Raw genomic sequence first — 69,000 nt, 5'->3', positions numbered from 1 at the left:
TGGGTTCCCAAATAGGCCACCCCACTTGCCAAGCCGGAGTCGTCGAGGCCGGGACTTGCCCAAGGCCACCTAGTAGCTCAGTGGCAGAGGAGGAAGGACCCGCCAGCCAGCCCTGGAAGACCCGAGGCCGGCCCGGGCTTCCCTCCTCCTCCTCGCCTGGTTCCCGGCGTGCCTAAAAGGCAGGGGTGTGGGAAACCAGCCCGGAAAGGCCCGCAGGGGCCGAAGAGCCTCCCCTCGCGGTCACCTCGGCCGTTATGCAACCTCCCCTCTCTTGGAGCAAGGTCTTTAATTGCTGTAACGAAGGAGAAGCTCGTTTGGGACCCCGCCAAGAAATGGAAATTGCTTGAGGAGGGGAAATCTCTTGGAGTCGTGCAGCAGCAGCGTCTGGTGGCCGTCCTCTCTCTCTCTCGGGCCCAGCTGGGTCGCTTGAAACCACCCCTTTGGAGAGGCCCAGATTGGCCAGTGACGGTTCCGTCAAAGAGGGGTGTGTGTCTGTGTGTGTGTTTGGATGGAGAGGGGTTTTCAGTCTTCTCCGGGAAGGGAGCGTGTTGCCAAAACCAGGGCGAAGTTGATGCTCGCTTGCGTAATGGAGAGAGAGGGGGGGGGGTGTGTGTGTTTGTGTGTGGATGGATACGGTTATATTATTTTCTTACTCACGCCCACGTGCTTCTTCCCTGTTGGCTGGGATGGGAGGGGCCACTTGCCCGTCCCACCCCCAGGCGGGAGGAGCTGTTTTCGAGACTGAAAAGAGGGCACACACACCCACCCACCCACCCACCCACCCGCTCTTCTCGTTTCTGGGGGCCCCACCTAGATTTCTCCCAGGAACACAATTTTAACGCTCATGGCTAGAAGCGTGGTGGGGGCTTCTAATAATAATTAAGAATTAAGAGATTCCTCCCAACCTCTTCCCAATCCCAGCATGCCTTGCAGAAATCATTTGTGGTTGCAGGGGGTGGGTGGGTGGGTTTGGGCTGTGACAGAGCCCTCTCTTTGTGTTCGGAAGGTCCCTTAATCTGCAACCTTGGAGAGAGCTGCTGCCAGTCAGAGTAGGCCATGCTGAGCTAGCCGGACCGGGGTTGGACTCGGCAGGCAGCAATGTCGTATTTATTTATTTATTTAGTGCATTTTTATATGCTCCCGGAGGACAGTTGCTGGCTTGACCCTTCAGTCGGCAGATTTCATTCCAGGTAGAGGGGGGCAGTCGGCGGTGTGGTGAGCTTGGGTTCTTGCAGAGGGGGGTGGGCGTGGAGGGCTGCCCGACAGACCCACTTCGGAGCTCGCCCCTCACGTCTGTGTGGGAGGGGCGTGCCTGGGCTAAACTGGCTTGATTCCCCTCGAACTGGGCGCACAATTTTCCCCAAGAATCCTGAGATTCTGGGTGGGGCTTCCCAGGGGTTGTGGACTACAACTCCCAGCATCCCCCGCTGCGAAGGCCTTTGGCTGGGGATGAGGGGGGTGGTCGTCAGTGCCGTCTGCCCCCCCTGCCCCGGTCGTGGGGAGCCGCATTTCGGGTGGGGATCCCTCGCGGCTGAGGCATCCGACTCGAACCGCTTCGGAATCGGGTCGGTTTTTTGCTTCAGGTGACGTCCCGTTCACGATTTAGGGGCCGGCTGATGGCGGGGGCTGTGTGCCCGTTGGGTGGGCTAGTCACCAGGAGTGGCTTGCCCTAACCGGGTGTGTGTGTGTGTGTGTGTGTGTGTGTGGCAAAGGTGGCACGGCCGCCTTTCCTTCCCGGAGCCCCACGCAGGGGGCGTGGATTCCAGTGGGGAGGGGTGCACTTGGGCTCTCCGGCCCCCCACGCTCGTGGGTGCAGCCCCCGCTGTGCATTGCAGACAGCTCCCTGGCAGCATCTCCTGCTCGGCTCGGGAGAGACGCCTGCCTAAAACCTTAGAGAGCTGCTGCCGGTCAGAGTCCTGCCGTGCTGAGCTAGTTGGGCCGAGGGTCTGACTCCGCGGACAGCAGCAGCTGCCGGGTGTCCCTCTGAGGGTCAGGCCGAGGGTTTCAAAGTCAGGGCGGAGTCATTGGAGGGAGCTGGAGGAGAAGGACTTGCCGGAAAGAGCGTGTGGCAACCGAGGGGCGAGCCACCGGAGGCTCTCGGTGGTCGCGGCAGGGGATGATGGGAGTTGTAGTCCCACAGGTTGGCTCTGTGCCACTCTGTGGGGCTGCAGGACACCGCCGTGCTCGCCTTGCGCTAGGCGCCCGCATGCATCGGAGAGAAGGGGTCAGCGTGCCCCTCTTTCCATGGGGTGGGAGCTCTTCTTCTTCTTGCCACCTTGTGGGAGCTCCGCAGGGCTGGCGTGGGGCCGCCTCGGAGCCGGGGATGGGAGGGTCCCGGTGGGAGTGCCTGGCCCTGTGGCAGCTTGGTTTGGACAGCCGGAGACCAGCATGGTGTCGTGCTGGACTAGGACCGGGGAGACCCGAGTTCGAATCCCCATTCAGCCATGAAACTAGCTGGATCAACTCTGGGCCAGTCACTTCTCTCTCAGCCTAACCTACTTCACAGGGTTGTTGTGAAAGAGAAACTCAAGTATGTAGTGGGCTCCTTGGAGGAAGAGTGGGATATAAATGTAAAATAATAATAATAATAATAGTTTTGAGTTTTTTGTATATCTTTTTAAACTGGTTTTATGCTTTTGTAAATGGCCCAGAGACGAAAGTTTGGGGCGGGGTACCAGTCTGATAAATCAATCAATGAAAAACAAATAAACTTCTTTGTTTGTTGTTATCAAAAACAAAGTAACTTGCCTAGCAAGCCAGAGGTTGCCGGTTCAAATCCCCGCAGCTCTGTTCCCCAGATTATGGGAAGCACCGATATCGGGCAGCAGCGATCGAGGAAGAGGCTGGAAGGCCTCGTTTCATGGTGTGCGGGAGGAGGCAACGGCCAGCCCCTCCTGTATTCTACCCAAAGAAAACCGCAGGGCGCTCTGGTCGGCAGGAGTCGATGCCGACTCGACAGCACCACTTGACAATATATTTCGGCCACGAGGCTTTCTTGGGGGCCGTTGGAAAACATGCAGACCTAAAACCATTTTGCAAAAAACTCTTTTACCCAAACGCATGTCAGATTGGAAAGCCCTTAAAACGCAGGCATATGCGGGAGCCGTCGGCCCTAGTGAGGGCCCAGGGGCAGTGCTGCACCCTTTGCACGTGCTCAGGGGATAGCAGGCTTGGGAGCACCACTGTTCTTGTTGTGGACTAGTCACGCGCCTTTTGTGGTTTGCAAGGCAGCCGTGGTTGCCCAGGGCAACTTTTCCAAGGCTTTTCATCTGGTGATTCACCCAGGCTTTTTTAATTGGATAGGTTGTTTTGACCGTTCTGACATTGTTTTAACATGTTTTAAAATTTGAATGGTTGTAATGTGTTAACTTTTTCTGTATCATTTATTTATTTTTTTAAACTCTTGTTTTAACTTCTTTCTTTTTTTCCTTTTTTGGTTAGCTTTGTTGTAAACTGTTCAGAGACGTGTGAGTTCGGGGCGGTCTAGAAATAGGTTCAGTGAATAAAATAAAAGTGGGTTTTTGAGTCAGGGGTTTTGGGCAAGGGTCCTCCTCCGGTCCAGCATAGAGCCCCTCCGAGGGGGTGTGCCTGGGGGTCTCCTTGGTGTGGCCTTTTAGGCTGTGAGGCTTTCTGTTATTATTACTATTATTATTATTATTATTATTATTATTATATTTATGTCCCGCTCTTCCTCCAAGCAGCCCAGAGTACTACAGACTTGAGTTTCTCTTTCACAACAACCCTGTGAAGTAGGCGAGGCTGAGAGAGAAAAGTGACTGGCCTGGAGTCACCCAGCTAGTTTTCATGGCTGAATGGGGATTCGAACTCGGGTCTCCCCGGTCCTAGTCCAGCACTCTAACCACGACACCACGCTGGCTCTCTGTGGCAAGGAGCCATCCCTTGAGCTAAGTAAGCCTCTTTTTGAGGAGTTGTCGAAAGGCGGCGGGGACTTGGACGAAAGCCCCACTGAGCTCCGTGGGGCTCCAGCCCTGCCCCACAGGCACGTGCAAAGGGCCGTAGCCCAAACTTGCATGGGCTGGCCCACTCGGGAACACGGGAAGCTGCCTCGTGCCGAGTCTGACTCTGGGTCCATCCAGCTTGGGATTGTCTACACCAGGGATTCTCCAACTCGGGTCCTCAGGTGTTATTGGACTTCAACTCCCAGAATCCCCAGCCTCAGTGGCCTTTGGTTGGGGATCATGGGAGTTGAAGTCCAAGAACACCCGAGGACCCAAGTTGGAGAATCCCTGGACACTGACCGGCAGCCGCTCTGCCAAGGTTTCAGGCCGGAATCTCTCCCAGCCCCACCTGGTGAGGGAAGTGACGCTGGGACCCGTGTTCCCTCTAACAGGGGTTCCCAGATGTGGTTGACGACAACTCAACTGGTAGTGAGAGCCGGTGTGGTGTTAGAGTGCTGGACGAGGACCAGGGAGACCCGAGTTCGAATCCCCGTTCAGCCATGAAAGTAGCTGGGTGACTCTAGGCCAGTCACTTCTCTCTCGGCCTAGCCTACTTCACAGGGTTGTTGTGAAAGAGAAACCCAAGCATGTAGTGCACCACTCTGGGCTCCTTGGAGGAAGAGCGGGATATGAAATGTAAATAATAATAATTCCCAGAATCCTGACGCAAGAGGCATTGCAGCTGGGGATTCTGGGAGTTGTAGTCCACACCCTCGGGGAATCCCTGTTGGATGGAGGAGTATTGTATTGAGGAGAGGAGAGCTGGTCTGGTGGGAGCAAGCATGCCTTGTCCCCTTTGCTAAGCAGGGTCTGCCTTGGTTTGCATTTGAAGGGGAGACTAGAAGTGTGAGCACTGGAAGAGATTCCCTTCAGGGGATGGAGCCACTCTGGGAAGAGCAGAAGGTTTAAAGTTCCCTCCCTGACTTCTCCAAGATAAGGCTAAGAGAGACTCCTGCCTGCAGCCTCGGAGAAGCCGCTGCTGCCAGTCTGTGAAGACAAGACTGAGCTAGGTAGACCGAGGGTCTGACTCAGTATATGGCAGCTTCCTATGTTCCCTAAGATCTTTCCTGGCTCTGTACTTGAGATCTTTTTAGGAGAGGAGAGCTGGTCTTGTGGTCGCAAGCATGACTCGTCCCCTTAGCTAAGCAGGGTCTGCCCTGGTTTGCATATGAATGGGAGACTAGAAGTGTGAGCACTGGAAGAGATTCCCCTTCTTAGGGATAATGGAGCCGCTCTGGAAAGAGCATCTGAGGATCCAAGTTCCTTCCCTGGCAGCATCTCTGACGAGATAGGGCTGGGAGAGAGACTCCTGCCTGCACCCTTGGAGAAGCCACTGCCAGTCTGTGAAGACAATACTGAGCTAGGTGGACCAAGGGTCTGACTCAGTATATGGCCACTTCCTAGGTTCCTATGCGGGGACACTGCCTGGGACGGTCTGCATGCCCTGTGGATTGCCAGCCGCGGAGTTGCGGTCGACGGTGTTTGGCCTTCCGAATCCAAACCAGGGCAGACCCTGCTTAGCAAGGGGGCTCCTTGTGCTTGCCGCTGCAGAGACGCACGGGGGTTGCACGGCCAGAGCGTGTTGAGCAGCTGCCGAGACGTGGCCTCCATCTCTGCCCTCTTCCCCCCCGCCAGGTTCACCATGTCTGACCGAAAGGCAGTGATCAAGAATGCGGATATGTCTGAGGACATGCAGCAGGACGCTGTGGACTGTGCCACGCAAGCGATGGAGAAGTACAACATCGAGAAGGACATTGCGGCGTACATAAAAAAGGTAGGGTGAAATTCCCTTGAAATCGGGTGTTCAGAAAGGTATACTGCCTTTGCAGCTGGAGGCTCGGCTTGACTACTAGAATGTCTTTACGCTGGAAACGGGACCCAGAGTGGCTTGCGAGGTCTCCAAAGAATAAAATGAAGCTTCTCTTCAGGGGTGGAGGCACGGATGGGTTTTGTGGTGGCCGCTTAATCTTCTGAGCGGCCGGCCTGTAACCGAGGGGTTGGTCAGCGCGTTGTGCAGGCAGCCAGGACGGGGCTGGGGGGGGGGACAAGCCGAGGAGCGTCCCACGTGGCCCCGGGGAGGGATGGCAACATACCTCCCCGACTTGTTTTCCACGCGGCGCATCGTCCACTTGTGGAACTCTCTGCCACAAGATGTAGTGACATGTGAAGCATTTCCGGGCTGAACTTCACGTTGCAATAGATCTGCCCTTTTGCAAGGGGCTTAAAAGTGCCGTGTCTCTCTGGTTAGAGCAACTGCAGGGCTCTGATCCGTGGGGGGAGTTGTTACTACTCTCCTCCCCCCCCCCACAAGCCACTTTGGGGTTAGGCAAAGAGCCCTGTGGGGGGGCTTTCTTCAGGGTAACCTACAAACAGCCCAGCGGGATCAGGCCCAAGGCGACCCATCTAGTCCAGCACCCTGTTTCACACAGTAGCCCCCCAGATGCCTCCGGCGGGAGCCCACAGGCAAGAGGGATGTGCATGCCCCTCTCATCTCCTCCTGCAACTGGGATTCGGAGATGCCTTGCCTCTGAGGCTGGAGGTGGCCTGTAGCCACCAGACCCGTAGCCATGGCTAGACCTGGTCTCCATGTCTTTTTTTCTAAGCCCCTTCCAAAGCCGTCCAAGCTGGTGGGCCCTCACCGCATCCCGTGGCAGAGAATCCCACAGATCCCTTGAAGTACTTCCTTGTGTGGGTCCTAAATTTCATGGGATGACCTCCTGTTGCGAGGGAGGGAGGAAGTTCCCCCCCCCCTGCTCTCTGTGCCCCATGCATAATTCTATACACCTCGGCCATGTCTCCCCTTGGTCACCTCTATCCCAAACTGAAGATGCTGTAGCCTTGTCCTCCTGGCCCCTGATCATCCTGGTTATTAATAATAATAATAATAATAATAATAATAATAATAATAAAATTCAATTTCTATACCGCCCTTCCAAAAATGGCTCAGGGCGGTTTACAGAGAGAAATAACAAACAAACAAATAAGATGGCCCCAACAAATAAATAAATAAGATGGTTAATAACAAACAAAATAACAGACAAATAAATAAGATGGTGGCCGCAACGGTGTGGAGTCCTGCAAGAGGGGAGGGTGACCCTTCCCCCAAGGTGGGCAAGCACCTTTACCCCCCAAATAACAAACAAATAAATAAGATGGAGTCCCGCAAGAGGGGAGGGTGACCCTTGCCCCAAGGTGGGCAAGCACCTTTACCCCCCAAATAACAAACAAATAAATAAGATGGAGTCCCGCAAGAGGGGAGGGTGACCCTTGCCCCACGGTGGGCAAGCACCTTTACCCCCCAAATAACAAACAAATAAATAAGATGGAGTCCCGCAAGAGGGGAGGGTGACCCTTGCCCCACGGTGGGCAAGCACCTTTACCCCCCAAATAACAAACAAATAAATAAGATGGAGTCCCGCAAGAGGGGAGGGTGACCCTTCCCCCAAGGTGGGCAAGCACCTTTACCCCCCAAATAACAAACAAATAAATAAGATGGAGTCCCGCAAGAGGGGAGGGTGACCCTTGCCCCAAGGTGGGCAAGCACCTTTACCCCCCAAATAACAAACAAATAAATAAGATGGAGTCCCGCAAGAGGGGAGGGTGACCCTTGCCCCAAGGTGGGCAAGCACCTTTACCCCCCAAATAACAAACAAATAAATAAGATGGAGTCCCGCAAGAGGGGAGGGTGACCCTTGCCCCACGGTGGGCAAGCACCTTTACCCCCCAAATAACAAACAAATAAATAAGATGGAGTCCCGCAAGAGGGGAGGGTGACCCTTGCCCCACGGTGGGCAAGCACCTTTACCCCCCAAATAACAAACAAATAAATAAGATGGAGTCCCGCAAGAGGGGAGGGTGACCCTTGCCCCAAGGTGGGCAAGCACCTTTACCCCCCAAATAACAAACAAATAAATAAGATGGAGTCCCGCAAGAGGGGAGGGTGACCCTTGCCCCAAGGTGGGCAAGCACCTTTACCCCCCAAATAACAAACAAATAAATAAGATGGAGTCCCGCAAGAGGGGAGGGTGACCCTTGCCCCACGGTGGGCAAGCACCTTTACCCCCCAAATAACAAACAAATAAATAAGATGGAGTCCCGCAAGAGGGGAGGGTGACCCTTGCCCCACGGTGGGCAAGCACCTTTACCCCCCAAATAACAAACAAATAAATAAGATGGAGTCCCGCAAGAGGGGAGGGTGACCCTTGCCCCAAGGTGGGCAAGCACCTTTACCCCCCAAATAACAAACAAATAAATAAGATGGAGTCCCGCAAGAGGGGAGGGTGACCCTTGCCCCAAGGTGGGCAAGCACCTTTACCCCGCAAAATAACGGCTCGCTTTTCTGCCTGTCCCTTCAGGAATTCGACAAGAAATACAACCCCACCTGGCACTGCATCGTGGGCAGGAATTTTGGGAGCTACGTAACGCACGAGACGAAGCACTTCATCTATTTCTACTTGGGTCAAGTGGCAATCCTCCTCTTCAAGTCGGGATAGGGGGGGCAGGCGGGTGGGGGAGACGGCGAGCGAGGAACACGGACTGGGACGCACTGAAGGTGGGAGCGTGGCCTCCCTTCACCATTGGCTCTTCTGCTTGCATGGACTGTCGACTATATTTAATGTGTATGTTGCAGTAAACACCTGAATTCTGTTTTTTTTTGGGGGGGGTTGTTTTGGTTGCCGGGGCGGCGGGGTGGGGCGGCATCTTGGTTTTTTTTGTTTTGTTTTTCCTTTGACCTGGGTGACTGCTTCTCTTTTGGGTTGTCCTTTTTGCACTAGGAGAACTGTAAATGCTTCAAAAATGGCCTTGAGCGGGAGGGTGGGGAGGAGAAATGCAGAATAAAACTCAGCCTGGTCATTCCACACCAGAAGATCCCTTATTGGTTTAGCTTTTCTTAAAGCCTCCAGGCTGGACTGCAGCCGACCAAAACGGCCAGGTGGCGATGGGTAGGGTTGGTCTTGCCTGGAGTCTGTGGGTTTGGCTTCTCCCCGCTACCCCCCCCCCCCCCGAGACTTGGTCTTGGCCGTGGAAAGGGGATGGGGGTGGGTGGAGATCTAGGGCCCCGCGAGATCGGTGAGGGGGTCTCGGCCAAACGTCCCTCCGCTCCGAGTCGTCCAACCTCCTGCACAAACTAGAATGCGAGGTCTAGTACCGAGCTGGGGAAAGAGGACCTTGTACCGTCGTGGCGGACGTCTCTCCGAAACGGCATGACCCGGTGTGTCGTGTCGTTCCCCCCCCCGCCGCCCCGAATCCTTGCACCCCAAAGCAAATCCGAGCGCATCTGCCTCGTCGCTTGCATGGGGAGTACCGTTCTGGGCAAGCGAGCCCCCCTTCGGGAGGGCCTGGCCAGTGGCGGGCTCCTTCTCACCCCTCTTGGAGTCAACATTGCCTTATTGCAACACACTTCCAAGTCACTGTGTGGGGAAGCTCTGTGTGAACTCGGTCGCTTGCTGTGTTGCCGTCGCCCCCGTCCCGTTTCTTTCCTGGAGACAATCGCAGAGTGTGACCCATTTCCCAGGACCCTCTCCCCCCCACACTGTTTTTTTTAAAAAATTTTGCCCGAGAAGCAGGAGATATGCAAGTGACCCAACGTCTGCATGCAGAAAGCTGGTGGCTGTTTCTGCCTCTCCAGCTGCAGAAACTTCTCCAGCGGACTTGATTCCTCTCGTCCCCAAATTCCAGCTCGATTGCAAAGATGTCGGCTTGGTTTTTCTCACTTTCCTTTTTTTTTTTTTTTTTGGATGGGTCATCCTTGGAACCCAAAGTGCAATGACAGCTTTTAGTGGCGCATCCCATCTGCTTTTTGCATTTAGCGCCTACCCATTCTGTGGGGAAGGGGCAGCATTTTTGGTTTTGGTTTTTTTTTTTTTTTTAAACGAGGAGGTGGGGAGTAGCGAGAAATGCCCTGGGGGCTGGAACTGCGAGAGTGCTCTGGTTTGCCTTGGAGTTGAGGGGCAGGGAATGGGGGGGGGTTCCTTCTCCTTGGGAAGCAAGCCGCGGAGACCCCGGGAAGCAAGCTCTTGAGGGGAAACCCCCCGTTCTCTTTGTCCCTGTGCAGAATCCAAAGTATGCCTCCAACTTTGTACGAAATCGCAAAAGAGCCATCTTGCAAACCAAGGTTGACGTCGCTGTTGTGTTTTCATGTGGACGACAGTCTCTTGCCGGAGGGAGGGAGACGGGGTGGTGCCTTGGGGTGACGGGGACCCTCTGGGGGTTGCTGCTCGCGCTGAACTCCGCTCTCGCGCCCGGACGGGAGAATGTCTGTCTTCTCTTTTCTCTTTCCTCTTTTTTTTTTTTTTCCCGTGCATGAGTCTAACTGTGAATATGTTCACACTTCGTGGAGCGCAAAAAAAACAACAACAAAAGTTCCCTTCCTCTCTGCAGTTGCTCAAAATGAACCTTTTTATTTTTCAACGACATTAAAAACCAAACGAAAACACAACACATTTAAAAAACCGGTTTCCAGTCTGCTTTTTTTGTGGGTGTGTGTGCTCGGTGTGTGCCCTCGAGGGGCAGGATATTCGCAAAGCGGGGAGAGACGGACGTGGTGCATGGTCACGATTCTGGGTGCAGCTGGGGGGGGTGGAGGCTCGGCCCAAGGGGGGCGCCCAAGGAGGCCATTCAGCTTGCCTCGTGCCTGCCCTGCCCGAGAGCCCCACTGCCAGCAGGCTGGCTATTCACCAGGTAGAGCTGCATAGTTAGCCATGAGAAGTCACTTGCCTCGGAAGCAAGAGGGTGCCGATTCGAATCCCCACTGGGATGTTTTCCCAGACTACGGGAAACACTTCTCTCGGGCAGCAGCGATCGAGGAAGATCCTGAAAGGCCTCACTTCCCACTGCGCGGGAGGAGGCAAAGGGGAACCCCTCCTGCATTCTCCCAAAGACAACCGTGGGGGTTCTGTGGTTGCCAGGAGTCGGCACAACTTTTTAGCATCTTGCAGCCAGCTCTCCAAACTCACTTCTTGGAAGCACGGCATAGATTCTCCCCAGGACGATCCGTCATCCACTTGGCCTTGAAGGTCTCTCTGTGGTGCATTCATGGCTGTTGTCGGGACAGCTGGTCTGGTGGTCGCAAGCATGACTTGCCCCCTTAGCTAAGCAGGGTCTGCCCTGGTTGCATCTGAATGGGAGACGTGATGTGTGAGCCCTGCAAGAGATTCCCCTCCGGGGATGAAGCCGCTTTGGGAAGAGCATCTAGGCTCCAAGTTCCTTCCTGGGCAGCATCTCCAACGAGATAGGGCTGGGAGAGAGACTCCTGCCTAAAAACATGGAGAAGCCGCTGCCAGTCTGTGCAGACAATCCTGAGCTAGGTGGACCAAGGGTCTGACTCAGTAGATGGCAGCTTCCTATATTCCCCAAGATCTTTCCTGGCTCTGTACTCGAGATCTTTTTAGGAGAGGAGAGCTGGTCTTGTGGTCGCAAGCATGCCTTGTCCCCTTTGCTAAGCAGGGTCTGCCTTGGTTTGCATTTGGATGGGAGACCAGAAGTGTGAGCACCGGAAGAGATTCCCCCTCAGGGGATGGAGCCGCTCAGGGAAGAGCTGAAGGTTCCCAGTTCCCTCCCTGGCAGCATCTCCAAGATAGGACTGGGAGAGAGATTCCTGTCTGCAAGCTTGGAGAAGCCGCTGCCAGTCTGTGAAGACAAGACTGAGCTAGATGGACCAAGGGTCTGACTCCAGATGCAGCAGCTCCAATGCAATCCCAACAACTGTTTCCAGTTAACAACACCACCACCAGAGAATTGGGTAGATTTCCAGCTCTGAACCTTCTGGGATGCCTCTTCCCCTTCCGGAGATCAGCCTCTCTCCCTCACTGGCCTTTTTCTGCCGTCGGGTAGAAAGTTCCCTGGCTGTCTCAATGCCTAGCTTGCTGAGGCTTTTCTTCCGTGGGTTGGCTAGTTTGTTTAAATTACGCTTTAATGGTTGGCGTAATTGTGCATTTCAGCAAACGTTTTAATTATGTTTCCCTGGCTTTGCTTTGGTGCACCAGGGCGGGCTTTTCAGGGATCGAGAGGCATGCAAACCAGGGATGACCACATCCGTCATCGCCTCTGCGTTATCACCCTGGTCCTGCTCGTCAGGCCTACGGGCAGAGGGGGGCGTTTCGCTGGCCACGGCTGGTGACACCCACGAAGCCGAACAGACCTTGATTCTGCAAGTCCAATGTCTGAAGTGTGCATAAATGCATACGGCACACTGTACAGGTGAAACTCGGATGATTAGAATATCGTGCAAAAGTCCATTAATTTCAGTCATGCAAATTAAAAGGTGAAACTGATCTATGAGACAGACGCATTACATGCAAAGCGAGATCAGTCCAGCCTTCATTGGTTATCATTGTGATGATCGTGGCGTACAGCTCATGAAAACCCCAAATCCACCATCCCAGAAAATTAGAATATTCCATGGAACCAAGAAGACAAGGATTGAAGAAGAGAACAATATCGGACCTCTGAAAAGTAGAAGCATGCATATGTATTCAGTCCTTGGTTGGGGCCCCTTTGGCAGCAATGACTGCCTCCATGCGGCGTGGCATGGATGCTCTCAGCCTGTGGCCCTGAGGAGGTGTTATGGAAGACCAGGATGCTTCCTTAGCGGCCTTCAGCTCTTCTGCATTGTTTGGTCTCATGTCTCTCATCCTTCTCTCGGCAATGCCCCATAGATTCTCTGTGGGGTCAGGTCAGGCGGGTTTGCTGGCCAATCAAGCACAGTACACTGTATACTTTTCGGAGGTCTGATATTGTTCTATTCTACAATCCTTGTCTTCTGGGTTCCACGTCATATTCTCATTTTCTGGGATTGTGGATTTGGGGTTCTCATGAGCTGTACGCCATGATCATCACAATGATAACAAATTGAGGCTGGACTTCTCTCGCTTTGCATGTAATGCGTCTGTCTCATAGATCAGTTTCACCTCTTAATTTGCATGACTGAAATTAATGGACTTTTGCACGATATTCTCATTTTCCGAGTTTCACCTGTATGGGGTGTGTGTGTGTGTGTGTGTGTGTGTGTGCGCTGAACGAGAGAGTATTGGTGTGTGTGACTGTGCATTTTCCTCCACTCGGAGCCTTCTCTTCTGCAAAACCAGCCTCTGTGCGAAGCTGAAGCTGGCTCCTTGTGCATTACACAATCTCTTAACCAAGAAAACCTGGCAGGCTGTCAAATCAATGCATGATAAACGCCCCCCCCACACACACACATACACAGCTCCCCCCGTCCTCCTTCCCCCTTCCCTCTCTCTGATGCCTCGTCAGACTCCCAACTTGCATTCCCATTTCAAAATAACTGTAATTATCTCTAATTGCCATGATTATTTCAGTTTTTTAGTATGCACCGAGAGCACAGAAAGTGGCGAGGGCTCTTTAGACAGCCGGGTGCCAGAGATTTGGAGCGAAAACGTCTTTTGGCGTTGTGTGTGTCGTGTGTGTGTGTGTGTGTGTGTGGCGTGTGCGAGAGAGAAATCCAGAAATCTCAAAATGGCCCACTGCTCTGTAAGCTGGAAATTAAGTGGGTTTCTTCCTTTTCCTGTGGAAGGTGACGAAAGGGGTCACTCTTGCTGTCTCCAAGGCAAGCTGGTTCTCGTGAAGGAGCCCCAAATACAGAACCCTCTTCTTGGCACGCAGAAGGCGCCAGCCTCAGTCTCTGGCAGCATCTCCAACAAGAGAGGGCTGGAAGAGAGACTCCTGCCTGCAACCTTGGAGAAGCCGCTGCCAGTCTGTGAAGACAATACTGAGCGAGGTGGACCAAGGGTCTGACTCAGTATATGGCAGCTTCCTCTGTTTCTTGCCTGGCTCTGTACTTGAGATCTTTTTAGGAGAGGAAAGCTGGTCTGGTGGTCGCCAGCAGGACTGGTCCCCTTAGCTAAGCAGGGTCCGCCCTGGTTGCATATGAAAGGGAGACTAGAAGTGTGAGCCCTGGAAGAGATTCCCCCTCAGGGGATAATGGAACCGCCACTCTGGGAAGAGCAGAAGGTTCCCAGTTCCCTCCCTGGCAGCATCTCCAGCGAGACAGGGCTGGAAGAGAGACTCCTGCCTGCCACCTTGGAGAAGCCGCTGCCAGTCTGTGAAGACAATACTGAGCAAGGTGGACCAAGGGTCTGACTCAGTAGATGGCAGCTTCCTATATTCCCTCAGATCTTTCCTGGCTCTGTACTTGAGATCTTTTTAGGAGAAGAAAGCTGGTCTGGTGGTCGCAAGCATGACTTGTCCCCTTAGCTAAGCAGGGTCTGCCCTGGTTTGCATATGAAAGGGAGACTAAAAGTGTGAGCACTGGAAGAGATTCCCTTTAAGGGATCATAGAGCCGCTCTGGGGAGAGCCTCTAGACTTCAAGTTCCCTCCCTGGCAGCATCTCCAACGAGAGAGGGCTGGAAGAGAGACTCCTGCCTGCAACCTTGGAGAAGCCGCTGCCAGTCTGTGAAGACAATCCTGAGCTAGATGGACCAAGGGTCTGACTCAGTATACAGCAGCTTCCTCTGTGAAGAATCTGGCTCAGTCTAAGGCTGCTTTATAGGATCAGGACCACCCATAGCTCAATGTCAAAACAGCCGCTTCGCAGGTCGAAGTTGAGTTTCTGGTATCTGCAGGGAGGGCTAGGAAAGACACCCCCCCCTTGAAACCCTGGAGCCTCTGCAACTCAGAGTAGACAGTTTGGAGCGTGGTGGGTCAAGGGCCTCATTCGGCATGACTCAACCTGCTTTTTCGCCTCCCCCTACCAGCCTCCTCCCGGTGACTTCTTGGAAGCAACTCTGGAGATTTTTCACGACTGGGTCTTGTGCAAAAATATTGCAAGTGGGGTGGAGGGAACCCCCGAGGGAACGCTTGGAGAATACTTCCCGTCAGAGATAGCAACCTCAAAGCTGACGTTTTCCCTGGGTGGCCTTTGACCGATGCGCTCGGCTGGCCGGTCCGGGTCCTGGGTTCGAATCCCCGATCTGTAGCACGACAGCAGGGAGTTGGCGTCGTGTCACCCGTCCACCCCCCAAGCCGGCATTTTGCATCCGGCTCCATTCCCACCACGACTGTGTTCTCGTTGCTGGATCTCGGGGCTCTGCTGGTTCGAAAGAACCAAGCCGGACAGACCCTACAAGCCTTTGCAGGCCGGGCAGAAAGCGGCCACTGTGCCAGGATGGTGCTCTGTCAGGTGGCACCTCCAGCGGTCCCGCCAAAGTCTGGGGGGGTGGTCTGCGACGCCTCCTGACCCCTCTTCTCCCGCCTGCCCCCCAGGAAGGTGCCTCTGTCGAGCCCCCCCCAAAAAATATCCACCACCCCACAGCCACGAAATCTTCTACTCTCTGCATTGTGCCATCCACAAACATCGTCTGTTGTGGGCTGCTTGGGAAGAGAAACCGAGGCGGCCTCTTGGGTCACGTGGGTGAAACTCGGAAAATGAGAATATCGTGCAAAAGTCCCTTAATTTCAGTCATGCCAATTAAAAGGTGGAACTGATCTATGAGACAGACGCATTACATGCAAAGCGAGAGAAGTCCAGCCTTAATTTGTTATCATTGTGATGATCGTGGCGTACAGCTCATGGAAACCCCAAATCCACAATCCCAGAAAATGAGAATATTACGTGGAACCCAGAAGACAAGGATTGTAGAATAGAAAAATATTGGACCTCCGAAAAGTATTCAGTGTACTGTGCTTGATTGGCCAGCAAACTCGCCTGACCTGACCCCATAGAGAATCTATGGGGCATTGCCAAGAGAAGGATGAGAGACATGAGAGCAAACAATGCAGAAGAGCTGAAGGCCGCTAAGGAAGCATCCTGGTCTTCCATAACACCTCCGCAGTGCCACAGGCTGAGAGCATCCATGCCACGCCGCATGGAGGCAGGAATTGCTGCCAAAGGGGCCCCAACCAAGGACTGAATACATAGGCATGCTTCTACTTTTCAGAGGTCCGATATTGTTCGATTCTACCATCCTTGTCTTCTTGGTTCCATGTAATATTCTAATTTTCTGGGATTGTGGATTTGGGGTTCTCAGGAGCTGTACGCCATGATCATCACAATGATAACCAATTAAGGCTTGACTTCTCTCGCTTTGCATGTAATGAGTCTGTCTCATAGATCAGTTTCACCTTTTAATTTGCATGACTGAAATTAATGGACTTTTGCACGATATTCTCGTTTTCCAAGTTTCACCTGTATTGGAGGAAAGATGGAGAAGATGAACCTCCAGGAACCGCTTCAGTCAGAGCGGGGAACTTTGTGTCTGTGTCTCTACACATGTCCACACACACACACACACACACACACACACACACACACACACACGTATGTTAATAGCTTGAGATTTTTTTTGTGTGGGGGGGATATTGGGGTTGGCGGGGGATAGCTTCTTTGCCGGCAGCCTTCATCGCTGGTAAATGCTGGGGGGAGACCCACTTCGGCAGGTGCAAAGCTCTCGTTCCCAAGGCCTTGGGTTTGGTGGCCACGGAGCTAGGAAGCACGGCGGTCAAACACTGACACCTTCTGGAGGTACCTGGACTGGAGTTCAACCATCCAGAGCCCCCCCAATCCCACCCACCTCCACCCCAAATGATATCTCCAGATAGGGCTGGGGGGAACCCTTTTAGAAACCCTTTGGGGTAATACCGAAGCTCCGTATCGGGCAGCTTCCTATGTTAATAGGGGATACAACAAAGAGGCACCTTTTTGAAGTGGGGGGGTTCTCTTGTATTTAGCAGGAGGAGAGCGACTAGCCCTATCCGCCCCCAGCACAGCGTCCCTCCGATGGTTTCTGCTAGCAGCTCTCTTATGTTTCTTTTTAGATTGTGAGACCCTTTTGGGAACAGGGGGACATCTCATTCGTTCGTTCGTTCGTTCATTCATTCATTCTGCTATGTAAACCGCTTTGAGAACTTCAGGTCAAACCCTGAGACCCAGGATGCACCCATTTGCACAACAGCAGGACATTTCCAGGGTCAAAGTGCTTCAGAGTCTTTCCGAGCCCACCCACAAGGGGACCCCAAATGTCCAACAGCCAGAAGTCCATCCCCTTCACTAGAGGAACTCACACCTCATCATTTATTTATTTACATACTTATCTATTTATCCATGCATTGAATTTATATACTGCCTAATATAAAAAAATCTCTAGGTGGTTTGATTTAGAGATGCAAACACTTCAAATGCTATGAAACTGACTGTCTCAATTCCTAGCTCTTCTGATTTTTTTCCCCCCAGTTAATATGCCATGTGTGTTTAATTGCCCAGAAATGTGGATCATACGCTTCCTTTTTTGAGGAAAAACACTGTGAATTCCAGACGAAGAAGCATCCCCCCTTGAATTTTTCCTTTATGGACTCCTTGCTGCGACATGAAAGGTTTCATTCCTCCCTCCCTGAAAAGAACAGTCTTTTCATTTTTTTGCTCCTTGCGTTTCTGCCCCTTCCAGATTAGACCAGACAACGAGGCTAATGTTAAAAGCAAGATGCTGGGTCTATATAATGGATCTGCAGCTCTTTATTTGCATAAAAGCTGCAATTTCGCCTTCACCATACAGGATTCCGGATCATTATTATTTTTTGCTTACTGTGAAAAGTGCATTACCACTGTACACCCTGTTGCAGCTGGGCAGGCTTTAAATAGCAGTGGCCATGATCCAGCCCAAATTAAGTGCTTTCAAGGGCTTTTTCATTGATTTAAATGGAAGTGCTAAGCACATGCTTTAAATTATTATGAGTAATGCTACATCTATAGTTGCTATGCGCTGCAAAAAATAAATAAATAAATAAATAAATATACACTGCACCAAAATTGGACATGTGCTCTGCAAATATTAGATGTGAGGGAGGACTGTATCTCAGCTGCTCCGACACGCAGAGGGTCCCAGGTTCAAAACCTGGCAGTGTCTTCTTCAGGGAGGGAGGGAAAAAGCCCTGCCTGAAACCCCAGAGAGATGCTGCCAGCCAGGGAAAGCAGGGAGTATACTGCGCTAGAAGGCTCTGATGTGATCGAAGGCAACTTCACGCATCCCTATATTCCTGGATATTTCCAGGAATATTCCTGGATATTTCCACTCAATATATTCCTGGATATTTCCACTCAAGTTGCTATGCAATGCTGAATGATTGGAAATAATCCTGGGGGAAAGAGAAGAAGAGGACGGCCAGCAGCAAGGTGGATGGACTCGATGATGACAACAATGAATGCACCACGGAGCTGTCCATGGGTAGTCTGAACCTAAGCCATTTAGGAACATAGGAACACAGGAAACTGCCATATACTGAGTCAGACCCTTGGTCTATCTCGCTCAGTATTGTCTTCACAGACTGGCAGCAGCGGCTTCTCCAAGGTTGCAGGCAGGAGTCTCTCTCCCAGCCCTAACTTGTTGGAGATGCTGCCAGGGAGGGAACTGGGAACCTTCAGCTCTTCCCAGAGTGGCCCCGTTATCCCCTTAAGGGGGAATCTCTTCCAGTGCTCACACTTCTGGTCTCCCATCTATATGCAACCAGGGCAGACCCTGCTTAGCTAAGGGGACAAGTCCTGCTTGCGACCACAAGACCAGCTTTCCTCTCCTAAAAAGATCTCAAGTACAGAGCCAGGAAAGATCTTAGGGAATATAGGAAGCTGCCACATACTGAGTCAGACCCTTGGTCCACCTAGCTCAGTATTGTCTTCACAGACTGGCAGCGGCTTCTCCAAGGTGGCAGGCAGCAGTCTCTCTCCCAGCCCTGTCTCGTTGGAGATGCTGCCAGGGAGGGAACTGGGAACCTTCAGCTCTTCCCAGGGTGGCCCCATCATCCCCTAAGGGGGGATTATCTTGCAGTGCTCACACATCAAGTCTCCCATTCATAATGCAACCAGGGCAGACCCTTCTTAGCTAAGTGGACCAGTCACGCTGGCGACCACAAGACCAGCTTCAAAAGGTAATAACCAGCATTTTGTACCTTGCCCGGATACGTTATCAGCAGCCAGTGTAGCTCTATCAGCCAAGGAGTAATGTGGTCTCTCCGGGTGACCCCCCAGAGACCAATCTGGCTGCTGCATTTGGGACTAACCGAAGTTTCCGAACGAGGTACAAAGGCAGCCCCACGTAGAGTGCATGGCAGTAGTCCAGCCTGGAGGTTACCTGCAGAGGTGCCACAGTCTGCTATTGTGGAAAATATTGTGGGGGAAACCCTGGAGGGGAAAAAACCCTCCATTTTTGAAAAGCAATATAAAGGTGGCTCCAGAGGGGAGGGAGGGGGGTCAAGGGGTCAAGCACCCCCCCAATAGTTTGTCCCCCCCCATTTGTTTCAGAAATCTAACATGTGAATGCACTTGTCCCTCCTCCTGCCCCCACTCAAAGTTTTATTTTGTTCCTAGTACCATCACTAGGGCTGCCAACATTTCCGTTGCCAGAATGAGGGACACAAGTCTGTGGGGGCTGGCTGGGTGGGGAGGGGTCTGCCGCGGTAATCCGGACCCGGAGTCTCACTGACGTCCATGCAACTGAATTATATGCTCTTGCATAAATGAGAGGGACCACCAGCATTTCATCCCTGGAAGGAGGGGCAGCAGTGGGCAACCCGAATCCATCACTGACCGAATGCTGGGAACGGCGAAATAAACTGTGACCCCCACTGGGCCAGGAGGCAGCTTTGTAAAGTGGCGATTCTCTGGATTGAGCAGGGAGGAGAGCGACCGGCCTTCTCCGTCCCCAGCACAGCATCCCTCCAGTGGCTGTTGCTAGGGTCCGTCTTATGTTTCTTTTTTTAGATTGTGAGCCCTTTGGGGACAGGGAGCCCTCTTATTTATTTATTATGTCTCTGTGTCAACCGCCCTGAGCCATTTTTGGAAGGGTGGTGTAGAAATCGAATTAATAATAATAATAAGAATAAGAAGAAGAAGAAGAAGAAGAAGAAGGTCTGATAAAACAAATGTCTGGATATTGTCTGGATAAAACAAACCAATCAATAACACCTGTCTGACTGTGTAAAATAATAATAAAAAATAATAAATAATTATTAATTAATAATAATTAATAATTAATATTAATAATTAATAATTAATAATAAAGGCTTGATATGCGGTGGAGGGGGCGGGGTTGTGAAAAATATACTGGGAGGAGCCAAAGCAGGAGCCGCTCTCCAAGCCGCACCAGCATGCGGACCAGAAGGAAACCTTGCCTGCACCCACCCAGCAACAGGCGGCACTCCCCGGCAAAACAGCAAGCCGGGGTCTCCCTGAAGAGCTGCGCCGAGGCCTCCGACCTCCAGGGGGCGCTCCAACGGCCAAGCCGCGCCGCGCTCCTGTTTAGAGAGAGGGAGAGAGAGTGTGAGTGTGTCTGGGGTGCTTTTCCACCAGAGAGGACGCCGAAGCCTGGAGCGGCGGCACGGCTCTCCTTCCGCCTCCCGGAGCCGGAAGTCCGGCCAGGCCTGTCTTGTTCCTCCTTCCGGGCCGTTGCCATGGCAGCATGCTGCAGCCGCCGGCCTGAGGAAATGGCGGCGGCCTCCGAAGCGGCCTTGCTGGGCGCCTCGTGGCGGCGCTACCGGGCCCGGCTGGGCGCCCTGCGGTCCGAGGCTGGGCCGGGCCCGGCGGGCGAGAGCAGCAGCAGCCGGCGACGCCGCGACACCGAGCTCCATCTCCTTTTCGACCAGCTCCTCTCCGAGGCCTGCAGCGGCCCGCCCGGGGCTGCCGCCGCCGCCGCCTCCCCGCTCTTGGCAGCCGGAGGGCCCGGGCCCGAGGTGGGCGAGGCGGCGGCGGGGACGGAGAGACGGGAATGGGTCAGCCTGGGCGGCCGAGCGGGGCTGGGCTGGGCTGGCCGTAGGGGCCGTGGATGGTCCCTTTGGCTAAGCAGGGCCTGCCCCGGTCTGCGTTGGGATGGGAGACTCCCTGTGATGTGAGCTCTGGAGCATAATTAACGGGGAGGCCGCGCTGGGAAGAGCAGGAGGTTCCCAAGTCCCCTCCCTGGCAGCATCTCCAAGGAGATAGGGCTGAGAGAGAGAGACTCCTGCCTGCAACCTGGGAGAAGCTGCTGCTGCCAGTCTGTGAAGCCAATACTGTACTGAGCGAGGTGGACCAAGGGTCTGACTCAGTATATGGCAGCTTCCTATATTCCCTAAGATCTTTCCTGGCTCTGTACTTGAGATCTTTTTAGGAGAGGAAGGCTGGTCTGGTGGGAGTAAGCAGGACTTGTCCCCTTAGCTAAGCAGGGTCCGCCCTGGTTGCATCTGAAAGGGAGACTAGAAGTGTGAGCACTGGAAGAGATTCCCCTCTTAAGTGATGATGGAGCCGCTCTGGGAAGAGCATCTAGGCTCCAAATTCCCTCCCTGGCAGCATCTCCAAGGAGATAGGGCTGAGAGAGAGAGACTCCTGCCTGCAATCTTGGAGAAGCCGCTGCCAGTCTGTGAAGCCAATACTGAGCTAGGTGGACCAAGGGTCTGACTCAGTATATGGCAGCTTCCTATATTCCCTAAGATCTTTCCTGGCTCTGTACTTGAGATCTTTTTAGGAGAGGAAAGCTGGTCTTGTGGTCACGAGCAGGACTGGTCCCCTTAGCTAAGCAGGGTCTGCCCTGGTTTGCATTTGGATGGGAGACTTGATGTGTGAGCCCCGTAAGAGATTCCCCCTCAGGGGATAATGGAGCCGCTCTGGGAAGAACATCTAGGCTCCAAGTTCCCTCCCTGGCAACATCTCCAAGAGAGGGCTGAGAGAGACTCCTGCCTGCAACCTTGGAGAAGCCACTGCCAGTCTGTGTAGACAATACTGAGCTAGGTGGACCAAGGGTCTGACTCAGGATATGGCAGCTGCCTAGATTCCTCTTTCCCAAATGGCCATGGGATGCATTGCTTTTCTGAGTGGCTTCCCCTAACCACAGACTCCCCCCCCCTCCACATTTTGTTTTACTTGTAGGATGTTTGTGAGTTACTTGTCGAAGCCTGTGAACTCGTCCAGCTGAATCAAGAGCATCTTGTCATCAAGGTTTGCCAGCTGATTCACCATTTGCTGACCAGATTCCAGGTAAGAGACTAGGGATCTTTCCCCTGCTTCTTCGGATCCAGCTATTTTATTTTATTTTATTTTATTCGATTTCTACACCGCCCTTCCAAAAATGGCTCAAGGCGGTTTACACAGAGAAATAACAAATAAATAAGATGGAACCCTGTCCCTAAAGGGCTCACAGTCTAAAAAGAAAGATAAGAGAGACACCAGCAACAGTCACTGGAGGGACGCTGTGCTGGGGGTGGATAGGGCCAGTTACTCTCCCCCTGCTCAATAAAGAGAATCACCACTCCCTGTTGTTTAAAAAGAGGCACCTATTCCCGTGGTGATTCTCTTTATTGAGCAGGGGGAGAGTAACTGGCCCTATCCACCCCCAACACAGTACCTCCATTGACTGTTGCTGGTGTGTGTTTTATGTTTCTTTTTAGAATGTGAGCCCTTTGGGGACAGGGAGCCCTCTTGTTTGTTTGTTATTTCTCTGTGTAAACCGCCCTGAGCCATTTTTGGAAGGGCGGTATAGAAATCGAATTATTATTATTATTAGGTGATAGTTGATGAAGAGAGCCTGAAGTTCCTCCTGCCCTATTTCATCGCTGCGCTGAAGCAATGCAGCCCCTGGACGCATGTTGAAATCCTGCAGGCTGTGGCAGCGTCTGTCTACCACAATGGACCCAAGTGCCAGAAGGTGGGTAGGCTCTCTTTGCGGGTGGGAGGGGGGCCGACATGCCTCGGGAAGCTTGTTGGCACTCCCGCTGCGACTCCTTCAGGGAGTGGTGTCTGGGCAATTGGTTCCCTGTGGTATCTCGCTGTAGAGACGGGAAGGGGGCAGCCAGCTGGCACACAGCTGCAGTGGAAAACTGCCATTTGGGTGGCTGATGGTCCATGGAAGGAAGAGAGAAGAGGGAAGAGAGCTGGTCTTGTGGTAGCAAGCATGACTTGTCCCCTTAAGCTAAGCAGGATCTGCCCTGGTTGCATATGAAAGGGAGACTAGAAGTGCGAGCCGCGTAAGATATTCCCCCTCAGGGGATGGAGCCACTCTGGGAAGAGCATCTAGGCTCCCTGGCTTCTCCAAGATAGGGCTGCAAGAGACTCCTGCCTGCAACCTTGGAGAAGCCGCTGCCAGTCTGTGAAGATAATACTGAGCTAGACGGACCAAGGGTCTGACACGCTATATGGCAGCTTCCTATGTTCCATGGTCCAAACAGAGGGATTTGCTCTGCCCTCCTCTCTCCAGGGGGTCAGGATGTGCTTGGCATCGACCACATTCAGTTGGAGGTGGAAAGTGTGACTGGGTCTCTTTGGCTGCAGGCAGGTGTATAACTTGGCTTTCTCAGATCTAGCTAGAAGAGAAAGGTTCAGCATCGAGTGTCTCCTCTTCTGTATTCTCTAGAGCAGGGGTTCACCAGCTTGGGTCCCCCGATGTAGGGGGACTACACAAGGGCCAAAGGCCGTTGTGGCTGGGGATGATGGGAGTTGTAGTTCAACTACATCTGGGGACCTGAGTTGGAGAACCCTTGCTCTAGAAGATCCTTGGTGGTGGTAGTGTGGCACTCCTCGTGAGAGAGGCAAGTTAGGAATGAAAACGTGCCTTCAGTTCCCAAAGAATGCCAGCCTCTTTAGGATTGTTCATGTCCATCCAAGGATGGTGGAACCGTCACACTGTGATGAATCTGATCATGAAGTCTGATCATGGGTCCAGTAATAGCAGAGGCTGGGACACACAGGAGTCAGAATCCACTCGGGACCCTGGTCCTCAGGTTCTTCATTTGGAAGTACAGAGGAAGTCTGAAATACCTGGGGTGTGTTTCTTTGTGCATGTGGGTGTTGCTCGCCCACTTGCCAAGGAAGCAGGATTCTCCCGAGTGTGGGGTTGGGGTCACAGCCCTGGAGTTACTGTGGTTGCATCCTCTTACCCAGTTGTACAAAAAAGAAAAACGAGAACTGGATTTGCAGAAACTCTATTTCCTGAACGTAGGAGCAGTTGGTTGGTTTTAACATCTGGCAAGTGTGTGGTGACTGCTGCTGTTTTGTTTTAGTATCTTCCGGATTTGCTGGGGGAAAAGGGGCTTCTGGTCCAGTTCAGCAGTCCGGCTCAGACAGATGTCGAACTCAGGAGGGCCGCAGTGCACGGCATGGCCAACCTCTGCCTCAGGTATACCTTGAAGGGGGTGGGAAGGCTGGACTCTGTTTCGTTCAGTTCCTGCCCGTTCTAGGGCAGGAACTGGCAATCTGTTGGGCGCCAAGGGGCACTGACATAAATTGTGAGTCCGCCGCCCTGGCCGTATGCAGTCTGCTCCTGGGTTTAAAATCTCGGGCTGGACCTTATTTCTAAGAAACTGTCCTGAGAACTGCAGCCCAAGTTTCCTCTTCTAATGTAATAAAGAGTGTTGACTTGGTCTGCCTTTTAACGGAGTAACTACATTGTGCCGATTTAAATGTATTGGCACGTCATCAAAGCTTGGGTGACTTTTTCACATGTTGGAGGAAGCGTGAAACCAGTTCCGCAAACGTTCCTGCTCGTGAGCCCGGATTCAGCCATTTCCCTTTTTGGTCTCTCTTGCAGTTACACACTGGAACCAAGGAGCTGCAGAAAAGAGAGTAGCCTGCCCTTAACTTAGATTTTTCTCTCATTCAGACCATCCCTAATCAATTAATCCAACTGAAGCTCAGTTGGCTGATGATGATCTCCCAGTTTTAAAGGTTCCAGCCCTAATAATTAGTGTGTCCCTTTTGTGACTATGACACACTCCTGGTGCCTCTGTTCTTATTTATTTATTCAACATATTTTCATACCACCCAAACCTTATGTCGTCGTCTTCTTCTTTTAGCTTTATTGAAGAATTAAAACAATACCGCCTTGGGATTGTTTTAAGGAAAGGCGGTATACAAATTTAACAGTAAATTGCAGGATATAGCTTGCCTTGATACTTGGAAGTGAGCTTAAATATTGCAAGTGTTAGGAAAAAACAGTGGCCGTGGGTGGCCTTTCTTTGGTTTGAGACTAACTTTCTGCCGTCCGCATGGTTGTTTGCCATGCTTTAGTGGCAAACAAAGACTCTTGGGGTGGAGATGGGAGTGACCATGTTTCCCCCTCCGCTCATGTTCCTGCATGGTTCTTGGGTTCTAGCATGCCTGGGCAGCTGTACCTGGAGGAGCCTTACCGAGAGCGCTGCTTTCAGACGTTCCTCAGCGTCTTACAGTCTTCCAAGGATGCCGTGGTGGACGACGTCACCTTTTGCATGGTAGGCCTCCGTGTGGCCCTTGTGGGGCTGTTGAGGGCTGTCGGGAAGACAGAGCAGGCTTGCAAGTAGCTGGCAGGACAAGCGGAGTATGTGTGTCGATGGGTTTCCTGGGGAAGTCCTGTTTCCTGAGCCAGGTATTCCCATCTGGCCAAGGCAGCGCCATGCTCGTCTTGTTTTGGGTGAGAGGCTATAGGAATCCTCCAGCCCTGTACGTTTGGGAAGTCGGTGTGTGTGGATTTTCAGCGAGAAAGTTATTTGGCGGTCATTAGAACCTGCTCTATAATATTGTAATCGGGTGTGGTGGGTGTGTGTGTGTCAAGCTGATGGGGACAGCGGCAAACCTGTTTGGCTCTGCTTAGCTTTGTTCTTGTTCTCCCTCCAGTTGTTACAGAATGCCTTGAAAGGAACCCAGTCGCTCTTAAATGGCGGGAAGATGAAACTGACCCAGCCTGACCAGCTGGGCTCCCTCCTGGCGGTGTTAAAGGTGACTCGTGTTTAAAAGGGAGACTTTAAAGCCTCCTCTTGTATGGCAGCCAACTCACTCGCCCTCTCTGCCAGTTCTCCCGGCATCCCTCTTCCCTGCCTCGCCCTCTGCTTTGGAAGCCCCTCCAGGTTCTGCAGGAAGCTTTCTGTGTAGGTCAGGGAGGCCGCTGTTCATCAAAGCCCAATGCAGAAAAACTCTGCTTGCTGTGGATGCAGGTCGGGCGGCTTCTCTGGGCCGTATTAATGGGAGCAAGACCAGGCGGCTGGAGGCTCTAGAGCTATCTTGTAGGCTTCTCATGAGGTCTTGGCTGAGTTGATGTCTCCTTTTTTTGAGAATCATGCCAGGGACTTCTATCTATCTATCTATCTATTTATCTTTATTTTAACTTTAGAGGAGCAGAGATGATAAAAGCGCTGATTTATCAACCGCCCTGGGATAAATTGATGGAAGGTGGTACAGGTGAAACTCGGAAAATGAGAATATTGTGCAAAAGTCCATTCATTTCAGTCATGCAAATTAAAAGGTGAAATTGATCTATGAGACAGACGCATTACATGCAAAGCGAGAGAAGTCCAGCCTTAATTGGTTATCATTGTGATGATCATGGCGTACAGCTCATGAAAACCCCAAATCCACAATCCCAGAAAATGAGAATATTACATGGAACCCAGAAGACAAGGATTGTAGAAGAGAACAATATCGGACCTCTGAAAAGTAGAAGCATGCATATGTATTCAGTCCTTGCTTTGGGCCCCTTTGGCAGCAATTCCTGCCTCCATGTGGCGTGGCATGGATGCTCTCAGCCTGTGGCACTGAGGAGGTGCTATGGAAGACCAGGATGCTTCCTTAGCGGCCTTCAGCTCTTCTGCATTGTTTGGTCTCATGTCTCTCATCCTTCTCTCAGCAATGCCCCATAGATTTTCTATGGGGTCAGGTCAGGCGAGTTTGCTGGCCAATCAAGCACAGTACACTGTATGCTTTTCGGAGGTCCGATATTGTTTTAGTCTACCATCCTTGTCTTCTTGGCTCCATGTAATATTCTAATTTTCTGGGCTTGTGGATTTGGGGTTCTCATGAGCTGTACGCCATGATCATCACAATGATAACAAATGAAGGCTTGACTTATCTCGCTTTGCATGTAATGCGTCTGTCTCATAGATCAGTTTCACCTTTTAATTTGCATGACTGAAATTAATGGGCTTTTGCACGATATTCTAATTTTCCAAGTTTCACCTGTATATAACTTTAACCATCAATATAAATACACAAAAGATTCTGAACAGGAGGAAAGGAACCTGGCAATGCTTAGGAAGAGGGTTAGGTGGGAGGGATGGGGCAGGGAGCTGGGAACGCCTAAGCGTTGCCTCTGAGAAAGAGCTGAAAGCAAGCCTGGTAGAGAAGACTTCACCCTGTTGCCACCAAATAGCGTAACCATGGTGTGTGTTTCATTGCTGACCTTAGAAGTGCATGTTCCATGGGCTTCCGGGGCTGAACATTGAAATGCCGGCCATCTTATACCCAGCGCTCCTTCCTCAGTACGACAGCCAGTTGGCACTCAAGCAGGAGAAGCCAGAGCCTAGCAACTTCAAGCCAGCGGGGGTAAGCATTCCCTACGGACTTCTCACTGGTGCATTCTCTGCATGAAGGATGATCGAAATCGGCACCCCGAAGCAAAGGGGACACCTTCTGAATGTGTGTGTTGGATGCTTCTGTGTGGGTCTTAGGAACAGGGGGTGTTTTTGTGAGGACAGAGTTCCACAGAGGACGGGGAAGGCAGAGAACAATCTGTAGAAGAGGGAAGGGTGAAAATCCATCCCCTTAGCTCCTCTAGGGCATATGTTTGTTCTCAGTCACGTCCACTAGAACCTGGCACTAGTTGTGGTGTTCTCTGCCTCCCTCCATTTCTCAGGAGGGCACGGGCAGACCTTTCTCATGGAGAGCTTGTGTTAATGGCATATGCAGTGAGCTGGAGACTTCTGGTTCAAATCTTGCCCCAGTGGAGAGTTCTCTGGCTGAGCTCATCCACTTTGGAAATAGTTGGGGGCTGCCTTGGATGGCCAGCCATGCTTGCGGCTTCCAGATGCCTCTGAGAAAAGGCCTCTCCCGTCTCCCGTCCTTTGCTGGGTCTTCAAGAGAAGCGGTCTCTCCACTGGGCAGGCCCCAGGGAGGCTGTTGCCAGGATTACTCAGCAGGTGGCTTTGAGCACTCGAAGATAGCACTGTGGACTTCGGCAAGTGTGTCCATGCATGGCAGTGGCCTCGTGTTGCATGTGGATGGCGTGATGTTAAGATGCATGCCAGGCTCCAGCTGTGGAGGGCTTCGAAGTCAGGGCGAGCTCCCAAAACGTGCCCCAAAGTTTAGACCAAGTTGCTGTGCTTGGATGGCCAGCTGCTTCGGCGGCAAAATATTTCCAGATTTCTAAACCAAGCTGCATCGCTGGAGTTGTGAAAGCCACTGAACAGGCCGTAGTACATAATGCTTCCTAGAAGAGTGGACCACTTTCTCTCTGTGGGGGGTGTGTGGCTTCTTTCCCACAGAGCAGAAGGAAAAAGGCCAAGGCCAAGCTGAAAAAGGGTAAGCCGGAGGAAGAGCTGAGAGGTGAGCAGGAGGGCAGTGAGGGAGGCGGCCAAGAGAGGCCCCAGCCGCCTGGAGACGGGCAGCAGGACCCTGGTGCTGCAGATGCCGGGATGCAGCCCTCCTCGGAAGAGACCCGCGCTGCGTTCACCAAAGACCCTCTGCCTTTGCACTCCCTGGGCTGGAAAAGAATCAGCAGCAGCGACTCGGAGTATTCGGATGCTGAAGGTGGATTGCAGAGCAAAACAAGGTTGGTGGTTACAAACGCAGAGAAGCCCCCAGCTATTCATCTGCCCAGTACTCAAACGGGTGCATTTTGCATAGTTCTTGACCCGACCGGCACTCCTGCATGTGGGCAGATCCTTTAAAAAAAAACCCAAATAAGAAGGGAAGCACCACACCAACAACCGTGGGAAGGAAAAGCAGGAACGGTACGAGGATAGTTCGTGTGTGTGTCACTTTTTGGTTGAAGCAGTTTTCATGGCTCCATGTGTTATAGAGATGATGCTTTTTACAGTTCTGCCCGATGATGTTTGCGCATGGTTTTTTAAATATTGTCCGTTATGGTTTTGTAACTTCATCATAGCTTTTTGACTTCTCATGTATCTTTTATACATTTTAGTTCTCATTGTTTCACATTCTGCAGTGCCCTGAGGAAGAGGTTTTTCATCTCGAAATGCTTCAGGACTTCGTTTTTTTCAGTAAATTATTATTTTTACATTTATCTCCCGCTCTTCCTCCAAGGAGCCCAGAGCGGGGTACTACAGACTTGAGTTTCTCTTTCACAACAACCCTGTGAAGCAGGTTAGGCTGAGAGAGAAGTGACTGGCCCAGAGTCACCCAGCAAGTCTGATGGCTGAAGGGGGATTTGAACTCAGGTCTCCCCGGCCCTAGTCCAGCACTCTCACCACTACACCACGCTGGCTCTCTAAATCATCCTTGCACTGTTCCTCCTTTTTACTTTTCTGTTAGAAACCCCCAAACGTAGCTCCTGGTGGGTTTTCTCCCTCCCCTCTGCCTGTGTTTCTCAGCCTGTCCCTGCCTGTACCCTTTGCTCCTCCCGCTCTGCTTTCCATGACTTGTTTAAGTTCTCTTAAACGTATTACAGATCACCTTCGTCCTTGGTGCCCTTCTCTTCCCTCAGTTTCCTCCCTCTTCTGTAAAGTCCGAGCGTGTAGATTTTTGTTTCTTTGTGACTGCGGTGCTACCACTGTCTTATATTTATTTTTCCTCAAGAAGACACACTATGGCTTATTTTCAGGGGATGTCTTATTTTTTATTAAGTGTGGTACAATGTGAGGAGATTTTTAAGGAGGAGATTTTCTGAGGAGATTTTTACCGTACTTCCCTCTACCGTATGCCTCAGCTTGCAGCCTGCCACCCCTACCGGTATCGTTACGGCCCTGTCTGTGGGTCTCTCTCACCCCACACACACACCAGTAAAGCTGCTGCTCCCCAACACTGACCAGCAACAGTCTGTGGGTCTCTCTCAGGAGGAGATTTTTACCGTACTTCCACTTTCTCTGTCTCCCTCTACCGAGATCACCACTATGTCTTATTTTCGGGGTATGGCTTATATTGCACAACTGCTTAGAAATCCTGCTATGGCTTATTTTATGGGTATGTCTTATTTTTGGGGAAACACGGTAAGTTGGCCACAAAAAATGTTCTTAGGTTACCAATGAAATTGCGCCCGGAGTGTCAAATCCATTGCATGTGTTGTGCTTCTAATGAGTTGCACTGTCTGTCACCTTACGCAAGGTCTTTCCAAGCTAAAGTCCGCCAAGGAGCTTTAACCTGCTTCCTTTCCGCCGTGAAATCCATTGAGAAGAAAGTCCTTTACGGCTACTGGCCAGCATTTGTCCCGGATGCCCCTGGAATTGGGAGTCCCCAATCCGTGTCCTTGATGACGATTGCTTTAAAAGATCCTTCTCCAAAGGTAAGGGGATTCACTGGCTGGCGGGGGAGAGAATCTGCTTTCTTCTGACGCTTGATCCTTCAAAGTTCTCCCTGCGGGTGCTAGCCTTTGGGCCTGGGCTATTAGCCGAAAAAGCTCTTTTCCCCTTTTCAGACCCGTGCCTCTGCCTTCCAAGTGCTCTCCGCCATCCTGGAAGGCTCCAAGCAGTTCCTTTCCATTGCTGAAGATGCGACCGACCACAAGAGGGCTTTCACGCCCTTCTCCGTCACCCTCGCGTCCAGCATCCGGGAGCTGCACCGCTGTCTGTTGCTGGCCCTGTTGGCCGAAACCTCCTCTCAGACCCTCACCAAGATCATCAAGGTATACGCTCACCTGGAGGAAGGCGTTGCTCTTGCCAATGCCACGGGGTTGGCTTGCAAGTAGAGGTATTCTTGGTTTAAAAAGAGAGAGAGAGAGATTTGCGGCGTGTATTTCTAGAGTAGGAAGCGTGTCTCTCTCTCTCTCCTGTGTCTGATCCATCCCTTGTGCATTGACAGTGCCTTGCCAATCTGGTCGCCAATGCCCCGTACAGCCGTCTCAAGCCTGGGCTGCTGACCCGAGTGTGGAGCCAGATCAAGCCGTATATCAGACACAAAGGTTGGGCTGGATTCCCCGTGTCTTTCCGTGCACGTTGATACGCCCTGTCTCACCACTCACCACAGCCTCCCGTGTCCTAAGACGTTGTCCTAACCATCCGCCCAGTCGTCAGGCTGGGTGCTAGGCCAGTGCTGGCTGGAGCCCCGCCCCCTTCCTGCCCCTTCCCTCTGTGACATCACGGCAGCCGGCTGGAGCCCCGCCCCCTTCCCGCCCCTTCCCTTGTGACATCATGGCAGCTGGCTGAAGCCCTACCCCCTTCCCGCCCCTTCCCTCTGTGACATCATGGCAGCTGGCTGGAGCCCCGCCCCTTCCCTCTGTGACATCATGGCAGCTGGCTGGAGCCCCGCCCCTTCCCTCTGTGACATCACGGCAGCTGGCTGGAGCCCCGCCCCCTTCCCGCCCCTTCCCTCTGTGACATCACGGCAGCCCAGCCAGTTGCGGCCAGGCGCTTCCCCAGCATCCCGGCCACAGATGGTCTCCCATCTGCTAGTGGGGCAGCAGCCTGGCGCTGGGCTACTAACCCTTAACTCTCCCTCCTTCCCTCCAGATGTCAACGTCCGCGTCTCCAGCCTCACGCTGCTGGGGGCCGCCGTGTCGGCTCAGGCTCCCCTGCCGGAGGTGCGGCTCCTCCTGCAGCAGCCCGGCTCCTCCGGGCTCGGCGGGAGCGGGGCCGGCACCCCCCGCCCCACAGCGCCTGCCCCCGCGGAGCCCTGCTGGCTGGCCCGGCTCTGCATCTCCCTGGTGGCGGCGCCGCCCCGGGAGGACGGGTGCTCCGACAGCGACGCCGGCGGCGGGCCGGCCGCTGGCCTCCACGAGCCGCTGCCCGTCCGGCTGGAGTCCCTGCAGGTCCGTCCGGGTGCCGTGGGGTGTGTGGGCTGCTCCGGAGCAAAGGCGGCGTGAAGCCCAGCCCGGCGGGGTCAGGCCCGAGGCCAGCGGCCCGTCTCGCACAGCGGCCCGCCAGGTGCCTCGGGGAAGCCCCCGGGGGAAGTGTGACGGGCAGGCCCCCTGCACCTGGGATTCAGAGGCATCCTGCCCCTGAGGCCGGAGGGGGCCGATAGCAGGCCGTTGGCCTCGAACAGGCTTCCCCCAAGCTTCCCCGCCGGGCTTGTGTGGCCGCCTGGAAGCCTGCCTCGGTGTCTCTCTCTCTCTCTCTCTTTCTCTCCCGCCCCCAACCGCCTCCCCGCTTCCTTTCCTGCTGTGCAGGTCTTGGCGCTTCTCGTCAAGGGCTACTTCTCTGTGGCCGCCCAGAGCTATTTGCTGGAGCTGGGCGAAGTGGCTTGCAGGTGCATGGAGGAAGTGGATCCCTCTGTCCAGCTGCATGGAGCGAAAGTAAGAGTTTTGGGGGAAGAGGCTGGTCGGTTCAGGGGTTCGGGCTCAGTTCTGGGGCCTCCCAACTGGGCAAGCTCAGGCTCTGGCTTGGTGTCCGGGCTCGGATTGGGTCCCTCTCCCCCCCCCCCCGCCTTGCTGCTAACCGGCATCACCTTCCTTTTTGAGGCTCCCCAGTCAGGGAGGAGCAAGCGGGCGGCGCCTGCCTTTCGCCAAGCCCCAAACCCTGATGGCTTCCTCTCGAGTTCCCTGGCCTTTAAGACAATCCCTGGAACCTCTGAGGACTCCCCAAGCCTGCCTTCCAACTCTGGAACTCCCCAGAGCTCCCGAGCCAGCCTCTTGGCCAGTTTGGAAAGCCGAAGGCCGTACAGGCCCACACTTGCGTCCGGAGGGTGGCGCAGCAAGCATGCGAATCGTGTCCTCGGGAGCTTCCTCCCGTTGAGTCGGGGCGAGCCCTTTGAGTGGAAAGGCAGCTCTTAACTTGCTAAAATGTTGTGGGTCTGGGGAGATTCTGCAGCCCCTCCTACCCAGGGAGAGGTGGTGTTGGTTGATCTCGGTGGCCGCTTGGCCAGTCGATTGGCACCGGCGGAATAATCGCGGTGGGGGTTCCAGACTGTGAAGCGCCCGTCCTTTGTCTTTCTCCTCTTGGCAGCTTGTGGACGAGCTCGGGGTAGGAATAATTCAGCAGCACAAGCCGGATTCAGCGGTTCCTCCTGACCAGCGAGTGCCACTTGATCTGGTATGTATGCCGGGGCAGGAGGGGAGGCGGCCGGGCGGGCTTCAGTCCAGGAGGACGGAGGAAGTCTTGTCTACCCAGACTGGCAGCAGCGGCGTCTCTCTCAGCTCGCTCTGGAGAAGCTGCCAGGGAGGAGACCGGGGACCCTCTGCATGCAAAGCAGACGTTCTGGGGAATGTACTATAAACGGATGACTGGGAATGCGCACTGGAAAGCCCGGGTTCCTTCCAAAGGGCCATGGGACGGCCAATGGCCATGTGGAAATTCCATGCATTCCTCTGGCGCTACGGAAGGAGGAAGCTGCCATATACTGAGTCAGGCCCTTGGTCTCTCTAGCTCAGTATTGTCTTCACAGACTGGCAGCGGCTTCTCCGAGGTTGCAGGCAGGAGTCTCTGTCAGCCCTATCTTGTTGGAGATGCTGCCAGGGAGGGAACTGGGAACCTAGATGCTCATCCCAGAGCGGCCCCATTATCCCCTGAGGGGGAATCCCTTCCAGTGCTCACAATCTCCAAGAGAGGGCTGGGAGAGAGACTCCTGCCTGCAACCTTGGAGAAGCCGCTGCCAGTCTGTGAAGACAATACTGAGCTAGCTGGACCAAGGGTCTGACTCAGTAGATGGCAGCTTCCTATATTCCCTAAGATCTTTCCTGGCTCTGTACTTGAGATCTTTTTAGGAGCGGAAAGCTGGTCTGGTGGTGGCAAGCATGACTTGTCCCCTGAGCTAAGCAGGGTCCGCCCTGGTTTGCGTACGAAAGGGAGACTAGAAGTGTGAGCATTGAAAGAGATTCCCCCTCAGGGAATAATGGGGCCGCTCTGGGAAGAGCTGAAGGTTCCCAGTCCCCTCCCTGGCAGCATCTCCAACGAGATAGGGCTGGGAGAGAGACTCCCGCCTGCAATCTGGGAGAAGCCGCTGCCCGTCTGTGAAGACAATACTCAGCTAGACGGGCCCAGGCTCTTGACTGCCGAGCAGTCGGCTTCTTCTGTTCCTATGACGACTAAAAGCAGACTAACTTCATGCCACACAGGCCTCCACCTGTCGATGCGATGTCTGGATGTAGCCCCCCTTCCTGAGTCCAGATACTTGGCTGCTGGGGGGCAGAAGAGGATGGCTGCCATATTCCGATTTCTGGGCTGTGTGTTGACCACTCCTGCCTTGCCTCCCGGGAAGGGCTCCCAGTGGGCATCCCTTATGAGAACACTCTCTTTCCTGCAGGTTGTGACCTTCTGGACTCGGATGCTGAACGGCCCCTTGCCTGAGGCGCTCCAGAACTCCCAGCACCCCACGCTGCAGACCAGCACGTGCAATGCCCTCTCTTCCATCCTGCCGGAGGCTTTCAGCACCCTGCCGGTGAGCACCTGGCGAAGTCCTCTCTGGGAATTCCTTCGGGAGCTCCAGGGGGAAACCTCTCCAAGCCGGACCTCACCGGCGTGGGCAGTGCATGCAACCCAAGATGCCCGCAGGAATCGCAAGACACCTGGCAAAACGTGCGCGCCCTGCAGCCAGCGGACTGGCAGAAGCGGCTTCCGTTGGCCGCTGGAAGGGCCTCCACCAGCAATGTGCTCTCAGGAGGAAAGGAGAGGGGGACGGACATCCAAAGTAGGCTTTGGATTTCATGGGGCCTGGCCCTCATCCTCCACAAAGCACAAACCCCCCAGCTATCATTTCCTGCTCCTGTGCTCGCCACCCACAAAACCATCCGTGCCCCACCAGTTAGAGGTCCTGGGGATATTTTTGGAAGTTGTGTGAGCAGATTGTCAGGGAGAGGGGCAGTCAGTGGACTTTAAAGGCAGTTAGCGGGGTGTGTGTAAAAGATGTGGCTCTTCCGGAAGGATTTCCCATGAAACAAAGCGAGAGGCGGAATATTACATCATCCTTAACACTGGTTACCTTTTTTTGCTTTTTGTAAATGGAATTAAGTGCCAGTGAAGAAACCCCCTTCCTCCCTCATACACCCTCCCTCTCTCTCTCTCTCTCATACACTAAAGAGCCAGCGCAGTGTGGTGGTTAGAGTGCTGGACTTGGACTGGGGGAGACCCGAGTTCAAATCCCCCTTCAGCCATGATTCTTGCTGGGTGACGCTGGGCCAGCCACTTCTCTCTCCCAGCCTAACCTACTTCACAGGGTTGTTGTGAAAGAGAAACTCAAGTATGTAGGACACCGCTCTCTGCTCCTTGGAGGAAGAGCGGGATAGAAATGTAAATAATAATAATAATAATATATATGGCAGGAAGACAAGCAGATTCTCTCCATCACCATGCTGCTGGGGCTGAACCACAGTGAGAATGCGCTGGTGAAAGCTGCAGCGGCCCGCGCCCTCGGGGTCTACGTGGTCTTCCCGTGTCTCCGGCAGGTCAGAGCTTCCTTGTGGCCCCTCCTGTTCCTCCTCGTCTTGCGCTCTGTGTGTGTGTGTGTGTGTTTCCTGCGTTGATCAGGGGATCACCCTAGGAGACCTCCGAGATCCCTTCCGGCTCTACCGTCCTAGGAACACTGGTTCTCTCTCCAGCACGCACACACCCACCCACACCCTCCCTTGCTTTTTGGATCCCGGACAAGATCCCCATCTTCTCCAGCGGGTGGGCTGATCTTGGGTGCCTCCCCCCCCCGTCGCCGGCCAATATGCCGTATTGCAACAGCAGTGGCTTCCTTGGGCTGCCCTGTGAATCTCCTTCAGCCCAGCTTTGAGGCCTGACTTCTCTGCCCCAAACCCCAGATGCGTCTCTGCAAGGGAGCCATGTTGTTCTGCGCCCCACAAGGGCTCTTTGCGGGGGTTGGAGCGGCTGGTGCGCTCAGCGGCCCAGCAACGGAGGCTGAAAACTTTTCAAAGCGAGAACTGGTAACGGCAAGGGAGGAGGCGGCCAGCGGAGCGGGTGAGGAGTCCCAGGGTCGTCGGGGAATAAAGAGAAGCAATTAATGTAATGATAGGGTGTGATTAGCGCACGCAGAAGACGGGCGGGTTGAGGTCGTTGCACTTGATTCCCAGTCGCCAGAGCGGCAATTACATGGAAATGTGCTCCAAGGCCCTCTTTGTGTTAGGCGGCCGGGGACGCTGGGGCCACTTAAGCCGCGTGTCGTTAATTTAAGACTAATCGGGGTGATGGGGAAGGGAGTGCCCTGTCCTGGGCAGCAGGAGGCTTGTCTTCCAAGCCCTAGAGCTGGAACGGGGCAAACTCGTGAAGGGATACGTGGAGCCGGGGGTATTAGTCAAAAGGGTAACGGCAACCCCCGTGCCCAGGGGCAGTCTATCTCGGAATCGCCAGGGGCTGGGGACAGACTCCCCCCTCCTTCCCCGCCATCTTCCTTTTATTGTCGTCCCAGCCGTGAATCGGGGCGGGGAGAGGGAGACGGCTAGGCCCGGCCATGGTGCCGTCCACGGGCTCCTTTTCTGCCTGCCGACTCCTTCATGGCAGCCCTGGTTGGTAGCAGTGAGAGAGGGAGAGAGGAGTCGAGTCTCCCTCCCTCCCTCCCTCTCCCTCCTTGAGGACTCAGTGGCTGCCTGGGCTTTTGACGAGGCATGGGCCAGGGCAGTCGTCTCTGCTTCGGCCCCTTCCAAGGAATGCCTGGCAGGAGATCGGTCCCTCTGCAAGGTGGGGAAAGCCGCCGGCAGGGCCCCAGGCAAGAGCCGTCTGCCCAAGAAGGCCGGTTGGTTTCTTTAGCATGGCAAACATCTAGCCAGGGTCTCTCAGGAGCGCCCTTCCCAGAGGTACAGCCACGCTTTGGCCTCCCCATCCTCCCGTGTGTCTGTGTGGTGAGCAGGGCCCTGGAGGGCAGAATAACCATGGGAGGCAGCTCACGGGCCATTTCCCTCTCTAGGACGTGATGTTTGTTGCGGACGCTGCCAACGCGATCCTGAACTCGCTCTGCGAAGGCTCCCCGAACGTCCGTGCCAAAGCGGCCTGGTCCTTGGGCAACCTGACGGACACCCTGATCATCAACATGTAGGTAGCAGGATCCTGGGCCTTTAAAGCGGGGGGGGGGGAACACATTTAAAAGAAAGACATAAAAAGGTTTTCCATTCTATGCATATTGACGCTCTGGTTTTGATTTGGTTTCCCCTTGGGCTGTAGGGAGCTGCTGGGGCCACATTTCCAGGAGGAATTCTCGGATCTCCTGCTGCTGAAAATGTTACGGGCAGCAACGGAGGCGTCCAAGGACAAGGACAAGGTCTGTGCTCCTCAGTCCCCCGTGGTGGTGGTGGTGCCGTGAGCTTGCACAGCACCCTTCTCCTCCTGCGACCCATGAGAATGCTGGAGTGTCGAGAATGCTTCCCCTGGGTCTTGGCCCCTCAGGGTGGAGAGATGGGGGAAATGGTGTTGGTGCTGGAAGATCACCTGCCCCATCAGGAGAGAGGACAGCAGTCTCTGCATTTCAGCTGCCGGGGGTTGAAGTGGGGAGGACGTTCAGCTGAAAGAAGCCCCGTCCCTAGGAAACTGTTATATACTGAGTCAGACCCTTAGTCCGTCTAGCGCAGGATTGCCTTCACAGACTGGCAGCGGCTTCTCCAAGGCTGCAGGAAGGAGTCTCTCTCCCAGCCCTATCTCATTGGAGATGCTGCCAGGGAGGGGACTGGGAACCTTCAGCTCTTCCCAGAGCGGCTCCATCCCCTGAGGGGAATCTCTCCCAGTGCTCACACTTCTAGTCTCCCTTTCATATGCAAGCCAGGATGGACCCTGCTTAGCTAAGGGGACAAGGCATGCTTGCGACCACAAGACCAGCTTTCTTCTCCTAAAAAGATCTCAAGTACAGAGCCAGGAAAGATCTGAGGGGATATAGGAAGCTGCCACCTACTGAGTCAGACCCTTGGTCCGTCTAGCTCAGTATTGTCTTGACAGACTGGCAGCGGCTTCTCCAAGGTGGCAGGCAGGAATCTCTCTCAGTCCTCTCTTGGAGATGCTGCCAGGGAGGGAACTTGGAGCCTAGATACTCTTCCCAGAGCGGCCCCATTATCCCTTAAGAGGGGAATCTCTTCCAATGCTCACACTTCTAGTCTCCCATTCAAATGCAACCAGGACAGACCCTGCTTAGCTAAGGGGACCAGTCCTGCTTGCTCCCACCAGACCAGTTCTCCTCTCCATCTGTGCTTTGAGGAATGCTGTAGGAATCGCAGGTGCCTTTTCCTCCGGAGCTTTCCTGTCCTCCCAGCTGGAGTCTGCAGGAAAGGGCTGTGTAGGCAGACCCCGCAGGCAGTGTTGTTCTCTGAAAAGAGGAATCTGTTCCTGCTCCTCTGCGGCGTCCGTGCCTGCTTCCTTGCCACCAGGGGGCAGGCAGGGTGGCTGGCTGGCTTCTCTTCCCGACTGCGAGCCGTAGACGCAGCATTGATGATTCCCTCTCCATTTCGCCCAGGGCAGAGTCCACCCTCTCGCTGGCCTCCTTATAGTCTCAGCAACCCTGCGAGGTAGGTTAGGTTGAGAGAGAGTGATGGATTCAGCGGCAGCGGCTGCGTGGGGCTTTGAGCCTGGGACTCTTCCTTCCATCCATCCATCCATCCATCCACGTGCAGCATCCCGATCTCTTCCCCCAGGCTTCTCACCACGAGGTCTGTCCCCTCTTTGGCCTGTTGGGAGGACGTTTTGGAAGCTGTCCCCTCTGGCAGTGTTTAGAACAGTGATTCTCAAACTTGGGTCCTCAGGTGTTATTGGACTTCAACTCCCATAATCCCCAACCAAAGGCCACTGAGGCTGGGGATTATGGGAGTTGAAGTCCAATAACACCTGAGGACCCAAGTTTGAGAATCCTTGGTTTAGAGAGAAGGGTGGAGGAAGCGGAGACAGAAGACAGGAGGGGAGCCTAGGCTGGTGGTAGCTTCCGGTTCCGGGCCAGCTCCGCTTTGTGCCTTTCCCCCGCCCAGTCCCAGCATGGTGGAGGGAGAGCTGGTCTGGTGGTAGCGAGCATGGCTGGTCCCCTTTGCTAAGCAGGGTCCACCCTAGTTTGCATTTGAACGGGAGACTGCAGTTGCGGACACTGTAAGAGCTCCCCCTGAGGGGACGGAGCCAATGTTCCCTCTAAGGCCTGACAAGTGTTTTGATGTCCACTCAGTTCATCTTAAATCCCGCTCAGGTGGAATCTGGAAGGCCCCACTCTGAATGCACATGGTGCGCACACTATACCTGGATACTGCCGCCCAGAACAAAATTCATTCCACCCAGAGATGGGGGGGGGGAATTAGAGGGAACACTGGATGGGGCAGGGGTCTGCTTGCATTCAGCAGGTCTCAGGTACAATTCCTGGCAGCATCTCCAGGTAAGGCTGGGAGAGACTCCTGCCTCTGCAACCTTGGAGAAGCCGCTGCCAGTCTGGGTAGACGGTCCTGAGCTAGGTGGACCGATGGTCTGACTCGGCAAAAGGCTGCTGCCTCTGTTCCTGTGTGGCATGAATACGAGCTGTGCCGCCTGCCGCCTGCACAGCTTTTCCTGATGACCAGTCAGCCTGCAGGCAGCACGGCTCTTGTTAATGCCGAGATGGGTCTGGATATGGGGCAGGGAGGGGGAAACCAGAGACAGCTGTGCCTCATGTGATGCCCCCACCCCGGTTCACCACTGGCACAGGATCAACGACGCTCATGACAGATCACGATTGGTGACCCTCTCTCACCCTTCCGGGCTCTTGGGGAGACTGTGACCCACTCTCCTGGAAACCCTTTGGCAGCTGCCTTGCTTCTGTCCCCGAAGCACATGCCCCAGATGAAGGACCGCCGCCTGTCTTCCAAACCAAACCGTGCCCCATATCTGGACGACAGGCTGCTAAGTGTCAGCGTCTCTTCCAGGTGAAGAGCAACGCCGTCCGTGCCCTGGGCAACCTTCTCCACTTCCTCCAGCCCGCCCACGTTGCCAGCCCCAGGTTTGAGCAGCCCATCGAGGAGTCCCTCCAGGCTCTGATCGCCACAGTGCAGAGCGAGGCCACCATGAAAGCCCGCTGGAACGCCTGCTACGCCCTTGGGAACGTCTTCAAGAACCCCGCCTTGCCGCTAGGTAAGCCACAGCCGCTCCGGGTCTCGGCGGTGCCTCCGTCTCGAACAGGTTGGCCCAAGTGACTCCTCTTCTTTAGTTCTTCAGCTCCTGTCAGTCAATGGTGGGTTCTCTGCTTATGTCAACATAAAGCACCAAACCCTCTATATAAGTGAGAATCATTAAGTTATTTAATAAGATAATGGATCTGTCTCTCCCTCTTCGAAGGCAAATATCCCAAATCCACCATAAACAATTACCCATCCATGATAAACCCCTGCATTCAAGCATATGCTATTTATTTTTTATAAAAAACCTCTAGGCAATAATCTGGGTGTCGTAAAAGCAGGAAGGCACTACTGCGTCTTTGTGCATAAATCCTTCTGTTCAGATCTGCAATATTAATCAATAAGGTCCTATGAAAAGTACACATGTAATGGGATCACCATTACCCCTGCTAACTGGGCAAAGAGGCACCTTTTACCGTGGTGATTCTCTTTATTTAGCAGGGGGAGAGTAACTGGCCCTATCCACCCCCAGCACAGTACCTCCAGTGACTGTTGCTGGTGTCTTATCTTGCATTTCTTTTTAGATTGTGAGCCCTTTAGGGATAGGGATCCATCTTATCTTATCTTATCATTTCTCTATGTAAACCACTCAGGAAACCTTTGTTGGAAAGCGGCATGTAAATATTTTGTTGTTGTTGATCGCAAGCCCAGTCATTCATTTGAAATCTCAGTCTTAGAAGTCCGATGGAATCTAGATGGCTCCCTGAAACCTTCTGTGCTCTTGAGGCTACATCTCCCAATGATGATTTGGGAGTTGCCGATGAAAGCTATTTCATGGCTTCACCATGCCTGGTTCGGTTTTCAGTAGACCTTGGCTGTGCAACCTCCCTCGGCCTTGGTCTTCTCGCAGCCGTTCTCCTGACCTTTGTTTCTTCTGGCCCAAATTCTCTAGGAGAAGCCCCTTGGACCGCCCAAGTCTACCAGGCCCTGACCTTGGCGGTGCAGTCCTGCAAGAATTTCAAAGTCCGCATCAAATCGGCCGCCGCCCTCTCGGTCCCCCGCGAGCGGAAGCGCTACGGCTCCCCTGAGCAGTTCTCGCAGGTCTGGGGAGCCCTGGTGGTGGCCCTGCAGAGGAGCGAAGAGGCGGAGGATTTCCTGGAGTTCAGATACAGCGCCAGTCTCCGGACGCAGCTCTGCCACGCTCTGCTCCACCTGCTGAGCCTGGCGGACGAGGTGGACCTGCCAGCCATCGGGGCGACGGTGGCTGAGCAGGGGGTAGTTCTTGCCCGCTACCTGTTGCTGTATATGAAATCGGGAGCCGAAGACGAGGAAGTGGGAGGAGGGGAGGACCTGCCGGAAAGAGACCAGATCCTGGCGAGAGCCATTGAGCACGTGCGGGGTATTGAGGGCCTGTCGGCGGGATGCCCAGTGAAAAGAGGGCCCACAGTCGCTTATCTGGAGGACATCTTGAAAACCCACAGCAAAAGTTCCAGAGGACTCGTAGAAGCATGAGGAAGAGGAGGAGAGCACAGCAAACTTGCCTCTAGGAGGGAGGTGGCCAAGAATGCCAGCGTGCCTGAAGGCAGGGCTGCTCAAGCTGGGGCCCCAGACATTGTGGGACTACAACTCCCATCATCCCCAGCCAGCAGCCTTCTGGCTGGGACGGGGGGAGTTGTAGCCCAACCACATCTGGGGCCTCGGCTTGAGAGCATTGATGCATTCTTAGGCAATGCTCTGAAGTGCTGGTAGCATGCTTGTGATGCGATTTAATTTTAACCATGTGGTGTTTCACGCCAGAATTGGAAAATTGAGCATCTTCTTTTCTTTTTGCCAATCTGATTTGAGTTTGTTTTTTTAAAAAACAAAAAATTTAAAAAGAGCATCGATTTTTATCCACTCTTATCCGCACAAATGGAGATTATATTGTGGGGTCATATCGCCACAAATCTGTTGATGCGTGGGTTTGCTTGTGCTGTGCTGAAGTGCGTGGCCGCTGTTCTGTGTGTCTGAGGCGATGAGGGAGGAAGGGTCATCAGATCTGGTCATCAGGGTGTGATGAACTATGACTCAGTTCAGACATCACACCAAACCACGGGTAGGCAAGTTGAGCTCTGGTTGGGTGTGGTGTCCAAATTAACAAACCCTGGCTTGCGATGGACTGACAAAGGGGAACCTGGAACCATGGAGTGGGTCAGCACCACTTGGTCTCGTTAAGGTTTGGTGTGATGTCAGCACCAAGTATGGCTCGGCACAATGGAATTAATTGAGCTGGGATACATTCTCAGCCACTGTTGCTGAGAACGATGGGAGTTGTAGTCCAGAAACATCCGGGTAGCCAAGTTTGACAGTCCCTGCTGTGACGTGTCCCCGTTTCAGTGCTCGCTCGCACTCCCTCTCTCGGAATTGGCTTGGCACAATGAAATTAATTGAGCTGGGATACATTCTCAGCCACTGTTGCTGAGAACGATGGGAGTTGTAGTCCAGAAACATCCCGGTAGCCAAGTTTGACAGTCCCTGCTATGATGTGTCCCCGTTTCAGTGCTCACTTGCACTCCCTCTCTCGGAATTGGCTTCGTTTATAAATTGCCGATTTGTCCCTTACAGGGCCTTGGTGTATCTTGTGTCTTACCAGAATGCCTTTTTTTGTCATCTAGTCCATAGCAGCTGCACTAATGATCCCGCTGGCTTCTTCTGTGAGTACTAGGTAAACAATCTCCTATCTTCCCCACCCGCTTGCTCCCATCGAAGCCTGACGAAGTCCTGAGCTGTGGCATTTGGCATCCAGTATTTTAAAACACTGGACTCTCCCAATGGTCTCCTCCTCGCTTGGAAGGGTGTGGCAGAGGCCGAAACGGGAGCATGCCTTCCTCCTCCTCCTCCCAGCTTCTGCTCTGATTTGGCCTGCCGGGGGGGCCTTTTGTTTCCTCTGAAAAGAACCTCTCTGGGCTTGGTGTGGTATTTGGGGTCTGGCTCATCAGAATCTTTCCGTGTCTTGAAAAGGCATTGATGGTGGTAGGTACATCGGTAGGATATTCCAGAACGGACTTGCAGTTGGCCGGGGCTCGCTGGCATGTCCCAGGGGAGCTGGAGAGGGTTTCTTGGTCCAGCACCGAATTGGGTGTGTGGAAGGTGCTGGGGCCGCGGAGTTGAGTGGCAGAGCCTCCGTTTTGCAGGCAAGAAGGTCCCCGGGACAATCCCTGGCAGCATCTCCAGGTAGGGCTGAGACCGATCCCTCGCTCGTTCGCTCTCAAGCCCTGGAGAGCGGCTGCCAGTCAATGCGCAGGCCATACTGAGCTTCCATGGACTGACTCAGTAGGAGGGAGCCTCTTCTGCTGCCAGGGGCTACTGCGTGAGGGGCTGATGCCCAGCAGCTTGGAAGGCTTAAACAGGGGGGATTAGACAAGTCCATGGAAGGCCCCCCTCTCCAGTCTCGCCCTCTCCGGACTAGAAGACAGAGTGTGTCATGTGGGGGGTCCTCCTAGACCAGGCCTGCTCAACTTAGGCCCCCCAGCTGTTTTTGGACGACAACTCCCATAATTCCCAGCCACTGTAGCCAATGGCCAGGGATTATGGGAGTTGTAGGCCAACGTCTGCAGGAGGGCCGGAGTTAAGCGAATTGGCGGTGGGGGGAGTAGACAGAGTGTGAATTGTCCCCCTTTGAGTGCCGAAGATTCGCCAGGTGCCTCTTGTGGCGGTTGGTGCTCCGGAAGCTTGAGGACTAGCCACTTGGAAGACACGTGCCTTTTCAAATGCAAGCTAGGCTTCCCAGAAAGCAGTCCGTCAGTGGACTTTAAAATCCGATCTCACACACCGGGCTGATGCACAGCTTTTTTTCTTTTCTTTTTTTTTGCTGCCTTGATTGTGGGGAGAGGGTTTCTAAACAGAGGTGTGGCTGCCTCTTTGCCCTGACTTGGCTTTTATTGTTCCGTTTATGGCCCGGGCCTGTTTACAGCCTTCCCAATGAATTGTTTCAAGGTGAGGGCACTTAGCTTATCAGCCGCAGGGCTGATTTGTGGCATCCGAGCAGCCCCGGGGCTGCTTTGGGAAAGGGTCCGGCTTAGAGGTGCCTCCTGAGCTCTTCCGATCCCTGTGCCGTGAGCCGGGGCTTTCGCGCTTCCTCCCTGCAGGGCGGCCTTCCTGTGTTGGCTTCCCTGCCAAGGATTCTGCCGCATGGCTTGCTTGTGAACAGCCATTTGGGGGCATCCCTTGGGAACCGATTGCGCGCTGGGTCCTGTGCAGGGCCCTTGCCCAGAAGGTCGGTTCTGCCTTGTGAGTCCCGCGCCCACCTGGGCTCGTGGCTTGGCGGACTTCTCTTTTGCCACTGCCTCGTTGGGTGACCCCAAACCGGGCCTTTTCTGGCGTGTCCCCCCAGGGCTCTGGACTGTGCTCCCGAATGAGACCAGAACGGCCAAAGCGTCAGCTGAAGAAACACCTGTTTTATCAGGCTTTTTGTTCATTATGTCTCTGTAGCTTTATTGACGGTTATTTCAAACAGGTTTTCCATGATCTGGTGTTGTAACTGTTTGTGCTTTTCATTTGTAAACTGCCTTCAAAGGTTGTCTGTGGGGTGGTGTATCCATGTGGGAAATAAATAAGCGAGCTGCCTTGATGGAGAACTTCCTTCCCTCTATCGATTTGTTGCTATACAGGTGAAACTCGGAAAATTAGAATATCGTGCAAAAGTCCATTAATTTCAGTCATGCAAATTAAAAGGTGAAACTGATCTATGAGACAGACGCATTACCTGCAAAGCGAGATAAGTCAAGCCTCAATTTGTTAGAATTGTGATGATCATGGCGTACCGCTCATGAAAACCCCAAATCCACAATCCCAGAAAATTAGAATATTACATGGAACCAAGAAGACAGGGATTGTAGAACAGAACAATATCGGACCTCTGAAAAGTAGACAGTGTACTGTGCTTGATTGGCCAGCAAACTCGCCTGACCTGACCCCACAGAGAATCTATGGGGCATTGCCGAGAGAAGGATGAGAGACATGAGACCAAACAATGCAGAAGAGCTGAAGGCCGCTAAGGAAGCATCCTGGTCTTCCATAACACCTCCTCAGTGCCACAGGCTGAGAGCATCCATGCCACGCCGCATGGAGGCAAAAGGGGCCCAAAACCAAGGACTGAATACATATGCATGCTTCTACTTTTCGGAGGTCCGATATTGTTCTATTCTACAATCCTTGTCTTCTGGGTTCCATGTAATATTCTAATTTTCTGGGATTGTGGATTTGGGGTTTTCACGAGCTGTACGCCATGATCATCACAATGATAACCAATTAAGGCTGGACTGATCTCGCTTTGCATGCAATGCGTCTGTCCCATAGATCAGTTTCACCTTTTAATTTGCATGACTGGGATTAAGGGACTTTTGCACGATATTCTAATTTTCCGAGTTTCACCTGTAGGAGAAGGGTTGGGAGTGTGCCTGGGCTGTCCCGCTCCAGCCTGCAGGCAGGGACTCTCATGGATGTCCCACCCTCCTGAGCGCCCTTCCCCGGGAAAGCCAAGTCCCGTCCTCTCCTCCTGGCCATGCCAATCTTCCAAGGGCTAGGGGGTTTCTTCTGTTGAGCAACCTTCTCTCCAGAGGGCAAGAAAGAAGAACTCTCCAGGCACGGAGGTACTACTTCGGCGGCCTTGAAGGATGCTCCATTTCTGTCCCGTCGTCTTGGAATTGAAGGCTGCATGTGTTGGCTTCCCAGGAGGCCTCCCCTCCAGGCCCTGGCCAGGCTGAGCCCTGCTGAGCTTCAGCAGAGGGGCTGGCTTTAGGCTTCATTCGTGCCGATCCCCACAGACGTCATGGCCAGCACCTTGGGAGCAGCAGCTCCTCTGCAGCTCAGTTGCTGCTCCAAGCAACAGTGGGAAATTTGGGACTGGATCCCTTCTCCTCCCCTTCTCTCTCTCTCTCTCTCTCTTTCTCTCTCTCAGGAAAAGGCAATCTGCTTCTTCCAAACCTCGAGCAAGGAGAGTCCAAAGCTCAAGTGGCAGCTTCCAAGTCACACGGCCCCGTTTTATGGCAGCAACACACTGTGTTCCTGTCCGCGCAAAGGAACACGCTTGCTGCGATCTTGAGTCTTCCCCCTGGCACGGAGGCCTTCCTCTACATCCTCTGAGAGGCAGAGGGCTTGGTGCGACCTCTGTCAGCCAAAGAGGCACAACCCTTGGCGTTGCCTTCCTCCTCGCCTGCGCTGCAGCTGCGCTGGGATGCCCCTTCCTGCATTTCCCGCAGGAAAAGAGAGAAGTGTTTGTAACACGCTTATTCCTGTGTCAAGAAGGTGCTGGGCAATCTCCTCCCTGCACCGGCCCTGTCCACAGGTGCCTGATCTGCATACTGTGTACACATTTTCAGCTCTGCACATGTTCTGCTTCAGGCACGTGCGACCTGTACTCCCTGCTTTGGGGTGGTCCAATTTGCACACTAACTTTGGACAGGAGTTCACGTATAATATAATATAATATAATATAATATAATATAATATAAGGGCTAGAGCTTAGTTTTTTTTTTAAATGAAAGCTGGGAACCTGGGGAAATTAATAGGACAGATCCAAAACCCGAATCGATTTGGATCAGCCGCGATTCGGATCCGAATTGAATTTGGGGTGATTCGGATGGGTCAGATTCGGATCCAGATCGAATCGGGGCTGTTTCGATTCGGTTACAAATCGAAACACAGAAAATCCAAATTGCACACCCCTAATAAGTAATCATCATCATCATAAACTTTGTTAGCTGCCCGATAACAAATTGTTCTCTGGGCGGTTCACAACAAAGGATTAAAACACACCATAAAGACACACGGCACAGTAAATCCTAACAGACCAAAAAATGTGAAAAGAAAATAGAAAATACAATACAAAGCAGCTTAAAAACTCATTTTAAAATTAGTTAGGAATCAAATCGGATTTGACAGCGCAAATCTCTCCTGATGGAGTTGGGCAGATGCCAGCCTTTAGCACAATTAGTTGCATCTTTCCTAGAGGTGTGTCGGGTTGTCTGCAGAAGCAAAGGCAAACAAGGAGCGTCCTTGAACATTTTGTTTGGGGACAGTGCCGAACTTGCCAGGACATTTGTGAAGTTGTAATAGTGGGTCGGGAATTTCAGGACTTGGAAATAAGACAACTACTCTCACCATAAATATCTTCCAGCAGCCAGTACATAAGAGATTTGGACACTTCTTTATAATTATCCCAACGATTCTGGCTTACATTTCTGTGGATGATAAAAAGATATATCTGGTTCCTCTGCAAGATATGAGAAATCTTGGGCTGTTGCCTTGAGAGTTAGTTAACATGGTGATCATTATTTATTGAGCCGTTGGATTTAATTTGACTTCCCGGGTTAGGTTTGTTCTGCTGCCCTTTTAAAAATTGGCCAATAACACCACATAAGGCATTGATTTTATCGCCCATCTTGCACAGGGTCTCAAACTTTTGATGAGATTTCTGCCATACTAAAGGCCTGCCGAGAGAGTAATTGAAGAAAAATGCTTTTATCTAAAGGTTCCGTTTTTATTTTTTGATTTACCTGTTGGTGAAATCCTTGTCCCAGTTTGCCTCTCCTCCTGAGCGCTCTCTGTCCTGGTCCGGTGACTTATCATCGTCCAGCTCCAGAGCCGTAAATCTGTCCTTTAATGGGAGGGAGGTTGAAATGTTACCCATTTCTTTATTCTGCCATAAATGGTCGATCTTTAATTGCTTCTCTGGCCTTGCGTTGAATGGTTGTTGTGGAGGTATACGCGGCCTCTTCTTCACACCCATCCTCTCACCAATTCCTGTTGTTGATCGGTTTATGATTCCATTCTGCAAATTAGTGCAACTCCTATACAACGCTGGGATAGTTAAAAAAGCTCAAATAAAAACAACAAAAGATTTAAAAAGGGATGTCTTAAAACAGCTGAAAGAGGCGATAGCTGGACAGAGTGTCTGTGCAGTGCTTCTACGCAGTGGTCATCTTCCAAGAAGCGAAGACCGTTCCAATCAAAAAACCTGAATTTGAACGGCCTGGGTGGACCAAAAAACTCTTTACCTGGCATCTAAAAGAACCTCCTCACCAGGGAGGCTATTCCGTAAACGCCTTGTGTACAGTTCACAGAGGAAGCTGCTGTATACTGAGTCTGACCCTTGGTCCGTCTAGCTCAGGATTGTCTGCACAGACTGGCAGCGGCTTCTCCAAGGTTGCAGGCAGGAGTCTCTCTCCCAGCCCCATCTTGTTGGAGATGCTGCCAGGGAGGGAACTTGGAGCCTTCTGCTCTTCCCAGAGCGGCTCCATCATCCCCTGAGGGGGAATCTCTTGCAGTGCTCACACTTCTAGTCTCCCTTTCATGTGCAACCAGGGTGGACCCTGCTTAGCTAAGGGGGACAAGTCATGCTTGCGACCACCAGACCAGCTCTCCTCATGAGGAGAGCATATGCACATAGACAGGCTTCCTTTTGTCTGGTTGGTGCTTTGCTTCATCGACTTGGCTTCGCCCCAAAGGTGATGGCCGTCACTCTGACCCACGTTCTCTGCCCAGGAGTCTTAATCGAAATGGGGGTCTCCAGCTGAATCGTATGTCCGGCTTTATTTAGGGCCTCCATGAGGTCTCCGGGGGCTCTTCTGCCTGCCGGTGTCTCCTGGGACGGATCCTGGAATCTAGTCCCATTCATGATGGAGCTTCAGCTTTCCTTTTAGGATCTTTTGCCCAAGTATTTGGCGAGAATATCCCTTAAACATTCTCATAAACATAAATGAATCATGAATAAAACAAAGTGGCTCCTTGTCTCCAAAGTTCTTACAATCTAAAACGGAAACCTAAGTTTGACACGAGCCGCAGCCCCTGGAGGGGTGCTGTGCTGGGGACGGAGACGGCCAGTCGCTCTCCCCCCTGCACAATAAAGAGACTCGCCGCTTTCAACCATGGTGCCGCTTTGCTCAGCAAATCTTCACTCTCAGGACTCTTTGATTATAATGAGAGTATTAACCGGCCCCACGGAAGGCCCCAAGTAGTGTGATATATCCCCTGAGGGGTCCCGGCAGGGCATGGTCTGAGGGTGCAGGATACAGCCCACTTCGAAGAGGATAAGGGACCCATCCAAGAAATTCCACGGGTCACCCTTGGATAGATGACCCCCCCCCTGTTTTTAAGGGGGTACCGATTTGCAGGGCAGCAGACAAACATGGGGTTAATCTCCGGACGAGCAAACGCAATTAGCCAGATCAACCCCTCGGCTGTCCAGAGAGAATTTTGGTCCCCAGGCCGAAGTCCACCCTGGGGAGGGGTCAGCAGCCGGGAATCCGCTGAGCGAAGCATGTGGGAAGTGGGGCCCCCCCTTTCACCCTTGACGCCGCCTCCTCGCTTTAACTGCCCCACGGCTTGCTTGCCTGGGGTGGGTCATCCGAAACGGAGGTCCCCTTAGGAAAGTGGGAGCCAAGTTTGCTCTTTCCAAGGCACCAATATGACTGTCAATTGCAAGAGTGGTATTGCAAGGCAACTCCGAATTTCAAGTGAGCCCCTTAAAAAAACAGAGGTGAGATAAAGGTGGTGCCCCTATCTACCCAAGAGGAAGATGGACTCTGAATTTAAGGTGACCCCCTGATTTTTTAGCACAAAAGCGTTTGGTGGGGAAACGGAGTCTTAGATCCAGGTAAATACTGTACTGCATTGTGTCAATTGCACAATCTTCACGTCGGTTTTGGAGCCAAATTCAGGGTGGAAGTTAAACTCTTTAAAAGCAGCCTCAGATCTCAGTACTGAAAGGACCAGCTTCTGCCAGATGAGCTCTCTCCAGAAAGGTTGCCAGCTCTGACTGAAGCGGTTAGGAAGCTGCCATATACTGTCAGACCCTTGGTCCGCATAGCTCAGTATTGTCTTCACAGACTGGCAGCGGCTTCTCCAAGGTTGCAGGCAGGAATCTCTCCTCTCAGCCCTATCTCGTTGGAGATGCTGCCAGGGAGGGAACTGGGAACCTTCAGCTCTTCCCAGAGCGGCTCCATCCCCTGAGGGGGAATCTCTTCCAGTGCTCACACTTCTAGTCTCCCATTCAAATGCAAACCAGGGCAGACCCTGCTTAGCTAAGGGGACCAGGCATGCTTGCGACCACAAGGCCAGCTTTCCTCTCCTAAAAAGTTCTCAAGTACAGAGCCAGGAAAGATCTTAGGGGATATAGGAAGCTGCCATCTACTGAGTCAGACCCTTGGTCCACCTAGCTCAGTATTGTCTTCACAGACTGGCAGCGGCTTCTCCCAGCTTGCAGGCAGGAGTCTCTCTCCCAGCCCTCTCTCCTTGGAGATGCTGCCAGGGCGGGGAGCTAGATGGCCCAAGGGTCTGACTCGGCAGAAGGCAGCTGTTCTGATGTAACATCCTTTGGCTTGCACTGAAGTAGAATCGAGTCCTGAGCTGGTCTTGTGGTAGCCAAGCACGAATCGGCCCCTCTGTTAAGCAGGGTCCACCCTGGTTGGCGTTTGAATGGGAGACTGCATGTGATGTGGGCCCTGTAAGATATTTCCCCCTATAAAGGGATGAGGCTGCTCTGGAGGAAGCCCCTGCCTGCTCGCCTGCAGAAGGTTCCCAGTTCCCTCCCTGGCAGCATCTCCAACGAGACAGGGCTGGGAGAGAGACTCCTGCCTGCAACCTGGGAGAAGCCGCTGCCAGTCTGTGAAGACAATCCTGAGCTAGGTGGACCAAGGGTCTGACTCAGTAGATGGCAGCGCCCTATATTCCCTGAGATCTTTCCTGGCTCTGTACTTGAGATCTTTTTAGGAGAGGAAAGCTGGTCTGGTGGTCGCAAGCAGGACTTGTGCCCTTAGCTAAGCAGGGTCCGCCCTGGTTGCCTATGAAAGGGAGGCTAGAAGTGTGAGCACTGGAAGAGATTCCCCCTCAGGGGATGGAGCCAATCTGGGAAGAGCAACTAGGCTCCCAGTTCCCTCCCTGGCAGCATCTCCAACGAGATAGGGCTGGGAGAGAGACTCCCGCCTGCCACCTTGGAGAAGCCGCTGCCAGTCTGTGAAGACAATACTGAGCTAGATAGACCAATAGTCTGACTCAGTAAATGGCAGCTTCCTAGGTTCCTATGAGACTCCTAGAATCCATCATTTTTGGAGAGGAGAGCTGGTCTTGTGGTCGCCAGCATGCCTTGTCCCCTTTGCTAAGCAGGGTCCGCCCTGGTTGCATATGAAAGGCAGACTAGATGTCAGCCAGCCTGTGTAAGCAATACTGAGCTAGATCGACCACCAGCGGTCTGACTTAAGTCGAGAGCAGCTTGCTGGGTCCCTAACGGCTTCAGTCAGAGGAGCAGGCAACCCTTGTGCAGGTTGAAGCCTCTCCCAGTCAGCTTGGGAAAGGCAGTCGGGGAAACCCCTCCTCGCCTGAAATCCTGGAGCCGGAGCTGCTGCCAGCCAGTGTGGACAACCCTTTGATTCAGACTGAAGCCGCTTCCTGTGTGCCTTCCCCGGGGTCACGTAACGCAGATTAGTTAATCCTCGGCATACACAGGAGTTTATTCCTGTTGACGCGATAAGTAGGAAGATAAAGCCACTGCAACAGAGAGGTCCACCCTTTGCCCACTCCTTCTTCGCGGGGGCACGTTGGAGAGCAAAACGCACGGCGAGCCGAACGGATGCCGTGCCCGTTTGAACTCTCATGTCGTCCCCCAGAGAGAAATGGGGACTGCGGAACGGCCAGGGGGCTGGGGATGTTCTGTGAGGTCCTGAGCCGTCCCCTGCCAGGGTTCTTGGGGGGCAAAAAAGGTGCAAGCAATGAATTCATGGCGGCCACCCTGCAAGGACTCCACCCTTTCTGCTTGGCTACCCTGGTACCCCCAACACAGAGCTCCCGTCCTCTCCGAATACGGTGCTGGCCTACGGCAGGTTAGGAACATAGGAAGCTGCCATATACTGAGTCAGACCCTTGGTCCACCTGGCTCAGTATTGTCCACCCAGGCTGGCAGCGGCTCCTCCAAGGTAGCAGGCAGGAGTCTCTCTGCCAGCCCTATCTTGGAGATGCTGCCAGGGAGGGAACTGGGAACCTTCTGCAGGCAAACATGCAGGTGCTCTTCCCAGCGCGGGGAATATCTTCCAATGCTCACACATGTAGTCTCCCATCCAAATGCAAACCAGGCTGGGCCCTGCTTAGCCAAGGGGGCAATGCATGCTTGCTACCCCCAAGACCAGCATGCCACTGTAGGCGTGTGCATTCAAGATACTAAAAAAAAAAAAACCTTTCCATCAGTAGATTGTTCTTGTTGTAAACCGCCCAGAGACATTAAATTTTTGGCCGGTATAAAAATATGTTAAATTTTAAAAATAGATTTGGGGTGCTAGGGGACCCCTTTTGGGTTGACCAAAGGGTTTTTGAAGGGGTTAATCAAACCAGGGCCTGCTGCGAGGGCGTTCTTGCAGCCACCTGTCTTGAAAAAGCAGCGACTCTTTCCAAAAAGAAGAAAACATTTCTTCTTCTTTTTTTTTTTAAAGTCTCTTTCTCTTGTTTTGTTCAATAATGGGTATCGCTCCCCCCCCCAATCTCTAGGCTCTCAGAAGTTACTGTTTGGTTTTGGGGTGTTGATTATGGCTTATCTCTCTATTTCCTTGTCCAGGGACAGACCAAACAAACTTGAAGAAACTATTTGAAAGGTATGTCGCATCTCCTCCTCCTCCTCCTCCTCCTCCTGCTTCTTGGTATCTTTCCACAGCAATGGTTGACCCTTTGTCCTGCGTGAGGAAGTATTTGACTGCGGTATTAAACTTTTCCTGACCCCGGTCCCAGAGGGTCACCTTCACCCACTTCCCTGCCGGCAGCGTCAGGCTGCCGGCTCAGAGCTAAAGGGGAAAAAGCCTGGCGGGCGACACTGCCTGGCCTGCTGCCCACCCTAAGCCTCCGAGCAAGTGGACAACTGGCTTTCCTTGCCTCTTGATGTCTTTAATTGGATGTCCACCCTGTCCGTGAATGTACAATAATTTTGGGGGCAGCTTATGTTTTAAAACGATCGACTAATCAGCCAATGGCCCATGGCCTTTTCAGAACCAGAGGACTTTTGAGGGGTGGAGGGGACCCCAGATAGGATGGGAGTCTAGTCCATCATCCCCTGCTCGGAGCAGGAATCTTCTACAAGGGAACATAGGAAGCGGAGTCCCACCCTTGGTCCATCCACTTCAGTATTGTCTACACAGACTGGCAGCGGCTTCTCCAAGGAGTCTCCCTCGGCTCTTATGACATCCCTCGCCTGTCCCGCCCCTCTTAGAAAACCTTTATTATTATCATTATTATATTTATTTATTTATTTATTTTACATTTATATCCCGCTCTTCCTCCAAGGAGCCCAGAGCGGTGTACTACATACTTGAGTTTCTCTTTCACAACAACCCTGTGAAGTAGGCTAGGCTGAGAGCGAAGCGACTGGCCCAGAGTCACCCAGCTAGTTTTTTTAATGGCTGAATGGGGATTTGAACTCGGGTCTCCCCGGTCCTAGTCCAGCACTCTCACCACTACACCACGCTGGCTCGCATGAGGCAAGTGGTTCCACGGTCCAACGGCTCTTACGCTCAGAAAAATCCCTTCTGAGGTCTAGCCGGGATCATCTTCCTCATCCTTCCAACCTCTTGGTTCTAGCCGCGGAGAATCATACGTCTCCTCCTCCTCCTCCTCCTCCTCCTCCTCCTCCATGAGAGCCCTTCAGATATTTGACGACAGCTCTCATCTCTCCCCTCTTGGTCTCCTCTTCTCCAGGCGACACACACCCACCTCCTTCCTCGCAGCAGGACTTGGTTTCCATGCCTCCGGTTAGAGTTCTGGACTAGGACCGGGGAGACCCGAGTTCAAATCCCCCTTCAGCCATGAAACTAGCTGGGTGACTCCGGGCCAGTCACTTCTCTCTCAGCCTCGCCTACTTCACAGGGTTGTTGTGAAAGAGAAACCCAAGTGTGTCGTACACCGCTCTGGGCTCCTTGGAGGAAGAGCGGGATATAAATGTAATAATAATAATAATAATAATTAATAATAATAAATGAGGGGCAGAGGTGTACTTAAGTAATTTGGGAGCCTTGGGAGGCCCCCTCCCTGCTGCAAGCTAAGCATCATCATCCCCCCCCCCCCACAGATGGGGTAAAGCAGACCCGAGGAGCAAGGAAAGGAAGAGGGCATGATGATCTCTTGACACCCCCCCCAGCCAGAGCTGTTTCTGCTTCCCCTCCTCTCCGCCCTCTTGGCGCCCGGCCCATATCTGCCCTCTTGAGCGCACATCAAACAGCGAAGAGGAGTGGGGCCGCGCCCTGCTTTTGAAGTGATGCCAACTCTTGATTGTGGCATATTTCTCAGGTGGGAGGTTTGCCTGGGCTAACTCCCCCCCCCCCACACACACACATATACACACTGTTTGCCAGCCGGGGTGGGTGGGGGACCTGGCTAAGACAGATTAAGCAAGGGTTTGAGCCGCATTATCTAATCCCGAGTTCCAATTTAGATAAGGGATGAGGAACCAGTTGGCCGGCATTGCAACCCACAAGGCCAGGACGGATCCCTTGGGCGAAGCTGCAAGGGGGGGGTTCCGGTCTGGATTACGAGGCGGTAGGGAATGGGGGTGAACTGCGCCCCTTGAGTCAGCAGAGAGCGAGATCACATTTCTGAAGGTTCTCCAGAGCTGCAAGGATTTCGGGGGGGTTCCAGTCTGGACTACGAGGCGGTAGGGAATGGGGGTGAATTATTGCACCCCTTGAGTCAGCAGAGAGCAAGATCACATTTCTGAAGGTTCCCCGGAGCTGCAAGGACTTCGGGGGGGGGTTCCGGTCTGGACTACGAGGCGGTAGGGAATGGGGGTGAATTATTGCACCCCTTGAGTCAGCAGAGAGCGAGATCACATTTCTGAAGGTGCCCCGGAGCTGCAAGGATTTCGGGGGGGTTCCGGTCTGGACTACGAGGCGGTAGGGAATGGGGGTGAATTATTGCACCCCTTGAGTCAGCAGAGAGCAAGATCACATTTCTGAAGGTTCCCCGGAGCTGCAAGGATTTCGGGGGGGGGGTTCCGGTCTGGACTACGAGGCGGTAGGGAATGGGGGTGAATTATTGCACCCCTTGAGTCAGCAGAGAGCGAGATCACATTTCTGAAGGTGCCCCGGAGCTGCAAGGATTTCGGGGGGGGTTCCGGTCTGGACTACGAGGCGGTAGGGAATGGGGGTGAATTGCTCCCCTTGAGTCAGCAGAGAGCGAGATCACATTTCTGAAGGTTCCCCGGAGCTGCAAGGATTTGGGGGGGGGGTTTCCGGTCTGGATTACAAGGCGGTAGGGAATGGGGGTGAACTGCGCCCCTTGAGTCAGCAGAGAGCGAGATCACATTTCTGAAGGTTCCCCGGAGCTGCAAGGATTTCGGGGGGGGGGGTTCCGGTCTGGATTACGAGGCGGTAGGGAATGGGGGTGAACTGCGCCCCTTGAGTCAGCAGAGAGCGAGATCACATTTCTGAAGGTTTTCCTCCGGAGAGAAAAGTCCCCGCAAGCCATCCTCGTCGGCTGGTCCGAACGAGCCGGGGGGGTGCCCAACGAAGCACAGCACCCTCTAGTTCCCGAAAGCTCCATTTTTGTGCCTCTCGGCGGAGGAACCCGAAGCCCTCGCTCAGTCTTCGTTTTGGTCAATGGCCAGAGGAACCAAGCAAATAAATACAAACGTTATAAACTCTCCCAACCATGTGTTCAAACCATATACCTCCTTGACCTGAATCGAAGACCGTTCTGAATTTTAGAGGACCCCCCTTAAACAGTCGAGGTTAAATCCAGATTATACCTGCACATACTCGAAAGGAACAGGACTCTGGATTTAAGGCAAGCTCCTGGTTTCAAAGAACTCGGGGTGGGGGGAACCTCGTCTTGGATCCAGGTAAATACAGTCTCTTCGCCACGGCTTAAGATACAGCGGTTGATTAAACAATGCAGTGACCTAAAACCTCTTAATCCCCGTAATCGGATACGTTCAGATCACATCTAATCTTGCTGGGCCACCACACAAAACTTGGCCCACTTGAAAGTTGTTTCAGCGTTTATGTCCTGCAAGCAAGATGTTGTCCATATATCCTTCAGAGTGAAGGGGGAACAGTAATAGCCGTGGGGAAATTTGCATGTTTCGCCATTCATTTACGGTTCAAAAGGACGTGTTCAATTGTCTCTCTGTCGCCCCTTGCCTTGCATGGGCATAATCAAATCCGCGGAGGCCAGGCCGATCACTGGCTACTAGTTTGGTAGCTGTGGGCCACCTCCAGCCTCAGAGGCAAGCTGCCTCTGGATCCCAGTTGCAGGGCAGCAACAGCAGCAGGAGAAGAGAGGGCATGCACAGACCTCCGGAGAGGAGAGCTGGTCTTGTGGTTGCAAGCATGACTTCTCCCCTTAGCTAAGCAGGGTCCGCCCTGGTTGCATATGAAAGGGAGACGTGATGTGTGAGCCCTGGAAGAGATTCCCCCTCAGGGTATGGAGCCGCTCTGGGAAGAGCTGAAGGTTCCCAGTTCCCTCCCTGGCAGCATCTCCAACAAGAGAGGGCTGGGAGAGAGACTCCTGCCTGCAACCCGGGAGAAGCCGCTGCCAGTCTGTGAAGACAATACTGAGCGAGGTGGACCAAGGGTCTGACTCAGTATATGGCCGCTTCCTATATTCCCTAAGATCTTTCCTGGCTCTGTACTTGAGATCTTTTTAGGAGAGGAAAGCTGGTCTGGTGGTGGCAAGCATGACTTGTCCCCTTTGCTAAGCAGGGTCTGCCCTGGTTTGCATTGGGATGGGAGGCTGCATGTGGGACCACTGGAAGAGATTCCCCTCAGGGGATAATGGGGCCGCTCTGGGAAGAGCTGAAGGTCCCAAATTCCCTCTCTGGCAGCATTTCCAAGATAGGGCTGGGAGAGAGACTCCTGCCTGCAACCCGGGAGAAGCCGCTGCCAGTCTGTGAAGACAATACTGAGCTAGGTGGACCAAGGGTCTGACTCAGTATATGGCAGCTTCCTATATTCCCTAAGATCTTTCCTGGCTCTGTACTTGAGATCTTTTTAGGAGAGGAAAGCTGGTCTTGTGGTCGCAAGCATGACTGGTCCCCTTAGCTAAGCAGGGTCTGCCCTGGTTGCATCTGAAAGGGAGACTAGAAGTGTGAGCAGCACTGGAAGAGATTCCCCCTTAAGGGATGGAGCCGCTCTGGGAAGAGCTGAAGGTTCCAAGTTCCCTCCCTGGCTTCTCCAAGATAGGGCTGAGAGAGATTCCCGCCCGCAACCTTCTAGAAGCTGCTGCCAGTCTGTGAAGACAATACTGAGCGAGGTGGACCAAGGATCTGACTCAGTATATGGCAGCTTCCTATGTTCTCTTGCCTGTGGGGTTCCCCGAGGCATCTGGTGGGCCACTGTGTGGGAAACAGGATGCTGGACGAGATGGGCTTCCTTGAGGCTAATCCAGCAGGGCTGTTCTTAGGTTCTTACGTCATGGCTTCTCCATGAGTGGATCTCCTCTCCTTTTTGTGGTGGCCATGGATTCCAGCGTGGCAGCCCGATCTTCGGCTCGGGAGAAGTGGCTTCTGGGGATGGAAAGAAGCTTTATCTGTGAAGGGTTTTTGCATGAGTGGAACCCTCCTCCTGTTTGCGGAAGGCGCTTCTGCGGAGGGCGCCCAGCTGCCCTGAAGCTCTGGAGGCCCCCTAGGCTGAGAAGACATGGTGTGAAGAAAGGCTCTCTCTGCTCCGAAGCTGCCGGGCCGTCTCGGCCGGTAACCCTGAGGACTAGCTCCTTAGGAGAGAGGGAGACCCACTTCCTTCAGTGTGTGCAGAATTGAATTCTGTCAGCCTGGAGAAAGCAGAAGATGTGGGTCACAGCCCCACTGGGGTTGCCGGAAGGGAGGCCCTGGGGGTCATGCGAGTGGGTCTTGGGCAAGGCAAGGCCCACCTGCAGGACCACGGAGAGCTCCGAGGGAGGAAACGGGCTGCTCTGGAGGAGTTCAGCTCTCCGGTCTCCAGGCACAACCCCTCGGCTGCAGCAGCGGGTGCATCCTTAGAAGTGCCTTCCCAGGGTCTGGAGCTGAGCCCTCTGCCGTTGCTCACTCACCCCCTGCCTGGTGGGTTCCCCTGAATGGGCAAGCGGGCCCTGAAGGGACAGAGCTTTCCCTACCCCTCCAATGAGGGGGCCATCTGTGGGGACCACAAGACCAGAGAGGAGACTAGAAGTGTGAGCCCTGGAAGAGATTCCCCCTCGGGATAATGGGGCCGCTCTGGGAAAAGCTGAAGGTTCCCAGTTCCCTCCCTGGCAGCATCTCCAAGGACGAGATAGGGCTGGGAGAGAGATTCCTGCCTGCAACCTGGGAGAAGCCGCTGCCAGTCTGTGAAGACAACACTGAGCGAGGTGGACCAAGGGTCTGACTCAGTATATGGGGGCTTCCTATGTTCCCCAAGATCTTTCCTGGCTCTGCACTTGAGATCTTTTTAGGAAAGGAAAGCTGGTCTGGTGGTCGCAAGCATGACTGGTCCCCTTAGCTAAGCAGGGTCCGCCCTGGTTACATATGAAAGGGAGACGAGAAGTGTCAGCACTGGAAGAGATTCCCCCTCAGGGGATAATGGGGCCGCTCTGGGAAGAGCTGAAGGTCCCCAGTTCCCTCCCTGGCAGCATCTCCAACGAGACAGGGCTGGGAGAGAGACTCCTGCCTGCAACCTGGGAGAAGCCGCTGCCAGTCTGTGAAGACAATACCGAGCTAGGTGGACCAAGGGTCTGACTCAGTCTATGGCAGCTTCCTATATCCCCCGAGAGCTTTCCTGGCTCTGTACTTGAGATCTTTTTAGGAGAGGAAAGCTGGTCTTGTGGTCGCAAGCAGGACTGGTACCCTTAGCTAAGCAGGGTCCACCCTGGTTTGCAATTGAATGGGAGGCTTGATGTGTGAGCCCTGGAAGAGATTCCCCCTTCAGGGGAAGGAGCCGCTCTGGGAAGAGCTGAAGGTTCCCCGTTCCCTCCCTGGCAGCATCTCCAACGAGATAGGCCGGGGTGGTGGGAGAGGATGTGTAGGAACTGGATCAATGGGGATCTGGTGCAGTGGACAAGTAGACATAAGTTTTATGGTTCCAAAGGCAGGCTTTGGTGTGTGTGTGTGTGTGTGGTTTTGTAGCTGTTACATCCATACTCTATGTGCCACAAAGTCCTCCGAACCTATGTTGCCTCTCCCCACATCTCAAGGTAAGCCAGTTCTATCTCAACCTTAGCCTCACCTTGTCAGCAACCTGAGAACCATCGTGCTGGACTACCCAACAGGGCTGTTGGTGCTTACCATGCAAAGCCCTTTGAGCACCGGCAATGCAATATATCAGTGCCCGCGTTTTCCCCTCTAGCAACTGATACTTGAAGGTACACTGCTTTGGGACCTGGAGGCTCTATTCAGCTATCATGGCTTCTCCATGAATTTATCTCTTCTCCTTTCCCTCTTCTGTGCAGCCCTGAACAAAAATGCTTTCCGTGCATATGTCAGGTGAATGGAACGTGCTGTGACAGTTGCTCTCAAACCCGGGTCCCCAGATTGGTTGGACTGCAACTCCCATCATCCACAGAAATGGCTGGGGGATGATGGGAGTTGTAGTCCGACAGCCTCTGGGGACCCGAATTTGAGAATCCCTTCTGCAGTGGCTCCATTTGAACACAAGGTGGCGCCATGTCCAAATTCCTGCCCTGGAAGTTTCTCCAGTTATGCTTAGAACTATTTAAAATAGGTTTTAATCAGCAAAACAAAAATAAATTGACAGGGTTTTTTTGCTGTCTAGCATAAATAAAATAAAAATAATAAATAATAAATAAAATAAACAATAATAAATAAATAATATTTAAATAAATAAATAAATAAATAAAATAAAAATAAACAAGGGTTTTTTCTGTCTAGCATAAGATATCCTGCTAGCCCCAAACTCTCAGCTCTGTTTGGGGGTCCTCTAATGTGAGGTATTATCAATTTTGAGGCTGGTTGCTGTACCAGCCTCAGAATTGATCATCATCATCATTATTATTATTATTATTACATTTATATCCCGCTCTTCCTCCAAGGAGCCCAGAGCGGTGTATTACATCCTTGAGTTTCTCTTTCACAACAACCCTGTGAAGTAGGCTAGGCTGAGAGAGATGTGACTGGCCCAGAGTCACCCAGCTAGTTTCATGGCTGAAGGGGGATTTGAACTCGGGTCTCCCCGGTCCTAGTCCAGCACTCTAACCACGTCACCACGCTGGCTCTGAAGACACTGAAGTGGTGGATAGCTTCTGCCTTGTAGGAGCCACCACCCAAAGTCAAGGATCCAGCAGCCAAGAAATACGCCGCAGACTAGCACTTGGTAGGGTTGCCACGAAGGCCTCAGAAAGGATATTGAGATGCCGTGACGTGTCTATACCTACAAAGGTTAGAATTGTCCGGACCGTGGTTTTTCCCGTGACACTCTGTGGATGCGAAAGCTGGACTTGGAAGAAGCAAGATTGGAAAAGCGTTGACGCTTTTGAATTTTGGTGCTGGAGAAGACTTTTGAAGAGACCATGGACAGCCAGGAAAACAAACCAGTGGATCCTTGAACAAATCAATGCAGAGTTTCCACTCGAGGCACCAATGACCAGGCTCAAACTATCCTACTTCGGACACATTATGTGAAAACTCAGCTCCCCTGAGAAGCCCATAATGCTGGGGAAAGTAGAAGGAAAGAGAAGAAGAGGACGACCAGCACCAAGGTGGATGGACTCGATGACGAGAGCCCTGAATGCACCACGGAGAGACCTTCAAGGCCAAGTGGAAGACAGACCATCCTGGAGAGAATCTATCTCTGTGGTCACTAAGAGTTGACACCAACTGGACGGCCCTTAATCAATCAATCAATCAATCAAACCTGATGCATATGGAGAAATCCTCTGGGAAAACTTGTCTGTCTCTCTCCTGGGGAGGAATCTTGAAATTCCCTTTCGAGTTTCACTTGGGAGAAATTTCAGTTCACCTAGAGTTGCAGCCTCTGACGGGAAGCTCTCCTTGGAGATTCCCCTTCCCCAATTTCCCCCCCCCCCAGTATTTTGCACAAGACCAAGCCATGAAGACCCCCTGGGCTGCGTTCAAGAGTCCCAAGATGATCAGGGGCCTAGAGCACCTTTTTTTACGAGGCAAGACTACAACACCTGGGGCTTTTGAGTTTAGAAAAAAGACGTCTGCGGGGAGACACGATAGAGGTTTATACAATCATGCATGGCATGGAGAAAGTGGAGAGAGAGATTCCCTCTCACACAACACTAGAACCAGGTGTCACTCCGTGAAATTGATTGCCAGGTCGTCTAGGACCAACAAACGGAAGTACTTTTTCACACAACGCGTGATCCACTTGTGGAACTCTCTGCCACAAGATGTGGTGACGGCCAACAACCTGGATGGCTTGAAGAGGGGTTTGGATGACTTCATGGAGGAGAGGTCTATCAATGGCTACTAGTCGGAGGGCTGTGGGCCACCTCCAGCCTCAAGGGCAGGATGCCTCTGAGTCCCAGTTGCAGGGGAGTAATGGCAGGAGAGAGGGCACGCCCTCAACTCCTGCCTGTGGCTTCCAGCGGCATCTGGTGGGCCACTGTGCGAAACAGGATGCTGGACTAGATGGGCCTCCTTGGGCCTGATCCAGCAGGGCTGTGCTTATGTTCTTATGTTCTTTTGTCCTCCCCCCTCCCCGGAGATGGGTGCTGATTCCTGGACGCTCAAGGCCATTTGTGGGGGAGTCAGCAACCCCCCGAGTTCAGCCCGTTTTGATCGGGCACCCAAAAGCTAGGCGGGAGGGCATGCAACCAGTCTCTGTGGAGAGGTCATCGGAACTGGGGTGCCATCACAAAGGAGGCCCTGTCTCTAGGAGCCACCTGCAAAGGCAGAGCAAGGCCTGAGAACGGGAAGGAAGAGACCTGGTCCGTGCAGCAGAAGGCTTTCCTTCAGCTACCCGGCTCACCCAGGTCCAATGCAACTCCTTGAATTGCTGCAAAAAGCCAAGCAGAAGCCGCCGGGGAGAGATGCTCCTTGCTTCTCACGGGGAAAAGGCAAGCCAGCGAACCGCGGAGCCTCCTATGGCTACGGGGGACCCCCTGTCCCCCCGAAACTTTGCTGTGTGACCAGCCAGACCCGGGACCGGCTGATCTCCCCAGCGCCTTCCTCTGAGCTTCTCACCCCTTCCATATTATTTTTTTTCCTCCTCCTGCGGCCGATCTCTGAGCCGGCTTGATTGATGGGACGTCCGAGAAGCCTCCCTTTGCCTGTGCGGAGGAGGCGATGGCCACTGAATGTGTTTCTGGGATGGATCTGCCTCCCTTGTCCTCCCGGCGGTGGTTCAAAGGCTTGAGGAGCTCCCTGGGAGGACGAGAGCGGCCTGCATTGGGCGGCTGGGGACGGCGCAGGCGAGGAGGGCCAGGCGTTGCTGGGGGGCGGGAGGGGGGGAGATTGAGGGTCCTCTATGGGGAAAGAGGCCATGGCTGCCTTGTGCTCACTGGCTTGTCCTGCACTCTGCTGGTCTTGTGGTCGCCAGTTCCCTCCCTGGCGGGATCTCCAACGAGATCGGGCTGGGAGAGAGACTCCTGCCTGCAACCTGGGAGAAGCCGCTGCTGCCCGTCTGTGAAGCCAATACTGAGCTAGGTGGACCAAGGGTCTGACTCAGTATATGGCAGCTTCCGATATTCCCTGAGATCTTTCCTGGCTCTGTACTTGAGATCTTTTTAGGAGAGGAAAGCTGGCCTTGTGGTCGCAAGCAGGACTTGTCCCCTTAGCTAAGCAGGGTCCGTCCTGGTTGCATCTGAAAGGGAGACTTGATGTGTGAGCACTGCAAGATAATCCCCCCTTAGGGGATGATGGGGCCGCTCTGGGAAGAGCTGAAGGTTCCCAAGTTCCCTCCCTGGAAGCATCTCCAAGACAGGACAGAGAGAGACTCCTGCCTGCAACCTGGGAGAAGCCGCTGCCAGTCTGTGAAGACAATACTGAGCGAGGTGGACCAAGGGTCTGACTCAGTATATGGCAGCTTCCTATATTCCCTAAGATCTTTCCTGGCTCTGTACTTGAGAACTTTTTAGGAGAGGAAAGCTGGTCTGGTGGTCGCAAGCAGGACTTGTCCCCTGAGTTTGCATATGAAAGGGAGACCAGAAGTGTGAGCACTGGAAGAGATTCCCCCTCAGGGGATGGAGCCATCGCTCTGGGAAGAGCATCTCAGTCCCGAGTTCCCTCCCTGGCGGGATCTCCAACGAGATAGGGCTGGGAGAGAGACTCCTGCCTGCAACCCTGGAGAAGCCGCTGCCAGTCTGTGAAGACAATACTGAGCTAGGTGGACCAAGGGTCTGACTCAGTATATGGCAGCTTCCTCTGTTCCTATGAGGTGCCGCTCGTGGAATTCCCACCTCGGGTCCTGCTTGGGCCTTGGACACAAGGACAGGCTGCAGGAGTGGAACTTCCCACCGAGAAGAGTATCCACCTTGCAGCTCCGTGGTTGTTTATTTATTCATTACAGGTTCATCCCACCCCATCCAACAGCTCTAGGCGGTGCACAACCCGTCAAAAACAGAAACAAACACCCTTTAAACTACGAACTGCGAAAAACAACAGGAAAACAACCCCAAACCATTTGAAACCAATTACAGATATTTAAGAAGGGTTGAAAAACCTGGGGAGGCCCGGCCCAACGAGTGAGTTTCTAGGGCTCCCTTGAAGGCCCACAACAAGCCAGCGTGGCGTCGTGGTTAGAGTGCTGGACTAGGACCGGGGAGACCCGAGTTCAAATCCCCATGAAACTAGTTGGGTGACCAGTCACTTCTCTCTCAGCCTAGCCTACTTCACAGGGTTGTTGTGAAAGAGAAACTCAAGGATGGAGGACACCGCTCTGGGCTCCTCGGAGGGAGAGCGGGATATAAATGCAATAATAATAATAATAATAAAGTCCAAATGATGGATCTCAGCCAGGCGTGCTTTCCACAGCCCAGGAGCTACAGCGAAGGCTGCGTTCCAAGTGGTGGAGGCTCGGCGAAACTCGGGTGGAATAATAATAAGAATACAACAATCAATGCACTTTATTTGTTCGCCGCCCCATAACCCTTGGCCCAAGCCAACAGGTGGAAGGCCGTTCCCACCTGTCCCCAGGGGGGGCGGGTGGTGTCGTCGGCTTCCCCGTGGGTCCCAAGACACACCTGCGGCTTTTGCTCTTTGGGGGCTGGCCGCTTGGTCCAGCAGATTTCAGCCGAGGGAGGGTGGGAGGGTGTCCTCTGGGCCCCCCCAAGAGACTGAGACTTGCCCCCCCCCCCGCTCTGCTCGGGGAAACGTGTGAAATTTCGCTTTTCCCTCCTGGCCGCCCCCTTCCCCCCAACCCGGCCGCCCCTCTCAAGCGGAACTGTTCTCAGAGAAACATTCCATTTCACAAGCGGTAACGACTTTCCTCTGTGCTCTTGCATTAATGAGGCCAAAGGCTGGTCGGCTCAGGGGGAAGCCATGCACATAATTGCCTGCATTTTTAATTCGGGGAGGGTTATGGCAGGGGGAATCAAAGTCACCCACGCCCGGCCCGGGCCCCCCTTGCCGAGGCCGGCTGGGCCATGGGCCATTGGCTCGGCCCGTTTTCTTTGGGGTTTGGGTCTATTTATTTATGGGCTGCGAGCCGGGCCCAGCTCCCTCTTCTCCTTTGAGTTGTGGGGTGTGTCTGTTTGTTTGTGTTGGTTTTAAAAAAAAAGAAAAAGAATTAGGTGCACTGATTTATTTTCCCAGCCGGTCAGGCGGAGACCCATGCGGGAGTTTCATGCCTAGGACCTGCTTCTGCACCTGTTGGGTTCCGGGAGGCTGCTCCCTCCCCTCTCCCCTCTTCCCTCCCCCAGATTGGGTCCTCTCTGCAGGTTGTCTTGTTGGGTCCGAAACGAGGCAGGCCAGGGGGTGGGTGGGGTGGGGGGGGCGTCCTCCCTGCCCCTCCCCACCCCCGAAGTCTCCTTGGGAAGAGAGGAAAATCAAATTAGGGCCGAGAAGAAGAGCCAATTCTGCCTTGGGGAAGGGTCATTGGTTGGATCAAGGGCCGCGACTTGTGTCTGTGGGAAAGAAGGCCAAAGAGGGTGCGTTTCGGAGGGAGGCATTAAACCTACCGTCGGGTGCACCGTTGACCCCCCTCCGGTCTCCGGCAAAAATGCTCAAAGAACGTGACAAAAATACGACACACGTTTATATCCCACTTTTCGACAGCAGTTTCCAAAGCAGTTTTTTAAAAATCTTATTTATTTATTTTATTTTTACATTTCTATCCCGCTCTTCCTCCAAGGAACCCAGAGCGGGGTACTCCATCCTTGAGTTTCTCTTTCACAACAACCCTGTGAAGTAGGCTAGGCGGAGAGAGAAGGGACTGGCCCAGACAGAGTCACCCAGCTAGTTTTTTTAAAATGGCTGAATGGGGGATTTGAACTCGGGTCTCCCCGGTCCTAGTCCAGCACTCTAATCCCGACACCACGCTGGTTTACATAGATATGCCATAAATAAATAAATGGGGCTCCCTGTCCCCAAAGGGCTCACTATCTTTTTAAAAAAAGGAATCTAAGATATACACCAGCCACAGCCATTGGAGGGATGCTGTGCCGAGGATGGAGAGGGCCAGTTGCTCCCCCGCCTGCTAAACACAAGAGAATCGCCATTGCAAAAAAGGTGCCTTGCAGCGTCAGGGCTGGATCCTGGCCGCTTCCAGGGAGTGTAGATTTACGAGTCTGTTTCAGGAGCTAGCCCGCAAGAGTTCAGGCAGGCCCTGAGCTGTCCTTGGCTCGGAGACATACGTGGGTGTCTGGAGGGAGCACCCCCCCCGCCACTAAACCCTTACTTCTAGGTATGTGACTATAAAAAGATAGCTGCCTTTTACCCCACCCCACCCCAAAGAAAAAAGGTCCTGCCGATCCCCCTGGCAGGCATACGCCTGCCACGCTGCTTTGGGAGCATCCGTGCCTTTCCTTTCACACCTGGAACTCCCCGTGGCCAGGTCACCGATAGCGTCAGCCACGCAGGCTTTAGGGTCCCCACGAACTCTTTCCAAACGCGGCAACCTTTCCCTTTTTGTCCTTTTTTTAAAAAAACAGGAGCTTCCCGGAATGCCTCCTCCGTCGTGCTCGATTTATCCGGCCTGTCGAGGCTGAAGGTCGCCCACCTCGGTCTCCGCTGCCCACTCGCTTCCTGTGTGTCGAAACCGAGACGGGCCCTCCGGAGCTCGGCCAGGAGCGACTGCGCAGGTGTGCGGGGAGCTGGAACAGGTAGATGTGCTCGGTGTGTCGCGGCCGGGGGCGGGGGGGACATGGCACATGCCTCGCTCGCGCGTGTGCCAGGAAGCCATGATGGCCATCTTCTTTGCAAACCATTTGGCCCGAGAATTGGGGGCGTCCAACCTATGGTCCGCAGACCACTGCCGGTGGTCCGTGCTGGTGGGGGGAAAGAAGACGATAATCTAATCCTGCGTCCCTCTTATTTATCCCATTCTTTCCCCCACTGGTAAGCCTTCCTGCAGGTAAATGTACTGTGACGACTGCAATAGGTTTGGGAGTGAGCATAATACACAGTTAGGAATAGCTGCGTTTTTAATACCCCTCAATAGACGAGGTTGTATACCAGCCATAGGCTATGCTAAAAATATCTGAAGCGGCTTGCTTCCGTGGTGGTCCGCAAAAGTGTCCGGTGACGGTCAAGGAAGAGGTTGGGAGCTGTTGCCCGGGAAGGAGTCGTCTCCAGAGTCCACGAAGAGGCCCTTGGCCATGCGCCTTCAGCCGGCTCTTTCCCGAGCAGGGGCGTATCTAGGGTGGGGCAGGCAGGGCATGTGCCCCAGGCACCAATTGAAGGGGGGCGCCATTTCTTAAAATTAAATTATTATTTTTTAAAAAAAGGTCACCAAAAACAAAATGGCCACTGGACATGCTCAAATGGCCTCTGTGAGGCCCTAGACCAGGGATTCTCAACGTTGGGTCCCCAGATGTTATCGGACTTCAACTCCCAGAATCCCCAGCCCCAGTGGCCTTTGGTTGGGGATTATGGGAGTTGAAGTCCAATAACATCAGGGGACCCAATGTTGAGAATCCCTGCCCTAGACCATGCCAGGCCTTGCAGAGGCCATTTGAGCAAGCGTGGTGGCCATTTTGTTTTCAGCGGCCATTTTTTTAAAAAAAAATTTTTTAAAATGACCATTGCACATGCTCAAATGGTGCCTGTGAGGCCCTAGAGACCAGTGGGAAGAGGGGGGAACTTTGCAGACCCCCCACAGCAGACCCCCCCGAAGGGGCTACAGGTAATTTTTTTAAAAAATTAATATAATATAGGTCACTGTACACATGTTCAGATTGGCACTATGTACAGAGAATCAGGGCTTGTAAATACTGTGCTGAAGTTTATGAGCTAAGATTGTATTCATTTGCTCTTACGTTGCTTCTTGTGATAAGTGAGTTAAATGTGATGTCTTAATAATATGGCTATCAATGGTGAGTTTGTCTTTGAATCAGTGTGAAATTCTTAGTATTAAGGCCCACTGGGAGTTTCTTGCTCTCTTTCTCTCATTTTAACTGTCTCTCTGAAATACTAGAATATATTCCAAGCAGAGACACAGTTTACTCTGTATATCGTTTAATTATTTTCAGAGTATCTGGGGAAAGTCAAATTCTCCATTTATTTTTAAAACTTATGTAATGGTGATGCTACAATGCATACCCTGTTTCCCCGAAAGTAAGACCTACCCCGAAAGTAAGACCTAGCAGTAATTTCTGATGTACCGCTAATTGCCCTAGTGCATTTTGGGGGGCTAAAATTAATATAAGACACTGTCTTATTTTCGGGGAAACACGGTAGTAGAGAATTAGACAGGCACTTCTATTTAGTTTTTCCAAGTATACCTCCGCATAATATTTAGGTATTTCATGAGCCCCAGCATACTGAAATTTGTAGTTTTCCAGCATTTTTTTTGGTCTGGCTACGTCCACTGCTAAATAGTTTTTGAAATATTAAAAGATTAATGAGCTTGATTTGTATTTTTGAGCTGATATTATGGTAAAGTTATCTGAAAGATGGGTGTCAGATATTGGGACAGGGGGTGCAATTTCATTGCTTGCCCTAGGCGCTATTTTCCCTAGATACGCCTCTGCTCCCAAGGGCGACCCCCTCCGGCGCCGGGGGCTGGCTTTCCTTGCCCGTGGCCACACTGCCGACCGAGGGTCATCGCAGAGGCCATCTTTTATTACCCACAATGCCTTGTCCTCCCGCACTGTGGGCATGGCATTGAGGGTGAAAGGGGCAGACGCCAGCCTGCAGCCCCTGAGAGGTCAGCTCCAAGCCAGGGGGCCCCAATCTGCTCTGGGGAGCTTTGTGGGGGGCCCTTGCCCCACTTGCCCCGATGGCCAATGGGCCACTCTGGTTCCCAGCGTCTCTGTTTGCGCCCCTCCCTCTCGCACCCTGACCGGGTCTGGTGTGGACGAGAGCTGTGCTGCCAGCAGACCATGCTTACTGGTCTTGTGGTAGCCAGCATCGATGGTCCCCCTTTGCCCAGCAGGGCCTGCTCTGGTGTGCATTTGAATGGGAGACTGCATGGGTGCATGAGCCCCGCCAGATATTCCCCCTTAGGGTTTGGGGCTGCTCTGGGAAGAGCATCTGCACTGCAGAAGGTTCCCAGTTCCCTCCCTGGCAGCAGCATCTCCAAGAGGAGGCTGGTCCGGTAGTCGCCAGCATGGCTGGTCCCCTTAGCTAAGCAGGGTCTGCCCTGGTTGCATATGAAAGGGAGACTAGAAGTGTGAGCACTGGAAGAGATTCCCCTTAGGGGATAATGGGGCCGCTCTGGGAAGAGCTGAAGGTTCCCAGTTCCTTCCCTGGCAGCATCTCCAACGAGAGAGGGCTGGGAGAGAGACTCCTGCCTGCAACCTTGGAGAAGCCGCTGCCAGCCTGGGTTGACAATACTGAGCTAGGTGGACCAAGGGTCTGACTCAGTATATGGCAGCTTCCTATATTCCCTAAGATCTTTCCTGGCTCTGTACTTGAGATCTTTTTAGGAGAGGAAAGCTGGTCTTGTGGTCGCAAGCAGGACTTGTCCCCTTAGCTAAGCAGGGACCACCCTGGTTGCATATGAAAGGGAGACCAGAAGTGTGAGCACTGGAAGAGATTCCCCTTCGGGGATAAAGTGGCCACTCTGGGAAGAGCTGAAGGTTCCCAGTTCCCTCCCTGGCAGCATCTCCAACAAGATAGGGAGAGACTCCTGCCTGCAGCCTCGGAGAAGCCGCTGCTGCCAGTCTGTGAAGACAATCCTGAGCTAGATAGACCAAGGGTCTGACT

At 53.2% G+C, this 69,000-nt stretch overlaps 2 protein-coding genes across 3 annotated transcripts in view; both read left to right on the top strand.

Moving 5' to 3' along the window:
* DYNLL2 (dynein light chain LC8-type 2) overlaps positions 1 to 10,073 on the top strand; it is a 12,300-nt gene extending 2,227 nt beyond the window's left edge. Inside the window, exons 2-3 of the mRNA XM_053275633.1 lie at positions 5,595 to 5,733; positions 8,315 to 10,073. Coding sequence (XP_053131608.1) covers positions 5,602 to 5,733; positions 8,315 to 8,452 — 270 coding nt within the window. The 5' untranslated portion in view covers positions 5,595 to 5,601 and the 3' untranslated portion in view covers positions 8,453 to 10,073. The remainder of the gene's footprint in view (positions 1 to 5,594; positions 5,734 to 8,314) is intronic.
* Positions 10,074 to 20,331: 10,258 nt separating this feature from the next.
* HEATR6 (HEAT repeat containing 6) lies at positions 20,332 to 44,371 on the top strand. 2 transcript variants are annotated; one of them, XR_008311871.1, is made up of 21 exons: positions 20,332 to 20,631; positions 21,800 to 21,907; positions 22,434 to 22,574; positions 23,926 to 24,041; positions 25,017 to 25,131; positions 25,514 to 25,615; positions 27,077 to 27,214; positions 28,153 to 28,439; positions 29,951 to 30,128; positions 30,261 to 30,467; positions 30,644 to 30,743; positions 31,291 to 31,589; positions 31,947 to 32,072; positions 32,722 to 32,808; positions 34,019 to 34,153; positions 35,034 to 35,156; positions 36,617 to 36,741; positions 36,871 to 36,967; positions 39,567 to 39,771; positions 40,708 to 41,331; positions 41,452 to 44,371. XR_008311871.1 is itself a non-coding variant. In XM_053275621.1 (20 exons), the coding sequence occupies exons 1-20, from the start codon at positions 20,353 to 20,355 to the stop codon at positions 41,265 to 41,267; spliced, it is 3,528 nt and encodes a 1,175-aa protein (XP_053131596.1). In that variant the 5' UTR covers positions 20,332 to 20,352; the 3' UTR covers positions 41,268 to 44,371. The 2 variants fall into 2 exon arrangements, 1 of the variants encoding a protein (XP_053131596.1); XM_053275621.1 differs by having other exon boundaries at positions 40,708 to 44,371.
* Positions 44,372 to 69,000: the final 24,629 nt, after the last annotated feature.

The sequence above is a fragment of the Hemicordylus capensis genome, chromosome 12 (assembly GCF_027244095.1).
Source record: "Hemicordylus capensis ecotype Gifberg chromosome 12, rHemCap1.1.pri, whole genome shotgun sequence".
Classification (NCBI taxonomy): Eukaryota; Metazoa; Chordata; class Lepidosauria; order Squamata; family Cordylidae; genus Hemicordylus; species Hemicordylus capensis.
The sequence above is the reverse complement of the archived record's forward strand: the minus strand, read 5'-3'. Positions and strand labels throughout refer to the sequence as shown.

Coding starts and splice junctions, on each gene's coding strand:
- HEATR6 (XM_053275621.1), top strand. CDS start 20,353: ATGGCAGCATGCTGCAGCCGCCGGCCTGAGGAAATGGCGGCGGCCTCC. Junction 21,908..22,433: donor ATTTGCTGACCAGATTCCAG/GTAAGAGACTAG, acceptor TATTATTATTAG/GTGATAGTTGATGAAGAGAG. Junction 39,772..40,707: donor GAACCCCGCCTTGCCGCTAG/GTAAGCCACAGC, acceptor CAAATTCTCTAG/GAGAAGCCCCTTGGACCGCC.